A 72089-nucleotide genomic window follows, 5' to 3' on the forward strand; every position below is an offset into this window, starting at 1 on the left:
ACATTGAATGGCCTTTTGTGACTGCAAATTTTTGACTTTGTGTGTTCTAAATGTTCTTTGTAGCATGCACAGTACAGCTTGTAAAGCACTAGCTACTTAGCTATTGAAAGGAATGTAAGTAGGGTTTCTCTGCGTGTGTTACATGTCACATTCTGTTTTGAGAGAGGGAACAGATAGTAGAATAAGATTTGATTTTATCTGCTCGTTTTTTTTGGTTTGTTATCCCACTGAGATAAGGAAGGAGCAAAAAACTCTATTATGTGGATAATTAATGATATATATATAAAGCCAGATACTTTTAATCTCAATGTTGTCCACTAGTATATATATATACCTATTACTATTTGACACACATTGTCCAAAATTCTGTCAAATTTTTTTTAAAATGAAATGATATAATTCTGCTTGTGCACTATCGAATCAATACCAAATGGTATATGTATAAAGTTTCATGGTTTGTACTTCGTAATTTTACAATAATGTTTCATTACAGACTCCTCTTCCTATTACAATTTACATTATTCAAATAAGACAATAATTTTTAAATGCACATCGCTTTAGAGTACTTCTCTTGTGAACTATACAAGAAAAAAAATTACCCCAAAAATCCTGAAGCTGTAATAATGTAGTTTTAAAGTTTGTTTGGATAAAAAAAAGGGTTACTTTTTTTTTTTGAGTCACAATTTAGAGAGTTTGTGTTGCTAAATCTTTGAGTGCGATCTCAAAGTTATAAGCATGAGAGCTTGTGTTTCTGCAAATCTAAGAGAGAAAAGTCTATAGAGTTGGAGCTTGCACGTGATCATGTCAAGAAGTTCTACTTGTAGTAGCAATAGATTTAGGGTTAAACCTTTTGTAAACTTCAATTCTTTCTAGTGGATTTGTTTACCTTGAGGATAGTTAAGTTTTTACCTTGAAACGATTGGTTTTATTGGTTTTCTTGAGTAATTATATCGTTGTCTTATTTATTTTTTGGTACTGCATGATATGATATTTTTCTGTTTAACCTAATGTAATAATTTATTACTTTTAAGTTACTATTACAACGACTTTTAATTTTTAGATGTGATATTATGTCTAATGCCATTATACTAATTTTGTTGTATTAACACTTGATATAATAGACTTATTTTGGTGTAATGAATGTAGTTTTGATATCAATAGCTTAATTGGAAACAGTCACATTGTGGTCACATACATTACATTATTCAAATAAGACAATAATCTTTAAATATAATGCACGTCACATTAGAGTGATCTTGTCTGTATTACGCAAGAAAAAAGTTACCCTAAAAATCCTGATGCTGTAATATAGTGGTAAGTTGTTTGGATAAAATAAAGTCATATATTCACCCTCTAAAAAAAGATGAAGTAATTGTATACAAATCAATTTCACAGCTTTTACTTCACATGGTGAAGGATGGATTTCAAATCAAGAAAAGCTTGTGAGGGTCCATATATGAGGTGGCAAAGAGAGACATTTTACTTAGCCAAACTCATTATATAAACCCTTTGGCTTCTAAAACTTGTCCATGAGAAGAACATTGAAACTCAAAGTGCCTTCATCTGTTAACATGGATGGGAAGAAATTGGAGTACAAAGGTGAGGAGGCATTAAAGGAAATTGAGAGACTTACAGAAAGGGCTGATGAAGTACAAAAGAGCATCTTGACAGAGATCTTAACTCGAAATTGTGAAACCGAGTATCTTTTTAAGTATATGGAAGGTTCAAAAAATATATTAGAGTTCAAGCGAATTGTCCCTGTCATTACTTACAAGGGTATTCGCCCTTATATCCAAAGAATTGTCAATGGTGAAGACTCCTCTCTCATTACTGGTCACCCTATAACTGAAATGCTATCCAGGTATCTCTCTCTCTCTTTGATTCTATTTTCCTCTTCTTCTTTTTTTGTGGGTTATCTTCATATAGTAAATTTTTTTGTGAGGAAATTAATAATTGGTGTCATGGTACTTGCAGTTCAGGGACTTCAGCTGGAGAGCCAAAGTTGATGCCTTCCATTGCAGAAGATCTTGATAGGAGAACATTTTTATACAACCTCATCATGCCAATCATGAATCGGTTAGATAATTCTATCCTTATTCCAATTTACATTATGACTTAGATTTATCATCTAAAATCATGTATTCTCTAGCTGGTGCATAGTAACACGTTGCATATCATAAAACCTTAATCACAAAAACTTGCATTGAATTTGATTGTATTCAAAGTTTTTTTTTTTAGTTATAACACAAACACAACTAATGTCACTTTAGCGGTACAAGAATATTTCTTGGTTCAAATTAATTAAGCATGTGTTATTGACATTCTAATTCCAGGTATGTACCTGGTCTTGACGAGGGCAAGGCCATGTACCTCTACTTTATCAAGGCAGAAATGTCCACTCCTTGTGGTTTACCAGCTAGACCTGTGCTCACCAGCTACTACAAGAGCAAGCACTTCAAGTGCAGAGCAAAAGACCCTTTCAATGACTACACAAGCCCAGACCAGGCCATTTTGTGCAAAGATAGTAGCCAAAGCATGTATTGTCAAATGCTAGCAGGTCTAATCCACCGCCACCAAGTCCTAAGGCTAGGAGCTGTGTTTGCCTCAGCTTTCCTCAGAGCCATAACATTCCTTGAACGCAACTGGGTTCGTTTGTGCAATGATATCCGCACTGGCCAACTAGACCCCATGATCACAGACCTTGAATGCCTTTCATGTATGTCTACCTTGCTTTCATCACCAAACCCATGTCTTGCTAATGAGATTGAGGACATATGTAGCCGTGTACCATGGAAGGGAATTTTGTGCCAACTTTGGCCAAGAGCTAAGTACATTGAGGCTGTGGTCACTGGCTCTATGGCACAATATATACCTGCCTTAGAGTATTATAGTGACGGGAAATTGCCATTGGTGTCTCCCATGTATGCCTCATCAGAATGTTTCTTTGGGGTCAACTTGAAACCCTTATGTGACCCTTCTGATGCAGCATTTACCCTCATGCCCAATATGGGTTATTTTGAATTTATTCCCTTGGGAGAGAATGGGACAATCTTGATGAACGTAGGTGAAGAAGATGAAGTACCCAATGATAAGCTTGTTGACCTGGTACAGGTTAGGCTTGGCTGTTATTATGAATTGGTGGTCACTACCTTTGCTGGTGAGTCTTTACTTGCAAATGCATTTGATTTTTCAAATAAAAATTGTATATCTTATTCTATGTGTTATACTTTGTGTACTACTAACTATATTGTAATAGGTATCTTCTTCTTCTTCTTCTTCTTCTTCTTTTATTATTATTATTATTATTTTTTTATAATTATCTTATAAGGAAAAAAATGGACGTGTAATTGATTGATGGGGCATAAGGGTAGAAGAATGGGACAAATGCCTTTTATTCTTATTTTTCTTACTTTCATTTTAAGGTTGAAAAATATTTTTTAAGTTTGTTACCCTTGAAATGAAAGTCCTTTTCAATACAATAACAAAGAGAGAAAAAAAAAAAAAAACAGATTCTTAACCAAAACTTTCTCATACCAATTATGCTATGTATGCACTAATATATACATTAGTGGAGACCACTAGTGTCGTATTGTCATTAATGCTAAGCTTTTTGTACATGTCTTATTAGGACTCTATCGTTATCGTATTGGTGACGTGCTACAAGTGAGCGGCTTTCACAATCGAGCCCCACAATTTCGATTCATATGTAGGAGAAATGTCCTTCTCAGCATCGACAATGACAAAACCAACGAAGAGGATTTGCATAAGAGCATAACCGTGGCCAAGAAATTGCTAGAACCTTACAGTGCTCTACTCGTGGAGTACACTAGCTATGCAGATGCATCAACTATGCCTGGACATTATGTATTGTATTGGGAAATTCGATTTCATGGATCATCAAAGGCAGATCACTTGGCCAATATTGCACTCGATGACAAGGTGCTACAAGAATGTTGCATTGCTGTGGAAGAAGAGCTCGATTACATATACAGAAGATGTCGTACGTTTGATAAGTCTATAGGGCCCCTTGAGATTCGAGTGGTGGAGCTAGGTACGTTTGAGGAGTTGATGGACTTGTTCATCAATCAAGGGGCTTCGATCAACCAATATAAAACACCAAGGTGCATCAAGTCTATAGCGGCTCTTGAGTTGCTTAATTCTCACGTGAAAGCTTCTTTTTTTAGTCCTAGGGATCCAAAGTGGGGGGTTTAATTCGAGTGATTTGCCATAGAAGAATCACGACTTTGTTGGCTAATAATTTTCCCTTATTTCTTTTTAGTCCTCCTAATTGTATTTTGAAGTTTAAAGGGGGTGCATCATAAAATTGTTGGTGTCACTACCTTTGCATGTAGAACGATTTAATATGCGTTCTTTTTTAATGAATAATATGCGTTTTTGGAGAACTTGTATTAGTTTATCTTTTCATATTTAAGAGACGGGAAAAAAAAAAAAAACACAAGAATGTTTGGATATTGGTGTTTTATTGGTAAATATAAAAATGGTTAGAAAGTAACGACTAATATGAGTTTCTTATTTAGGCGTGATCATTGTAACTCTTAATTTGCTTCTAAACTAAGATTCCACGCCACAACGTTAAGTGAATAATTTGCAACAGAGTAAAGAAAACCTTAAGATATTTGTGTGATTGCATAGTATAATAGATGAACCATATTCACATGGACCGAAGGGGGAAATGATAGAGTTTGGTGTGGATAAATGCCGCAGCTAAAAGCTGACTGTTGCATGCATGTGTCGAGCAATGGAGTTGAAGTTGCCAGCTGTTCTGCAACATGGGAAACAGGATAACCTGCTGTGTCATTACTCAACATGTCTCATAGTCTGACAAGACAAAGCAAAAGAACCCCCAAAAATGGGTGCACATTTCCCTCGTTCTGTTTTTCTCACCACATGGTTTTGGATCTAAATGGAGTCCATTAATATGTATATATTCCTGAAAAACATTTACCCCATGTAGGTTTGGAGTTATCATCTTATAATTCAATAGGCCATAATTGAAGATATTATTTATTTGTAATTTTAATTATATGATAATTTAAAAAAGAAAAAGTAATGTGACTTATTTAAATAATAAAGGGAAATGATAATGGGCACGGTGTCTATTAAAGGTAATTTATTGTGGGGTCTATTTAATAAAAAAATTGATATAAATTGATAAAATAACTGAAAATAGTAATGAAATGATAGGTGAAACTTAAAAAGTTGGTTTTATTAACTTTACACACTATAAAATTGATAAAAAATTTGACAAAAAGTTAACTTTATTGACATTAAAGTTGTTTATTAACAGACACTTTGTAGTGCCTGTTGACACTACCCAATAATATACATTGATGGTCTTGTGTCTTAGTAAGTTAGAAGATATATAGTTCCAAACAAGAAAGTCAATCTCATACTGGAGGCTATACCGATTTGACCAGTGAAATGATATATTTCGGTACCGGTCAATACCGGTGTACTGTCTTGGATTTACCGTTATTTTATATATATATATGTGTGTGTGTGTGTATTATAATAAATATAAAAGCTTACCATAAAACATTACCTCAATTCAAAACAAATTATTCATGATTTTAGACTTTACCATCAATTAAAAAGAAAAAAAAAACACAATATAAAAAATAGAAAGCTTAATTGTTTATTTCATACTAAGAAAACAAATAATATTAATAAGTTAATGTAAGTAAGTTACCATTATGTTCTTACAAAAATTCAAAAATTAAAAACTAAAAAAAAAAAGAAATTTTTTTTCTGTACCGGCCGGTATTTAAACCGGTACGAAATGTTGGCATTTCGATACCGGTATATGTACCGGTACGATATATATTGGCCGGTACGGCTGGTACTGGTATGGTATTGACTACCTTAGTTCCAAACTAATTTAACGCGAAACATAATTAGTCATTACCCTTTAATCTTTTTTAATGGAAAGAAATTAGCTGTAATATTGAACTAAACATAAGATTTTTTACTACTAGTTATGTTATTGGAAAAAATGTAGTGTGAAATAGAAATTAGAATTAGGTGCACAATTTTGCATGCCTCAATACGAACTAGTTTAGAGAAAATTCTTCAAATTTTTATATCTTTTTATTGGATGTGAATTTTGAAAATTTAACTATTAGATTGCATGTTCTTTATGTTTTTAATATGCATGTTAAACTTCGTTCAAATCGGATGTTATTTACTATTTAATTAACAAACTTATTTTTATGCCTAATTTTAGAACACAAAAATTTGAAATTTAAATATTTGATTGATGACATAGCTATTAATTTTTGATCTTTTTGAAATTTTGCCAGCATGGAGGATATAATAAAAAAAAAATGCAATCCAATTGAAAATTTTTAAAATTCACATCTAATAAAAAGATATAAATGAAGTTTGAAAAGTTTTTATTTAAACTAATTTGGAGAGAATTTTTCCTCTTAGTACCATAAAAGCCATAACTTTTCAGCCCTTATAAATAAATAAAAAAGAAAAAGCTATGACTTTCAGGCCAAGAGACAAAAAAAAAATAAAATAAAAGGACATGCCTTCATCTCACATCATAAGACGCACCATATGACTTATAATTGTCACATTAGTAAAGGTAACATAGTGAGAAAGCATCTCATCACTAAAAATTACATCAGTCTTCTTTTTTGGCACAATAAGAGCATAGGCATGAGCTCAAAGTCTGAATAGGGTTGACAAACTCCTAATACTAACGAGATATTGGAAGATGATCACATATGGGAAAAGGTGGATGGGAAAAATAGTTACCTTTCAATGTCCTCGAAATTATTTTTTCTATTTAAAATAGATGTATTTTAAATTCCCCTTTTTCCTTTTTTAATAATTGAATTATGCATATATACATTTTAAAAAATTATGTTTTAAATTAATTATTATAATTTATCCTGGTGATTTTCAAATTCTTATAAGATATAAGATCCTATGTTCAAAACTTTCAAAAAATTGATCCTTATAATTACTTGGTATATGCGAGACAAAGAAACTTCATATGTAGGAGAAAGAAAAAAATGATTATGATCATCGAAAAACTTTTGAGTCTAGATATCCTCAAAAGTGGGGGAAAAAATATTATACTTTCAAAATTATATATATATATATAATAACACATCATTTAAAATTGAGAGCATCTTGCTTCACACGGCATGAGTCTTTTTCCATAGCCATGAGTGAAAGCACTAACTTGAGTTGATGTTATTAGCAAGAAATGCAAAGGTAGAGTTATATCGAATATGCCTCAAGTATATGAGTATGATTACCTTTTCGCATATCGAATAATAACAGCACTTTACCGAAAGACTTTGGTTGCATCTTATCGCCTTAACCATTTCATAGAGACAGCGTTATTATAATATTGAATACTGCAAACACGTGAACATTGACTGCGTAATTAGCTTGCATCATGACCAATATGGTTGGTACATAGTACATGCTGTAGCAATATTTTATGTACGTGCACCAGATTTTCAACAGGATGTCAACTTCTTGATCTTGTATTTGATGCTATATTATATGATATTTCTGAATTATATGCCACTTTCTTTGAGACAGTCCAATCAGCAATGGCCACAGTGTAAACATAGGTTTGAATTATTGTTAGTTTTCACAAGCTTTGAAATCTTGAAATATGCCCCACCACCTGTTTTGAAATTTGTGCAGTCATGCACCTAATCATAAGGTGTGGTTGTTATCGCCCCCGGCACCATGTTCAAGCGTGCCCCAGCATGCGCATGCAATTCCCTCCTTGTAAAAATGGCCGATATTTTGTGTGAGCTCGAAAAGACAGTTCCCTTGATGATATAGAAACAATGTCTTATTATAAAGGCTTTGTGTCGATGCTCTGTCCATTTACCCCGAATGAGGAAGAAGAACTTAAAAAAAGGATTCTCAAAGCTTCATATTTACAAGGTAGTTATTAGTAACATTTTGGTTGAGCAAATAGTTAATTATTTGTCAAGAATTTTGTACTTCAAGAGATTTTTTGTTTTTGTTTTTTTTTAATGTTTTCAATAGATACATTTAAGATTCAAATCTTCCAATTTTCAATTATCAAATTATTAAATTATCACTAATTTGAAATAGTCAAGAAATACATTTAGTTGATTTTAGGTATAGGAAAAAATGCAATAATATATTTTAAAAGTTAAGGAAAATCCTATGAACTTACTAAAATATTAGTTTTTGGTTGTAAAGAATTGACTTTTGTTAGAATCTGGACAATCAGGTTATCCATTAGTGGACCTTTGGCTAGCCACATTTAATGGGATTAACCCTTATGTAATATAAGTTACATACTTACATTTAAGTGAATTACAAAGGGTGCAATCTCCTTCATTTGTGAAACTCATGAAAAATAGTATATCTTCTCCTCTCAACTATTCTCTCTAGTTTTTGGGTTTTGTCCTATGGTTCTTAGACTATAGATATTTTGTGACTTGCTCTATAGTAGCAAGCACCACCACGAGCAACAACCGTTTAGGTTATTGCGGCATGACTTACAACGTGGAAAAACCAAGTATATGATTCTCAATTTTTTTACAAATCTCTTACCCAATGCATTCAAATTTATTAAAAGAATTGCATTTAGCACACAAATTTTTTTCTTTTATGGAATAAGATCAATTCTTGAATGTTTTCAAATTAAATATAATGATTACTTTCTTAAAGTTGCGATGAATTTGCATTTAAGTCTTGATTGTTAGAAACTCATGAGTAGAACTCAAAAACTGGCTTGCAAGGGGAGGGTGTCCAAGAACTTATAAACACATAGTTAAACTTACACTTAATCAATATTGGACATTAAGATCATAACATACTACTACACTCTACAGACGACGTTCACGACAGCTCACTCTAGCAACACTGACCTGTAGGTAGTCCTTTCTTTTTTTGATGGCTCTACTCAACTATTAGTAATTTTAATTTAGCCTCTAGGTCACCCATTTTGGGATTCGATCACAAAACCGCAACTTATTTGATCTCATATTTAATGAGCTATGCTCGATTAATCGGGGTGGTGGTTGACTCTAGTACCAAATGTTAGAAACTCATTGGTAGAACTCACTATTAAAAACCGGCTTGTAAGGGGAAGATGCACAAGCGCTTATAAACAAATGGTTAAGCTTACACTTAATCAGTGTGAGACATTAGGATCATAGCATTGATCAATTATCTTTGATTGTATCTAGATGATTAGATAATCACTAATTTGAAATAGTGAAGCGATACATTTAGTTGATTTTAGGTATAGGAAAAGACACAATAATACATTTTAAAAATTAAGGAAAGTCCAATGAACTTACTAAAATATTGATTTTGTGGTAGTAAAGAATTGAATTTTGTCGGAATTTTTCACAATTAGGTCACCCATTTAATGGGGTTAACTCGCATCTAATATAAGTTATATCTAAGTGGGTTACGAAAGGATGTAACCTCCTTCACTTGTGAAACTCATGAAAAATAGAGTATCTCTTACTCTCCACTATTCTCTCTAGTTTTTGGGTTTGTCCAATGATTATTAGGCTGTTAATATTTTGTAACTTGCTCTAGTAGCAAGCACTACCATGAGCTGATGAGCAATAACCGTTCAAGTTATGGCAGCTTGACTTACAATGTGGAAAAACCGAATATATGATCCTCTATTTTCTTACAAATCTCTAGCCCAGTGCTTTCAAATTTACGAAAAGAATTGTATCTAGTGCACACGTTGCTTTTATGGAATCTGAGAAATATAATTTATAGATAGTCTTACCTCAATTCTGTTGAAAAGATCGGTTCCCGAATGCTTTCAAACTAATTATAATAATGACTAATTTCTCAAAGTTGCAATGAACTTGTGTTTGAGTCCTGATTAATTGTCTTTCAATGTATCTAGATTGTGAGCAATATAGCATATCAAGTAGCATGCTTACAAAAATCAAATGTGGAGAAAGTAAAATCTGCAAAGACAGGCTGAATATCTTTCATTACTATAGCTCTATGAAGAGGATGGATTCGAATCTTGTTCTCTTCTGTGTGGTCCGGGTCCCCCCTCTTTAAGCCCTCTCTTCCCCCACCACACAGATTGCAATGTACTTTAGCATCCACTTCTCAAAAGTTCAATGGGCCATAGAGAAAGCAAAAGCAGAAAGCAGAAAGCTATTAAATAACAGCTCAAATAGCAAATGCATGCTCTACATGATGGGTACATTATCACTAATAAATCATCAAATGGACCTTGATGTCATATCATTTTTTTACATATATATTTTGTTCTCTAAAGTTGAAATTTCATCATAAGTACCATGTAATATTCTGAAAGCATTATAACAAAGGTGGATTAGTTGCAAGGAGAATTGCATAGTAGGTAACCTATCGTTGTATTAGTCATCATTATATTAAAGCTAAACAAAATTAGATCAAATAAGAGAACACTCTAGGTCCCATTCTTTGAATCTAGCTATGTTTGGTCACAAAAAGGCATTGGAGAGCCAATTTCTCGATGAGAATTAAGAGCTTCAAAGTCTGTTGGCAAATGATGACAGCCTAAGTTTATGGAGAAGACAGGAATGTGGAGGGCGAGAGGCATGTAAAGTAGTCCCATTATTTCATTAGGAAAAAAAAAAGCTAAAAAGTTTTTAGTGCTCTTTCTCTCAGTCACATACTTTGGAGCAAAGATTTTTTTTGGATAAGGTTGTTTAATTATTTTTTTGGGCTAACTATTTTGGATAAGGTTGCTGACCACGCGGTATCATCAGATTAATCGAAACGGCAACGCCTTGTCGAGGGCCTTTTGCAAAGTGTGGCAGTACTATTAGCAGCTGGGCTTTTGGCATCATGCAAATGGGTTTTAGTTTTCTTTATTACCCATCAGAATAATATAAATTTTGGGCTTGGGTTGGTTTTGCACCTTTGGATATATTCAGATCCCAAAGATAGTTGAGCAGGGTCACTCGCCCAAGTTCAGTTAGCTAACATTATAATCCAGCATTATATTGTTAACATTAACAAGCAAACATTATACATTTTCTTCGGTTATTAGCAAAAAAAAAAAAAAAAAAAAAACATTATACTATATTTTTTTAATTTTTGCACCTCAAAATTTGGGCCGATTATCTATTTTGTTCTTGAATATTTGTTTTTGATAATTATAATCTTAATTTTAGAATTTGGTTCAATAAAAAGCTTCCACTAGCCTTTTTCTCAACTTTGGTTGAAATTGTGAACATGTTATTATTAGGCACATAATTTTTTTTTTGAGGAGATATTAGGCACATAACTTTTTTTTTGAGGAAAAATTAGGCACATAACTTAATTGCGTTTTGAGAAGAAAAAGAACCTTTTGTTAGATTTTTTTTTGGGACATTTTCTTATAGTTTTATATAGAAAAGTTACTTAACATTAAAATGAACGCCTTTAAGTGTAAAACAATTCTCTCTCTCTCTCTCTCTCGCTCTCTCTAATTCCATGTGCAGCAGTAATTATCCTAGTAGTACATACAGATTTTTAGGATCAAAAGGAGCAGGTAGATAACAAGCAATGAGGCAACTTCGACATGGCATATTGGCATATATATTCCCATGTACGTACGTGTTTTGACGGATCATTTAAAGGATTTTGACAGAAATTTAATGCAGTTGAAATTCAAACACATATACACCTAATTTTGACATTCATCTTTGAATTATTTTACAAAATACAATCATTAACCACTCCATAAATAGACGTAACAAATTAGCAACCATGTTTGACTTCACTGTACCAAAATATAAATATTATTCACACACGCAAGCTTCCTAGCTAAGCTAGCTAGTTATTCATACAAATAAAAGTCTCCAAAAAATTAAGCTTTCTTGAGAAAGCTCATTGCAATGTTACCACCTCCACCATGAGGATAAAACCCCCCTGGTACGTGTTCATTTCCAGTTCCATACACTATCCTTAAGATCTCAGGTGGTGTCCTTGCATATGAAATAGACTCTGTATTAGCTGAGAGTATGTTGCTGTCCGTACGATTCTCTGCACCAAGGTATAGAGGTACTATAATGCCTTCATCTTTGATACCACACATGGCCAAATTGTTCCTAAGACGAGAGATATAGTCTGTGAACTGTGCCACAGTTATGTCATATGGCAACACCTTTTCTTCGGCTCTCTCATAGAGTAATGTTCGTATCACTGCATCTTGTCCAGCCTCCACGCCCAAAAGCGATGCAACCAACTACAAAAAATAATATAGAAGAAAATAAAATATATGAAGAAAGAAAGTGTGCAAGCAATAAAATTAACATGATTTAGTTTGACAACCTAGATCCATGATGGAAAATCCCAAATAGCTACATATTTTGTTATGAGTTGTGGGTTAAGAAGAATCTAATACGTGCCCAAATTTAACACCACAATAATCCATGGAAATACAAAACTAAGGTGTAGTTCATGGTATGTTACTTAGTGCCAGCTTTAGAGCTACACCTAAGGCTCACTATACCCTAAAAAATTATAAAAGGTTCCGATGGTCTGATATTGGAAGAAGAAGGTTTCACAATTGTACAAAAAGTAAGTCGTAGGATGATAATTATTTTTTTTTTTTTTTTAAGTGGGTTTTGCATTCTTTTTCTTACCTCTAGAAAGGCCCTCAAAATATTGGGCAAATAGAAATCCTACTCAACTGCAAATTCTAATTTGATTCACCAAAAGAAAATTGATACGAGTGTGTTGATTAAGTGAATTAACTATTATGAATTGTAAAATGGATGCTAATAAATCTTGAATAAAAAAACTTAATTAGTAATTTTACATTTAAAAAAGTAAGAAAATTTAAAAGAAAAATAAAATTAAAACATAGAAAGTTAAATAAATATTATTAATTGATATTTAATTATTGAAAAATTTTATTTTAAAAGTATCGCATTATGAATCAAATTGTATAAAGGTGACATTGATTCAACTAAATCATGATCTAGTTATTTATGAGAATATCCTAATATATGTAAATATTCTAACAATATTTAAGTACCTATAGTTGATATATATGTATATATATTTTTGAAGAAAATGGATCCATGGAGGGAGTGATGAGATTCTTACACTTAGAGAGCTTTTTTTGGAAAGGTTTGGAATGGTGCCAACATAACCCACTAGTCCTACATAAGGGATAACATAGGTTGCTAAGAGATAGTTCAGTGTGTTCAAGTAAGGGTCAAATGGAGGGTTCAATTTGAAACCAGCTGCTTCATCAAATATTTTAGCAAAATTCTGAGGGCTGAGATCCAACAGCGGCCTGGGAATTCCACCTACTCTTGTAATAATAGCCCTGAAAAATCATTGTTAAAGACCATTTATTAAACATTAATAATCTTCCCTGCATATACACTCGACTAATAATAGTCACAAATCAAATAACAACAGCAAGAATGACAATCATATTAGTGAACAAAAATACTCCATAATTACAGGTGGGGATACCTTTTAATGTAGGAAAATTTTAAATTTTCAGAAAATTAAGTTGGACTATAGCAAGGCACTGAAAAATGCAATGCTTATACATAGCAATATATACATATACAAAGCATAATAATTGTAAACTTGGAAGAATAAGTGTAATTGAATTATAATATATCTTTTAGGACCTGAGATGACCAACTTCTTGATAACCAAATTCCTCAAAGATCTGACGAACTTGAGGGTCAAGATTGGCCTTGGTAGCACCAATTGGAGGTGGACCGCCCTGAGCATAAGATGGTTCTATGCTGTCAAGTCCATGACCAAGTGCACCATTTAAGAAAAACTCTGCTTCGAGGAATTCAAGGTTAAGAGCAAACTGAATCCGATCAGCATCATCGGCTACAATTGGTCCACAATTGGGAGCACCATTGACAGGGCTGAGTTTCAATGTAATAAGAAAGATAAAGGCAATGAAAAAGAAAGCACTAGCCATTTTTACGTGATCTCTATACTTGCATGAGTGAAGCATTATATTACCACCAGCTGCTTATATAGACAGATACTGGGTCATATAAAGAGATCTGATGAGTGTATAATATTTCGCCAACGTTATTGCCAAATATGTAGAAGTTAATTACTATACGTGTCTATGAAATGTACCTCACGTTAAGGCTCAGCCTTCTCAATCAAAATTAATTGGCTTGTTATACAAGTAATTCGATCGATTTAACAATTTTAACCCAACAAATGGAATCTTTGGAGCTTTAGGGGGTGTTTGGTAATGTTATTTTAGTAACGTTGTTTGTATTTTTTGAAAATACGTTTGAGTAAAAAAGTATGTAGAAATACGTGTAATGTTGTTTAAATATTGAAAACTATTATTTTAGTTACACTACCAAATAGCCCCTTAATTTGCTATAATTATAAAATGTTTGAAATTGATAGCAATGAAGTTGTTAAAAGTAAAACTCAACGTGTGGGTTTCAGTTAGCTCAACTGGTAAAGTCTTTAAATCTTGAATAAGAGATTTGGAGTTCAATCCCCGTCTACACCAAAAATTAATTGGTATCTTAATCTGATGATAAAGAGCGATAATCAGGAGCGGACATCATATCTTAAAACTCTCTCTAAAAAATAAAAAAAGAGTAAAATTCAAACGTTTACAAGCAAATAAAACTTTGGTTATGACTTTTAGGTATGTAGTAGATATTTGATGATAATAATATTCATAACTATGTTATGACTTTTAGGTATGCAGGCATATTTTGATGATACACTTCAGAATCTGTTGTCTGTTTTTTGCTAATATTAATTATAAGCCTACTACCTAAGTAGACTATTTATTAAGAAATTACCTAATGATAATTTAGATCGAAAATTTTAGGTTAAGCTATCAATTAAATATAAGTAATTAACCAATTGAATATTGCATGGACACCAACGTGGGAGGTGGTTTAGTGACCAGGACTTAAGCAAATAAAACTTTGGTTTTGGATTTGAGTTCCCCTAAACTCCACTCTAATGAGCGCATTAATGCCCATATCCTTACAAGTGCATTAATTCAATATCTTAATCTATCAAAAGACAACATTAAACTTTTTTTCTTCTCCTCAGCTAAGTAGGAGTCCTCTCTCTCACCAGGGGTTCAGCCTTGTTGTCATGGTCCGGAACAACTCATAAAAATCTGATGCACTATTCGAGCACTTCTGAATTCGTCTACCTGACAATGACCAGACATAAAATATTTAGACCATCTTGCTTTTAAAGGTTGAATTTTTTTGGTAATTCTATTGTTGAATGAAACTGTAATTGAAACTTTGATAAATTAGGGACATATTGAACTGTAGGATTTGGAAAATTGATGGGATTAACATATTGACGTGTTGGATTTTGCCTAGCTAGGTCAATCGGTTTGCCCATTAATGGGCAGCATGACCCAATTCCAGCCAATATGTCTCTATTTAATAGTATTAACTCAGTTATTGGTTTCCCATTAGAATTAAGAAGAAAGTGAGATGGACATAATTTAGTTCGATAAAAAAAACCAATAAAATTATGACTTTACAAAATAGGGAGGAATTGAGCAAGCCACAAATCATAGCATGCTAGATCAACACAATGTGAGTGACATTAAGAAATAAGGAAAATGCCATTGTCGCAAGATTTAGGGTTTTGATATCATGAAAGCAAAACATAAAGGCTGTGAGGTGGGTTTTACAAGCTTGCCCATATAATATTATATACAAATCATGTACAACACATCGCTTTAGCTTAAGTGGTTAATTACAACATATATTCAAATTTAAATTATACAATTAAGTTCTTCTCAAAAAAAAAAAATATATATATATATTTATATATACAATTAAGTAAAGCTATGGATGTAGGACCAAAATATACAGTTGGTACATTACACAACTACATATTTTTCACAAAAAATAGAGGTAGTTTAGTTTACTAAAATTGATAGTATAATAATTTTCAAGTGTGTGGTCAGTACTTGTGTTGTCATGTATGCATCTAGTAAACAAAAATAAAAGAGAACAGCAACGGAAGCATCAAGCCAGCAACCACGAACTAGCAGTAGCCCAAGCACCCAAACAGTCATAATTTGGTCCTCTCCATGATTAAGTCAGCAAAATATCCACACAAAAAATTTCTGCAATCAACCAGCCAACAACTCCAACTCCAAGTCATCATATACAAAAAACTTCATCCCTACAATGTAAATCCCCAAAAAATAATGATAAGTAGAAAGTAGAAAGCAATACATCACAATTAACACCATTACAAACACCAGCCAACAAATATAAGAAAATTACATAAAATTTAAGTTACCTTAGGTAGCTAAGTCCAAAAAGTAGCCCTACCTTCCAAATTAATATAGAACAGAAACTGTACCCACAGTGGGTTTTGGTGCAAGCTCTAAAAGGAAAAAAAAAAATTGCATATAAATAATAACACAAAAATAAATAAATAAAAGATAAAATACAAGAGAATTTATAAATAAAAAAAGCAGAAAAAATTAGAAAAGAACATAAACACATTACCCGATTCAAGTTCATAATATTCCACTTCATGCATTGCCTCTCGTAGGTTAATTGGTTCAGTTGAATCCTTGGACCTCAACCAATTTTGTTACTAATCAAAGCTTCAACAATATTGGTAGACTATGAGCTACAGAAAGGATCCAAAACATGATCTCCTATGCTAAATGCAGATTCTGATGCAACGGTAGAGACGATAATCGCCAAAACATCACGAGAAACTTGAGAAAGGATCCTATATCTTGAATAATTTACCCTCCACCAATCAAGAATATCAAAGCCTTCCGTCTCTAGATCTACACTAGCTTCTAACAAGTATCTATCCAATTCAGATTTGCATTCTACACTATCCTCATCTGCTAAGTGCTATTTGTATATGTTATTATACTTCTTCGTCCCCTCTTCTACACTACCAAAACTACTTAGCATGGATAATATGGCTACAAGATCACTACCACCAATCTCACTAGTGCTACTAGAACTGGCACCACATTAGGTCCCCATAGCTCCACTATAGTGCTTGTATAACCTATTCAAAGCATCCCTAACTCTCAATCTTAATTCATCAGCCTTCTCCTTGTCATACCATTGCTTAAACCAAAACATCACATATTTCAATTTATATTTAGGATCAACCACAATAGCCATAAACAATATCAGATTTATCCTATCAACACTTCCCCAATACTTATTGTTAGGGACATATTTTATGTAATTGGCTAATCCTTTGACAAAATGCACTTTACCTATAATTGAGTAAATCTAGGATGGGTTTAGGACTTCAAGAAATATGAACAAGTGAAGAAGAGCTGTTCATTAAAGCTCGATAGAAGTCTCAACAGTATTCTTTCTATTGAGATTTAATGTTGAAGCTCGACACATATCTGACTTTCGGGCCAAGCTTATGTATTTGTGTAGGGTTTCTTTTCTCACAATCCTAGACATATATAAGGCTTATTTTAAAGGCCATCACACAAGTGAATACATGCCGAAAGTGACCTAGTTCATTATTCTTTCTGAAGAAGCTACTGCGTCTTTACGCTAAGGGTTTTGTGACCAAGGAGCTTCTTGATCTTCATTGTTGATGAATTAAAGAACTTTGCAGCTAAAAATCTTCTTCAAGTTGGTGAGTTAGCCATGTACTAGGATCCATGCATCACTGGTTAGTCACGTACTGGGATTCGTGCATAGAACAGAAAGATTGCCGCTACAATATAAGTCTAATTGGGTATTGGGGTAAGGGTTCAACTATAAGTTGGTATTTTGGGATAGGCCAAAGGGTTTGTTAAGATTCCTTATACTTGTAATCACTTGTGATTGATAATAGTGGATTCTTAAGAGTTGTGACCTTAAAATCACCCGGTGGGGTTTTGCCTTGGTGGTTTTCTCCATTCGTAAACAAATCACAGTGTCAAATTTATTTTTTGCTGCATTTAGTATAATTGGTGATTTGTTTGTGCTACCACTCTATTGCATGTAATTTAACCTCATTAATTAACTTGAGTAATTAATTAATTTGTAAGGGGTCAATTCATTTTAACCTAGCAAGTGGTATCAGAGTAGACACACTTTGATTAGGTTTTAATATTTTCTGTGTGATTCATTGACCTCTATTTGTCATGGATAAAGGACAGTATCTTATTATACCTCCTGTATTTGATGGCACTAACTATGCATACTGGAAAGTATGCATGAGAGCTTTCTTGAAGTCATTGACCTCTATTTCCCATGATGCTTTTAATTTATGCATGTCACATGTTCATGCATTCTTCAAGCATACGTTCTTTCTTTTCTTTCATATTCTAAGCATGTGTTCCATTGTGTTGTTTCTCTCTCTCTCTCTTGGATAGACTGCGTTATGGCACCTAAATAGCACAAATCTACTCTGGCTTGAAATCGTCGTCATGGTTTCAGGTCATCCTCTTCTTCTATTCATACTATTCCCTCTCACATTCAGTTCTGTGAGGAGAAGGCCTAGATGGACTTCTTTGAGAACTTTTAGAAACGTGGCGTTCATCCGGAACGCCAGGTTATTCTGTTGGATTTTGTTGACACTCCTCTCCCCAAAGTCATTCGAACTCGAGATTGGGCTTCTCTACTTGAGAAACCCTTGAGTTGTCCCGTCGTGTTTATACAAGAGTTTTACTCCAGCATACACAATATCGATACCTCTATGCCTCAGTTTGTTACCACATTCCGAGATACACGTATTGTAGTTACTCTGGATCTTATATCTGAGGTACTACGCGTCCCTAGGGTAACGCATCTTGACTACCCTAGTTGTGAGCGTCTTTGGATCGTGTCTAGAGAAAACCTTCTTTCTCACATCTGTGATAAATCGTCTCTTTGGGGTGGTGCTTTAAACACCCCTTGCTCGAGCTTTGCTAAAGGCTCTCTCTTTCTAAACATGGTGATGACATTTGATCTTACTCCTCCGTCACACTATAACTCCATCACTGAGCCGCGTGCTCGTTTTCTTCTTTCTTTGATGGTGATGACATTTGCTCGGGCTTTGCTAAAGGCTATGGACCTTCTCCCTCTCCATCTCCAGAGCACCCTGTTGTTTCTCCTTCTGAGGATGATACTAGCTCTTCCAGTGATGACGAGATGACAACCTTTCAATGACTTGCCCTTTGTCATTCGTGATAAAAAGGGGGAGTAGTTTTGGGTTTGAGAGTAGTCTTGGGTTTGAGAGTAGTCTTGTACTTAGGGGGAGAGTTAGTATAGGATTTTCAATAGGGAGAGTGTATATAGTATTGAGCGATGTAGTTAGGACTTTATGTATTTTCTTTTCTTCTTTATTTACATTAGCCTCCTGTATATCGGTCTTGTAACCGTTTTATTACATACATTGTACTTTATTTTTATATATATGATGATGATGTATGTTTTTATTCACCTACCTCTACATGTGTTGTTTTTTTTCTATCTTTATACACATGTTTCTTTATGTGCGCAATCTTAACTTCTGTTTCACATATGATGCCTTGATGAGTTTTTTTTTAAGTGTTTCAGAAAGATAGGCTGTGAAAGCCTATCTGACCATGAACTCTCTTCTTGCAAAGTTTCTTAATAGTTTATATTAGGGATAAATTTATTTTGTATTACAACAAGTGGTTATGAGTTTAGTGATTTAAGACTTTTTTCATGATTATTTTTTTTGTTGTGATTTTGTCACGGATTGCTAAAGGGGGAGATTGTTTGGGACATATTTTATGTAATTGGCTAATCCTTTAACAAAATGCATTTTACTTGTAATTGTGTAGATCTAGGATGTGTTTATGACTTCAAGAAACATGTTGTTCAAGTCAAGTGTTAAAGCCATGAAGATCTGACCAAGAAACAAGTGAAGAAGAGTTGTTCATCAAAACTCGACAGAAGTCTAGACAGAATCCTTTCTATCAAGATTTAATGTTGAAGCTCGACACAAGCTATTTCTGTTGAGGCTTATGAAATCAAAATTTCCAAATTTGATTTTCGGGCCAAGCTTATGTATTTGTGTATGGTTTCTTTTCTCACAACCCTAGACATATATAAGGTTTATTTTAAAGGCCATCACACAAGTGAATACATACAGAAAGTGACCTAGTTCATTATTCTCTCTGAAAAAGCTACTGCATCTTTATGCCAAGAGTTTTATGACCAAGGAGCTTCCTGATCTTCATTGTTGATAAACTGAAGAACTTTGCAGCCAACAATCTTCTTCAAGTTGGTGAATTAGTCATGTAATGGAATTCGTGTATTATTGGTTAGTTACATACTGTGATTCGTGTATGAACACAAAGATTGTCGCTACAATATAAGTCCAATTGGGTATTGGGGTAAAGGTTCAACTGTAGGTTGGTATTTTGGGATAGGCCAAAGAATTTAGTAAGATTCATTATACTTGCAACTGCTTGTGATTGATAATAGTGGATTATTGGGAGTGGTGACCTTAAAATCACCTGGTGCGGTTTTGTCTCGGTGGTTTTTCCTATTCGTAAACAAATCACTCGTGTCAATTTTATTTTCCGCTACATTTAGTATAATTGGTGATTTGTTTGTGCTACCACACTATTGTATGTAATTGAATCTAATTAATTAACTTGAGTAATTAATTAATTTGCAAGGGGTAAATTCATTTTAATCTAACATTTATCATACTTCAATTTCATTCTTTGTGCCATACCCTTTAATAAAGGATCACCCCTACCGTTACACAATTGATTTAATTGGTCTTGAAGACTAACAAGCTCATGGAAATACACATTAGTAGTCACAAACAAAGAACCAGAAAATCTTAAAGTTGCCTTATAGAACATACCAAGAAACTATGTAAAAGGTCTCACATTTTCCTAATCTAAAAACCGAGGGGGACCACTAGATGGATCCTCAAAATAACAAAGGAAATGCCCATCATCATCCTCCTTCATTAATGCAGCCACAAACTTTTGTGCACTTTCTAACATTAAGTAAGTTGAATTTCACCTAGTAGACACATCAAGGCACAACAAACTTTTGCTTTGAATTTTTTCTTTTTCAGCACATGCCTTAAACTTCTCAAATTTATTAGGAGAGGATTTCACATACCTCACTACATTACAAATCTTAACAATTGACTCATTCAAAATCTATTTAGCCCTGATAAACACAATCAACATCAATATAATGTGCAATAAAATAAAGATATGAAGGAATTGAAGTCCAAGTATCAGTTGTTAAACACACTCTTTGACCAGCCATTAAAATCTTTCTCAAACTCTTCTTTCCCCTATAATCAGCACATGCCTTAAACTTCTCAAATTTATTAGGAGAGGATTTCACATATCTCACCCTTATAATTGGGTACTAAGCAGAAATTCAAAATCTATTTATGATAAACCCAATCAACATCAATATAATGTGCAATAAAATAAAGATAATTAAGGTTTTGAATTGAAGTCCAAGTATCAGTTGTTAAACACACTCTTTGACCAGCCATTAAAATCTTTCTCAAACTCTTCTTTCCCCTATAATCAGCACATGCCTTAAACTTCTCAAATTTATTAGGAGAGGATTTCACATATCTCACCCTTATACTTGGGTACTAAACAGAAATTCAAAATCTTTTTATGATAAACCCAATCAACATCAAAATAATGTGCAATCGAACAAAGATAATTAAGGTTTTGAATTGAAGTCCAAGTATCAGTTGTTAAACATACTCTTTGACCAGCCATTAAAATCTTTCTCAAACTCTTCTTCCCCCTAATGTAAAGTCTAAGACAATCCATTGCAATAGTAACACGAGAGGGAATTTCAAACCTAGGCTCTACCTTTGCCATAAAATCAATGAACCTGCCATGCACAACAAACGTAAAAGGTAGTTCATCAACAATTATCATCCTAGCCAAGGCCATCCTTAGTCTTTTCACACTAAAATTCCTCAACACCAGCTCATTAACACCCTCTCCCTTCCTCCCCCCCCCCCTCCCTTTTTTATTTTTTATTTTACTTTGGTAACTCAAAGTGATTTGACCTTTATCATGCCTATAAGGGTATTTCTTACAACCAGATTTTATGTGGGACCACATGGCAGAGGTTCCATTTCTTTTTGGGTGACAATTATAACTCCTTTGATAATAGTTGCACTGTGACTTAGGGTAAAGGGGATCACAACTCTCTATTTTAGAGAAATGATCCCATATCTTAGAAGGCTTTTTACCACCATTAATAGTAGTTTGTTGAGTTTTTGTTTGTGTTTGAAGGGGTTGAGCACCTGATGGTTGAATGGGAGATTGTGTATTTGGTTGATCAGCCTCAGTACATGGACTAGGACTAGGCTCAATAGGGGGTAGAAGAAGAAGAAGCACAAGCAGTCATGATCTAATTACGTCAATATAAATAACAATCAAATATACATAATAATTAAGGAATCAACAACAAATAAATTAAGCAAGCAACCTTTAACATAAACAAGCAATTACACACTAATTTCAATAAAATATTAGTATACAAAAACTATACAAGCAGCTTTCTCAGTGCTAAAATCACAACAACAAGATAATCTACTAAAATCACAACATATTAGCATGATATAATAAACTAAAATCACAACAGTATAATCAATTAATAGGATGATCGACAAATAAATTTACAATCTTTGAACCCTAGAAACAAAATCAAATAGCAAACAACATGAGTGAACCCTAATATATATATATATATATAAAACTAAAATTACAATAGTATGATCAATCAACAGGATGATAAAAAAATAAATTTACAGTCTTTAAACCCTAGAAACAAAACCAAACAGCAAACAACATGAGTGAACCTTAAAAAAAAACACTAAAACTAAAAGCAAAATCAAACACAAACATTAAAGTTCGACACAACATGGTGAATTGAAAAAAAAAAACCCTTAAAACAAAATCAAACAGCAAAGAAAAAAAATCTAACATTAGTGAACTCAAAACAAATATAAATAGTATGAGAAAATACCCAAAAACTATTTAAGCCTTTGAGATTTATTCCTTTACTAGGCTGAAGCTAAATCTCTTAAATTACCCTTGAAATCACAAGAAAATTACCCAAGAAAAAAAAAATAGAATCAACAAGAAACATTCAGTGACCACAAAATAAAACTAAAACAAAATAGGGGTTAGGGTTTCCAAAGACAAAACTACATAGTGGCAGAGCCATGGTGGAGAACAGAGATGAGAAGGAGACTGATTGACTTAGGGATTAGGACTTCTATGAGACCTTGAGAGGAAAGTCTTTCTTTGTGAAGGAGTGAGACTGAGAATCAAAGATGAGTCTTGAGAGTGAGACTGAGAGCTTGTGTTCTTAAATAGTGGAAGATTAGGTGGGATCCTAAGATTGAGAATTTGAGAGGGAAAAACTACTGTTTGTTTGACGCGATTAGGATATGGAAAAAATAATTATGTGGCTGAGAGCAAAAGAGAAGAGAAAAATGGTTGGTGGGAGCCTAAGAATTTGAGATTGAAAGGGAAACACTACTATTTGTTCGGTGGGATTAGGGTTTGGAAGAAACATTATGTGGTTGAGAGCAAAAAAGAAGAGAAAAATGGTTAGGTGGGAGCCTGAGATTCTGAGATTGAGAGGGAAACACTAATGTTTGTTCAACGGGATTAGGGTTTGGAAGAAAAATGAAGGTGGTTGAGTTTGAGAGGTGAGAGCAGAAGTCTAAACTCTAAAGAGGAGAAAAGGAGAGTAATAGACAACTTAGAGTCTCAGACAAGACGTGTGGCTGAGATCAAAAAAGAAAAAAAAAATCTTACACAGTGACTCAAACAGTAACCAAATACAAAATCGTTATTTATTTAATATATTTTTTTTCTTCAGAAAATGCAAGTGGCAAGACAGGATTGGATTGAGACTATTCCACTTTCCATAGTCTTCCTGACACACGTTAACGTTATTATATATATAACATACTCAGATTGGTTTGGTTTTCATTGGTGTGCACATCTTGGTGCTGATGGCTACACCTGTCCGACGTTGGTACTAAAGAGATGTCATCGACCACTGTACCAGAAACCTTCGGTGGAGCCTTAAGCGGGGCAGGGCGGTGTGGTCAGACTTGTTTATATCGGTGCCAATAGATCCATGAACAGGCATAATTACAATTCTTATCTAATGATACTTGATAGTTGACAAGGATTTTCATGATTCTTTTTCATGTGTTAAAGTTTCATGATCTATGGCTCATGGCGTCCAATATAAAGTGATAGGCCAAGAATGTATTGACCCCTTGTGATAAATTAATTGATTAATTAGCCAAATTAATTAATTAATCCAATTAACATGCAAAATGCGTGGTAGCACAAACAAATCACCAACTAAATTAATATGCAACGGAAAATAAAGTTGACACGGCGATTTGTTAACGAATGAAGAAAACCTCCAAGGCAAAAACCTCATCGGGTGATCTTAAGGTCACCACTCCCGAGAATCTACTATTATCACAACAAGTGGTTACAAGTAAAGAAATCACAGTACCTTGTACCAACCTACAGTTGAATCTTTACCCCAATACACAATTAAACTTGTTCTGTAGTGACAATCTTTCATTTTTAATGCACAACTCCCAGTACATGACTAACCAATAGATGCGCGAATCCCAGTACTCGACTTAATCACCAACTTGAGAAAGATATTGGCTGTAAAGTTCTTTAGTTCATTAACACGATGGAAATCATGAAGCTCTTTGGTCACAAAACCCAAAGGCGTACAAATGCAGTAGCTTCTTCAAGAGAAAGATGAACTAGGTCAAATTCTATTTCCAGTCACAATTTGCATGAACAAAACTTTGCTTCACACTCGCGCAATTGTGCAACCTTTGATGACCCTTAAAATAATCCTTATATATGTTTAGGGTGGTGAGAAAAGAAAGCCTAAACATGTACACATGGATTGGAATGAAATCATATCTGAAAAACTGATTTTCATAAATCTCGATAAATAGGGTATCTATTGAGCAGTTGTCGAGCATCGGGTTAAAGCAGCCTTTTAAATCTTGATAGATGTTATCTATCGAACTTTAAAATTTAGCACTTCTTTACTTGTTTCTTGGACAGATTTGCATAGTTTCAATACTTGAACTTAAACTCTTATTCCTTGAAGTATTAAACATATTCTCGATCTACCAAATTACAAGTAAAATGCGTTTTGTCAAAGGATTAACCAATTCTAAATGACATATGTTCCTAACATAATTCACATATGTCCTAACATATAGATTTATAAGAGCAATGTTCATAGTTGTTACAGTTTTTTTTTTTTTTTTCGGTTGCTTTTTTTGTTTTGTATTTTGTTTTAATTAATATAAGTTTTTGGCTTCAAGAGAAGAGAAGAAAATGGAGATTCCAACTAGTGCCTTCCACTGCATGAGTTTTTACAATCTAGAAATCATCATAAATCTAACATTAGTCAAACCTTAAAAGCCTCCTTCTTTACAAGAGAAGTATCATTAGTCTACTACCTAACTATTAGTATTACATATATCTTAGTATATGTTTGGATTTATTTCCATTGATTTATTGGATTAAAAAATAAAGATGGATAAAAGTCTATACACAAAAGAATTAAAGTGAGACTTTAGAAAGTTATATTTAAACAAAATAAGATGAATAAGTTGGAAACAAAACTCTAACAAACGAATGAACAAACCAAATTCAAAATAGTCTAATTAAACTCCTCATTCTTATTCGATATAATAATTTGTTTTTCTTAAAACACATGGTAGCTAGAGGGGATTCAAATTCGGGTTTATTCAGGCTATTTCAATATTCTGCTACATATTTCAAAAGCTTCATTCATTGGAAGCTTCTTAGTCTTATTCTTATTGTTAATATATCTAATTAATGGAATCTCTTATGCTGGGCTAAGATATCGCCTTGCAATGTTCCCACCTGCACCATTAGGATAAAACCCACCAGGCTTGTACTCACTGCCAGTTCCATACACTATTCTTAAGATCTCAGGTGGTGTCCGAGCATATGAAAGGGAATCTGTATTAGCTGAAAGAATGTTATTGTTTGTACGATTCTCTGCACCAAGGGATAGAGGTACAATTATGCCTTCATCTTTGATACCACACATTGCTAATCTATTTTTAAGCTCAGCAGTACGGTTAGTGAACTCGGCCACAGTCATGTCATAGGGCATCACTTTTTCGTTGGCTCTCTCATAGAGTAATGCTCTTAGAACTGCATCTTGTCCAGCCTCCACTCCTAGAAGCCCAGCAACTAACTACCAAAACAGATATGGGATACGATAATATTAATTAATATATATTTAAAGTATATTTTATTTACTTGAAGAGGTATTTTATGTTCATTTTAAGTTTTCAAAATAAATAACTACTATCAAAATGGTTAAATATATATATTTAAAATAAAAGGAAGTTTTGAAAAAAAAAAAAAAATTATATCACAGGACGTGCATGCAAGAGTGATCTCAAAATATCTAACACGGAGATTAAGAGATTTTAGAATATTCGTGATTCTTAATTAGTACGTATATACATTTATAAAAGAGTAATTAGATTTTGTGGGAGGAAAATGCGGGTTCTTACTTCTTACCCTACGAAAATGACTGCTTTTAAGATCTGGAATGGTGCCAACGTAACCCACAAGCCCTACGTAAGGGATCAAATTGCTTGCTAACAAGTAATTGATTGTGTTAAGATAAGGGTCAAATGGAGGGGTCAATTTGAAACCAAAAGCTTGGTTAAAAATGTTTGCGAAAGTCTCAGCTCTGAGATCCAACTGAGGCCTTGGAATTCCACCTGTTGCGGTAATAATAGCCCTGAAAAGTTATGTTTAGAGAGCATCATTATCAATGAGATTAGGCAGTATATATATGGAGTAAAAAATGAAATGCTTAAACATAGCATAACGTACGTATATACAAAACCTAATAATTGTAAACTTGGAAGTATAAGTTTAATTTAATTATAATATTTCTTTTAAGACCTGAGATGACCAACTTCTTGATAACCAAATTCTTCAATGATCTGACGAACTAGAGGGTCAAGATTGGCCTTCTTGGCACCAATTGGAGGTGGACCGGCCTGTGCATAAGATGGATCTATGCTGTCAAGTCCATGACCAAGTGCACTATTTAAGAAAAACTCTGCTTCAAGGAATTCAAGGTTAAGAGCAAATTGAATCCGATCAGTATCATTGGCTACAATTGGTCCACAATTGGGAGCACGATTCACATGGTTGAGTTTCAATTTAATAAGAAAGATAAAGGCAATGAGAAAGAAAACACTAGCCATTCTTACGTAATCCCTATATTTGCATGGGTGAATCATTATATTACTACCAGCTGCTTATATAGACACAGATACTGCAGGGTCATGTAAGAGATCTGATGAGTGTATAATATTTTCGCCAACTTTATTGCTAAATATGTAGAAGTTACCTCACGTTAAGGCCCAGCCTTCTCAATCAATATTATAGCGTCTTATACAAGTAATTCTATCGATTTAACCCAACAAACAGATTTGGAGCTTTGCAATAATTTATATATGTTTGAAATGATAGCAATGAACTTGTTAAAAGTAAAACTCAACGTTTACAACCAATGGTCATATCGATCTTATAGTTGTAGATATTTGATGATAATAATATTCATAACTATGTTATGATCTTTAGGTGTGTAGGCATATTGTAATGATTAGATAAGCCAAACGTAGTAAAAAATGTCCAAGTAAAAACATTAATTTGATGATACACTTCAGAAATATGTTGTCTTATTTTTATTTTTATTTTTTATTATTAGATATAAGCCTACTACCTAAATAGATTATTTATTGAGAAATTACCTAACAACAACGTAAGTAATAATTTAGATCTCAAATTTTAAGTTAAGCTATCAATTAAATATAAGTAATTAACCAATTGAATATTGCATGGACACCAACATAGGTGGTGGTTTAGTGACCAGGCCTTAGGCCAACAAAACTTTGGTTTTGGGTTCGAGTTCCCCTAAACCCCACTCTAATGAGTGCATTGATGCCATGCTTCCTAATGATTTGATTTTAGAAGCAATTGTCTTTTCAAAAGAATATAATGCGTATAAGCAAAAGCAAATACAATGAATGATTGTAGCAGGAAAGAAAAATATTCATTGAATAAAATGCATTTCAAAAAAGCACGCATCTTATTATAAAAGTGAATAAAGACATGGGTTTAATGCTCAATTTGCACCATCCAAAGTATTCCTCAGTACCATATATAGCAACAGTCATTGATCCCACACCACCCAAAACAGGAGCTATATATCCATCCAGCTACTTGGCTCATTGATACTATTTGTGCCAACATCAATCATCAATCATCAATAATTGCACCACCAGGTTTTGATCCAACTGCCTCTGACCTAAAAATTAGGTTAATAATTTTATAAATAACTAAAATTAAAACATTTCTCGCAGCAGGGCCAACAAGCAAGCAGAATCTATACAAGGAACTGTTACAAATCAAAAACTGTGTTTTATCCACAGGCAAATTGATTTGAGCCATTATGATGAATTTTTTGTCTACACACTTAGCCAATGATGCAATTCTGTCTTTAGTTCTTGTCTTTAAGCTTTGGAGCTAGCCCCACAGAAATATGGGTTTGGGCTGCTTGGGTTGTCTGATTGGACATTTACCCTACAAAGCTCAATTTAGGTCCTATAAATTAAAATGAGCATGGCCACTGGTTCTTAAGGCATATATATAAGTTTTATGACAAATTAAGATAGTTTTCAATTTTGTTCTGTTTTATAAACTTGACTTGGGGTTGAGAGGCTTTCATGATGAGTCATAACACATCCAATAGATTTATACTGATGCAATAATTCGGTATTCAATGCATAATCCATTGCATAATGGGTGAATCGGATGCTATATATTGCTTCTCACTAGCTGACAGCCAAGCTAATAGGTTCATGTATGAACCAAATTAAGTTATTCAAAGCTTCTCAGTTTTATAGAAGGAGCTATCTAGCTAATTAAGCTTTGTTAAGAAAGCACTTTGCAATATTTCCACCTCCACCTCTAGGGGAAAAGCCACCAGGAATGTGCTGACTACCAGTCCCATAAAGTATCCTCAAAATCTCAGGTAAAGTCCAAGTATGGTTTACTGGTGTGATGTCTGTATTTGCTTGGTTGTACGCCCCAGGAGATACAGGTACAATTACGCCTTCATCTTTGGTACCACTCTTGGATAACATGTTCCTAAGCTTAGATATATGGTCAGTGAATTCGGCCACTGTCATGTTATATGGTAGCACCTTTTGATTGGCTTTCTCATATAGTAGTGTTCGTATAACTGCACACTCTCCATGGGCGTCACTTATAATTGCATCAATTGCTCCTTCAATGACCTATACCAACCAAAATAAATAAATTTACGGTTATATTTAATATTATGTTAGAGATACTACAAATACTATTACATAACCTTTCAAATTGTCAAGAACCTTGTAATTTAGTGAAATTATTAGAGCTAATACAAATTTTATTACAAAATGACGTGAAATTTTATAGTATTTTAAGTATCACCCTAGTAAATAAAACGTTTATTTATTATGTATTAAAATGACAACAATCATATTCATTATCACGTCAATTTATAAGTATTTTTTTAAAAAATAAAATTTGTTTGTTCGTTTAGACCCCTTAAACCAGATTGTTTGACCTATTAAATTAACCAAGTGATTACTTAGATTAATTATTTAGATCTAGGTTAAACACAAATAAATCATATCATGCAAAGATGCGAAAAAGTAAATAACACACAATGTGATGACTTAGGAAAATCGATAAAACATACCGTTTCAAGGTAAAAACCTAGAGAGGATTTGACCTAACTATCCTCAAGGTAAAGTAAATCCACTATAAGAGAATTGAAATTTTTACAATCAAATTTAATCCTAATTCTATTGCTACCTTATGTAGTAACTTACTGATATGACCATGAGCAAGTTTCGATTTTACAGACTTCTTTTTTTGGACTTACACCAACACAAGCTGCCTTGCTTGTGACTTGAGATCCTATTCAAAGGTTTTAGATCATCCTCAGTAATGATCTTGATGCAGCAACTATGTTCTACCAACACTTGATTGTAGTTTTGACTTCGGTAGATTCTTGTGTAGTTAGAATGTACAAAATCTCTCAGATCTCACAAAGAGTAACACACAAATTTTCCAAAAGTCTTCAAAACATGGCTAGAGTTTCCCTTTTATATGTGGAGAAGTTTAGATGAAACCCTAAACGTTTTCGTGGGCTTGGGTCTATTTAAAAATTTTGCAGAAAAACTAGACCTGGGATTTTCGATCAGTCGAGCCTAATTCTCGATTGGTCAAGTAAGGCAAAACCATACTTCATTTTTCTGCAATCAGCTAGACTTGAATCTTGAAACAACCGCTTTTAAGCATTGCCTAAAGACCTAGACTAAATATGTTTTATTCTCGGTTTGCTAACACAATACAAATATGATTCTAAATATTTAAATCTAAATCTTTAGAACCTAACAAAATTTTTAGTTGATTTAATATTATATATATATTCTTCTCATCTTCATTTAAAATGGATGCTTGAGAGGGAGTGTGCTAATAAAGGTTTTGACGGTATATCAACTGTAATTTCCGCATCTAGGAGTGACACGCCCACCAACACAAACAAATATAAATGGGAAGAGAGAGAGTGAGAGATCGAAAAGATATTTGTGAATAGTAAGCAATTATATGTGATTATTATCCACCTTTTGGAATGGATGCTGAGGTAATTCTAGGGTGGCAAAATTAGACACGACTTGTGAACTCGACATGATACGACAGAAAATTAGCAGGTTATGGGTTGAAATTTTAATGACTTAATGTCATATTCGGGTTGACATTACTGACCCATTTAATAAACGGGTTGGATTAGTGTTCAATACATAGAACCCGTTTGACATGTCTGACCCGTTTAATTAAATAAAAATTTACCAATATATCCTTCAAATCCTAGGTATATAAATTTATTAGTTATTGTGGTTTATTTGCTTTAACATATTATGATTGATTACTTGTGATATTTAGATATGTTTTAGTTTTGAATGATTATTTGTGATGCAATTACTCGTTAGTTTTGAATTTTATACAAAAAAATATTTATTTTTTTGGTTTTTCATAACTCAATTTGGTTAATACTATATATATATATATATATATATATATATATATATTTTCATTTTGATAATTTGATAAACAGGTTGACACGATTAGCCCGTTTAATAAATGAATCGTGTTAGGGTTGAGGAATCTTGACCTGTTTAATAAACATGTCAAGTTAGTGTTGACCCATATAGTCGAATACTTATGAGTCGACACGACACAAATATGACATGCGAACACGTATCGCCACCCTAGGTAATTCTTAGTTTCTTACATGCATAGAGCTTGCGACGTTTGAACTGTTTCCAACAAAATTCAATAGTCCTACATGAGGGATCAAATAAAAAGCTAGGAGATAGTTGATTGAGTTTAAGTAGGGTTCAAACGGAGGATCAGAGGGAATCCAGCTGCTTTTTTGAAATATTTTTGCAAAATTATGTGAGCTGAGATCCATTGGAGGTCCTGGAAATCCACCTACTATTGGGTTGATGGCCCTGCAAGGAAAGTTATGTAGTAAGAGAGCGCACGAATTATCATTAAGACTTCCAAGTTATGATTTCAATTGTTTTTAAGGGTGTGTGTAAAACTGTTTAAAATAATTTGTGTATAATAAACACCACTGTTGTTAATGATTTAAACTTGTGAGTGCTATACTGCAGTGGCAGTCAACCATACATGTTACAAGCTGCAGTCAACCATACATGTTACAAAAGAAGTACTATATGTATCATGTATAGTACAAAATTGATGAGCCACTCATGTGCCTTGTATATGCTAAACTCCTTCATCTACTTACAAAACAGAGCCAACAACAAAAGGCACATGGGGCTAGCTATAAACAATCACTTAAATGATTTGTGCTTCTAAAAAGGGTTTTGATTGTTGCTCATTCAATAATGTTCATACTATTTTATATCATGTGTAAAATGTGGATATCTAATATAAAATTGTGACATTATATGAAATATTTCATATTTGAGAATGTAAAACCATAGTTAACAATTATAAATTTCAATTATATAAAACCATAGTGGAATTTATCATGAATGTGAGAAAATAGAGAGCATCATGAAACTATATTTCAAGAGTACTTAATAATTACTCATCCATCACTAATCAATATTAGACTCCATCAAACTTCCATATATATGCATCCTTGTATGTGATTCATGATGTGACACAAGTCATGATGTATTGATGTGAGTTGCCCACCAATAACTAATAAGATAAAAAGAGTAATAGCTATGTGTAATTTTTCCCCCACCCATGAGCATAATAGAAAACAAATTACTATTTAGATTTAGATTGGCAAATTCTATATGTCAAAACTAGTGTTAATGAGGGTTTTTATCAATCTATTTAAGTTAGGTAAAATTTTATGTAAGAAGCTACTTATTGAAGTTTTAAAAACGATGCTCTAGGAGCATGAAACCCTAGAAGATTGGATGGCTGATTGGGTCACGATTCTCAATCAATCGACTTAAGCAATTATGTGTTGAGATAATATGTGTTGAGCACTTGAACGATCGACTATGTGTTGAGAATCTCAGTCCTTCAATTCTTCTTGAGTAGTTATGGGCACAAGTCTCGGACATCAACTAGACACCAAAACACTTACATGACACATGCTTTGTCCTAAGACTATGGACTCAACAAAAAATTAAACTAAATTCCAATAGACCAATAGTAAAAATACATTTGCTTTGAAGATCAAATAAAACTAAATTAAAATAAATTTGTCTTCTTAGTCGTACTCTCTGCTTCATTGACACTTAGAGCATCCACACTGGTCATTGCAAATGCCAAATATAAGGTGGGTTTGGCATTTTAAGCCCAAAAGACCTCAGTATCGGAGATTGTAAAAAGGAACTATTGTAAAAAAATTTGGAATTGTGCCACAGTACAATTTTACCTTTAGAATTGTACTGTAGCACAATTCTAAACTTAAATAATAATATTTAATATTCTCTCTCCTCCTTTTTTTAACCCCGAACTTTCTCTCTCCTCTCTCATTATTTCTCTTCTTTTCTCTCTCTTCCTTCTCTTCTTTCTCATCTGCTCTCTTCAAACCCAAGACCCCGTGCTTCTCTCTCTCTCTCTCTCTCTCTCTCTCTCTCTCTCTCTCTCTCTCTCTCATCTGGTGGTTGAGAGTTTCTCTATCTCTCTCTCTAGTTGGGATTGTGACTAACGTGGGCGTGGGTCAACATGGGTTTTGACAACGGTGGGTCGTGGGTTTTGACAATGGTGGAGATCGGCGTGGTGGAGAGATTGGCATGGCAAAGATTGGTGGGTGACGAGATCGGTGGAGTTGTGGTGGCTGTGGCGTTGTGATCAACGTGGGTGTTAATGGTTTTTTTTTTCCCTGGGTTTTCTGGTATATGTGATCGGCGTTATGGTGGTTGTGGCATTGTGATTGGTGTGATGGTTTTTTTTTTTTTTTTTTTTTTTTACCGATCTGAGTTGATATGGATGATGGAGGAGTTGGGTTGATATAGATAATGGAGGAGAAGTTTGGAGGAAGGTGAAAAGTAAAGTAATGGAGAATTCTGGAAGGTACATGCATGTCATGCGTGTGGTAGATAAAATTGGGAAAAAACAAAAAAGGAAAAAAATGTAAATTTTATTGTGAACGTATATTATTTTAATGAGTAGAATAGAAAAATAGAAGTTAGGATGTTGGGTGTATTAGAAAATGATATTGTTTAATTGATAAAGTGGCTTTTTAGGATGGTAAAATAAGATAGAATAGCATTCTTTGATGCTGATGCTCTTACAAAACATTGTCATCTTATACAACTCATACAAGCAAAGAAGCAAAATTCGATGATGGATTGTGACATAAACATCTTATTATGAAAGTGAACAAAGACATGGATTTAATGCTCAATTGCACGCTTTGCACCTTCCAAAGTATTCTTCAATAGCATTGCAACAGTCATTGGACCCACACCACCTGGAACAGGAGTTATCCATCAGGCTACCTTAAATGCTTCCTGGAAATCAACATCTCCAACTAGCCTATAGCCTGACTTCTTACTTGGGTCATCGATTGCATTTGTGCCAACATCAATAACTGCAGCACCTGGTTTTATCCAACTTCCTTTGACCTGAAAATTAAGTAAATAAATTCATAAATAAATAAAATCAAAGAACATCTCCCAGCAGGTTTGATTAAACAATCAGTCAGAGTCAATACAAGGAACTGCTACAAATCAAAAACTGTGTTCCACAGGCAAATTGATTTAAGCCATTACGATATACTCATATGGCATCTTTGTTAATTCTTTAAGATATAGATGAGACAAAGCCATGGTGTTACAACTTACAACTAATATACAAAGCAATGTCCCCACAAGAAAAGGGGAGGGGGTTGGAAAAATTGTATCTAGTGCAGAAAGCTTCCACTTTTGCGGGGCTTGGGAGAGCAGAGAGGTGTTTGGTAGTCTTAACTCCATTTTTTCTTGGAGAGACTGATTCGACAAGAAGGATTTGTAATTTACATTTTTCTAAAAGCCGATTCTGATTTATTCATTTTGACAATCTCTTATCCATACAACCTCCAGTTCAAATTCCCTTCATGTTTCTTTAAAATAGTAGATTAAATGATGGTTAGAGTACATGATCAAGCTTAAATTTGAAAAATTGGATATTCAATTTTATGATATTGATCTCATTTCAACGGAAGCCAGAAAAGAGTCATATATGATGCAAGCACATAAATGGGATGAATTTATTATATATCAAGATATACAGATCTATAAACTTTCTCTAGTTACCATCATTGCCTGCCCTGCTGCTGCAATAATTATGTCTGTTTCACAAATTATTCTTTCGGGATCTTGAGAATGTGAATGGACTATGGTAACTGTAGCATCTACTTTCAGAAGCAGCAGTGAAACTGGCAATCCAACAATGTTACTTCGACCCACCACGACTACCTTTTTCCCCTTTATAGTTAACCACTTTGTGACAGAAGTTCAAGACACCCCTGCATAAAAATTAAAGCCAATACTTACTACATTGAGGATTTGCTCAGTTAATATTCATATGAATAATTCCTGAAAAACAAGAGTTGCTTATTTCATAGAAGATAGTGAAAAAAGTTAAGTTTGAAATATACATATGTATTATTTTCAAGATTCAGTACATTGCCTTGGGGGTGCAAGGATGGAACAAGGGTTCTCTACCTTTCATTGCAAGCTTGCCAATGTTTAGTGGATGAAAGCCATCCACATCCTTTTCAATGCTGATTTCAGTCAGAACTCTCTCTTCATTTATATGCTTCGGCAATGGAAGTTGAACCAATATGCCTGTCAATGTAACAAACCAGGGTTCTAGGATAAACATGCAGATTTAACAAATCAAGAGGCACCCATACATAATATTCAATCCATAATTGGTTTTATAGTTGTTTGGTTGAAACACCTATTGCAGTCTTGGGTTGTAGGAAACTAAGAACTAACCAACTAATAACTTAAAACTCAATCATTTATAGTATACTTCAATACCTTATTGAAACACAGATAAATTTCATTTTTACAATATTTTTAGTTTCAAATACAGAAACTTATTTTTATGATTTACTGCAAATTTTTTTTGGAAGCAATTAAAAAAAAAAACTAAGGCAGAGAAGTTCACATGGGTTTTCTCTCCTTGGTTTGTGTATTAGTATGTTATCATCTCAAAAGGTGTCCAAATAAAAAAAAATTCAGTCAAATACAATAGACTCTAATTCAATGGTTCATAATTTTAACTTGAACAAAACAAATCATAAATCAATGAAACTATTTCATAAAGCACAACATCATCATACATTAAATCATGTATATATGCATTAAAAAACTGGCCAACAATGTACATCAGGATTTGCATTTAACTCATGAACCTTAGCGACCAAATCAGCTTCAGAAACTTGCTCTGGAAGGTCTATGTCAAATGACTTAATCCCAACCTTGGCACATGCCTTTCTCTTCATCCTCACATAGCTTTGAGAATCCTTCCTGTTGCCCACGATCACTACAGCCAGCCCCGGAACCTAACCGGCCCAAGTAAGAAGGGCACAAAAATCCCAGTTTACAATTTCTCGCTAAACACTACACCACAACAACAGAACCTCATCCCAGTACAACATTAAGGAGTATCTAACAAACCGTAGAACTGGGCCAACCATGAATAGTACAAAGGTTTAATCTCTTTTTTTTTTTTGGGGGGGGGGGGGGTCAAATTTGTAAAATAAAAAATATAACTCAGTTCTTAATTTGTCATCGTTGTTTCCAAGTACACCTGTTTCCATAAGCAGATTAACATGCAAATTAAAGCTAGTTTAAGATTGGATTAGAACCAGATTGAACTGGTTCCTCAAACACCATCAACTCTCTCAATACATGATTTATAAAAGAAATGCCAATATGGGTTTTGCAAATCAGAGCCTTTAGGACCTGTTTGCTTGTCCCACGAATCCAACTAACCCCCATTAGGAAATAAGGCATTTCACACATCCTAATTTGATAAACAAAAATGAGAAATTTCATAGCCGAGTTGAACACATATATGAATTGGATATGGGTTTGTATTCAAAATTAGATACATACCTTGCCGTGTTTATTTGAGAGATAGTGAACTTCAGAGGCGATTTCATTGCGGATGGTTTGAGCGATGGCTTTGCCGTCGATAATATTGGCCTTGTGATCCGACATCTTTGTCCAACTGATTAGATAGCTTGGAATTTAAATTGGAGTTGGGAACTGAGCTACCAACTCAGCTTTCTTGTGCTAAATTTTCTCACGAACCAAACAGAGACTTTAGTCAACAAATTCTGTTCACCATTAAAGAAAAGTACTTGCACTTAAAGCAAAACAGAGTAATGAGCTATCTTGCTTTTCAAACCCATAAAAACAAGAGCTTTAAAAAAATTGTTGAAAAATATAATTTGAAGTCAGAGAGAGAGAGAGCTCACGAAGACGCAGAAGCCGCGAAAGACTGAAGAGAAAAGAAAGGGGAGAAAGTGAAGCGCAATAGAAACAGGGACAAAATTTTGTGCCACTAATTTTTTTATTTATGGGGGACTTTTTAGTTTTAATAAATAATATAATTGATTCGTTATCAATATATATATAATTGTTTAAAAAATATTTAGTAAATTAATATATTTTATAATTAATTAGAAAAAAAAATTTTCAATTTTTCATATAATCGGAGTTCACCATTCATCCTTGACACTTCTATTTTTGCGGTAAGTCTCTTGCCAAGTGACTTGGATTTGGTGGGGGTATTGCACTATGCAATTACCACCATGTGAGATGAAAATTTGATTGGATAAATATTTTTTTATTTTCTTTTTAACTTTTTTATCTCATCAATTTTTATATCAAATCTCAAAATTCCTTGCTAAGAGTTTTTTAGTTCAAATAGTTAGTATTTCTAGATGTTTCTAACGAAAACATGTTGGGTTTAAATCTCTCCAGCCCAATTAGGGTTGTCTAAAGACCTGCCTAACTGACCAAATCCAAGCTGACTGACAATTGATCTTATGCCTACAGTGGTTGCCAACGGGGTCCCCTTCTAAAACCTAGCAACAATGGGTTGCGTGCCTAACTAGTCGCTCCCTCCAACCTAAGATCGATTATGTTGCATGAAAGATTAAGTAATTATTCTTATTATCAATTAAAAATGAGATGCTAACAAAACTTGAATACAAAAATTTCATAATGAATTATACATCTCAAAAATGAAGAAAAATATGTTCTAGATTAAAAAATATATATTATAAGAAGTTAAATATATATTTTTTTAATTGATATTGATATCAGAGAAAAATAACTTACTACAAATTTTCGTCTTTGACCTCATATTGTATTGAGTCAATTGCCCATCAAAGTGTTCCCACGTGTTGACGTTCTTATAACACAAAAATTATAAAAAGTAAAGATAAAGGCACAATTATTGTTATGGGAAAAATGGTTTTACAAATAAAAGATAAGCAAAATTGACGACCTAATGTTTAAGATATGTAAACCTAAATCGTTTCAAACTTTTGATCAATATCATTGTCTTTCTCATGGTATTCATTCGTAATAAATAGATTAGCTAGGTACAATTTGATGTGTGAAGAGGCCCCATTATCCTTGTACCATGTTTCATCATTGAAAAATTCTCCAGATGTTGTAACTAAACTGAGAGGTTTGCAAGTTTCTGTTTTGGTACTCTCCCTTCATGTGCATGGTTCATTTGATGATAAGATTCGATGGTAGAGTGACCAAGTCTATGAAAACTTATCCTCTTGTTAAGTTGCAGACGTGGAGTCCCGTTTAGGACTTCAATCTGGACATGCTTTGAATAGTTGAGAGCCACCACAATCATTATAGATTTATGAGAGCAATATTCATAGTTGTTACCAGTTACAATTAAAAAAATAAAAAAAAATAAAAAACCGATTAGTTTTTGGCTTGAAGAGAAGAGAAGAAAATGGAGATTCCAACTAGTGCCTTCCACTGCAAAACCCAGCAAAGCGTCGCCAGAAACCACCTCCCACGCGCCCACACGCGCCGGCTGAAGTTTCTGCCTCACGAGCATGCGTTCCATGCGCCGCCACGCGCAGTCAGCCCCTCTCACGCTCCTCACGCACCAGGACAGTGCCGTCATGCGCCTTCACGCACCTCCACGCGCCCCATGCACCTGCTCCGTTTCACGAACTGCCACGTTAGCCCTAGGGGGACGTCACACTGCCACATCATGACACGAGCCGTTGATCGTTGACCATTGAGTTTGACCAAAGTCAAAAATTTTCAACAAGACTTGTCTTGCTCAGTTTTTCGCATAGATTTTGATTTTGGGCTCCGTTTTTGCTTTTGAGGTCTCTAAATCCCATTTTTTGGTCATTTTTCTCATTATGGATCAACAAAATGATTGAGATATCATACGTCCTATCACCATTATGTTGGATGGTCCCACTAGCTATCATGCATGGTCTCAAAATATTACTGTCTTCCTTAAGGGTCGTAAACTGTGGAGATATGTGACTGGTTCAATTCCTAAGCCAGTACCAAACCCTAAGTCCAAAGCCATAGCTGCTGAAGATGCCTCCAAGACTGCTGTTACAATGGATGATTATGAAGAACACCTAGAGGAATGGGAGAGTATTCAGAGTAAGATCTTGTCTTGGTTTATCAATACCTTTATTCCCTCCATTCATAATCTTCTTCCTCGTCTTAAGACTGCTGAGGCTGCTTGAAAATTTCTGGCCGATTGCTATAATTGTACTAATGATTCAAGCTTGGAGTTCCACATTGAATCAAAACTTTATCAAATACGCCAAGAGACAGGTCAATCTATTTCTGATTATTATTCTTAAACTTCTACTATGTGGGAACAACTTTTTGCTGCAGATCCTCCACTAGTGTGTTCTAAGGACATTGAGCTCTTTGTCAAATATCGGGATCACTGTAAATTTATGCACTTCATGATGGGTTTACGTGAGGATTTTGAGCCTACTAGGGCTTCTCTGCTTAGCCGGTCTCCTACTCCTTCTCTTGATGCTACAGTCAAGGAGTTCATTTCTGAGGAGAATCGTCGGCCTATTCATCACATGTCATCATCTGATCATGTATTGGCTACACCATCTCCACAGCCTCCCATTGCTGCATTCACTGCTCCTCCACGAATAAACTCTGGGCGTCCCACCTCTTAGTCTTCCAAAGGTACTCGCTGCGAGTTTTGTCGTGCCAAAGGCCATGACATCTCAGTTTGTTGCAAACTGCAGAAATTTGTGCAAGAGCAGAATAAAGCTTCTCTTCCTCGGGCAGCTTCTGTATTTCCTTCAGATCCATCAGTTCCTACAGGTCCATCTTTAGCTTCCTCACTTACTACGGCTGATATTGAGGCAGTTGTTTAACAGGTTTTATCCCGCACTTCCACTGCTCTTTCTGTCACCTCAGGTAAACAACCTTGGTTTTTTGATACTGCATGTTGTAACCATATGACTCTTGGTGAATCCCAATTTTCTGATAAGGCACCCTTAGCACATCCAATCACCATTTACACTGCTGATGGAACTCCTATACCTATTAGTCATAAAGGAACAATCTCTTCTCCTTGTTTATCCCTTAGTGACACTTTTCATATCCCAAAGTTATCCCTCATTTTACTTTTTGTTGGTAAACTTTGTAAATTAGGCGTAGATCTTTTATTTACTAATCATGGTGTGGATGTGCAGGATCCCCGGACGGGTCAAGTGCTTGGGACAGGCCGTAAATTTGGTCGCATGTTTGAGGTTCATGACTTGAAGATTCCTTCACAAGTTGTTTCTGCAGCTGCTACCACTGCCACCCCCTCACCTGATCTATGGCATGCTTGTCTTGGTCATCCATCCTTGTCTCGTCTTCAATTGTTAGCTTCTCAAGGTCATTTAGGTTCAGTTCAGTTTCAAAATTTTGATTGTACTTATTGTCATTTTGGCAAACAAACAAAATTGCCCTTTAATAATAGTGACTCCTTTTCTTCTGCACCTTTTGATCTTATACATTCTGATATTTGGGGTCCTGCACCTATTCCCACTAAGGGGAAATCAAAATATTTTGTCATATTTGTGGATGATTTTTCTCGATATACTTGGATTTATCTACTTCACCATAGGTCTGAACTTGTGTCTATTTACCAAACATTTCATAAAATGATTGAAACATAGTTCAATCTCACCATCAAAGTCTTTTGATCAAATAATGCTCAAGAGTATAATGATAAATCTTTCCTATCCTTTTTATAGAGTCATGGTACCCTTTCTCAGCGATCTTGTCCTTACATATCTCAACAAAATGGTCGTGCAGAACGAAAACATCGTCACATTCTTGATGTTGTTCGCACCCTTCTCATTTCTGCCTCTCTTCCTGAGCGCTTTTAGGGTGAGGCCGCACTCACTGCTGTGTATACCATTAATCGTATTCTTTCACCAATTACACACAACAAATCACCATTCGAGCTTCTCTATGGTCAAACTCCTGACTACTCCTCTCTTCGGGTTTTTGGTTGTGCTTGCTTTGTCTCTCTTCCTCTTCATGAACGAACAAAACTCCAGCCTCGTGCTCGTCTCTGTTGTTTCCTTGGTTATGGTATATCTCAAAAGGGGTTTCGCTGCTATGATCCTATTTCTCATTGCCTTCGTGTCTCTCGTCATGTTGAGTTTTGGGAACAGTGTCCTTTCACGAGTCTTCAGCAGTTTCCTACGTCCTCCTCCTCAGAGTCTCCCATTTTTACTAATCTTTTCCTTCCTCTCTATCCTGAAACTGTAGAGGATTCTTCAACATCGACTGCCTCTCCAGATGACTCATCTCCGGTTCTGTCCCCGGCATATGACCCACCTGTCTTGGATCCTGTGGCACCACCCTCTCCTGAGTCTCCTATTGGTCCTGAACTTCGTTGTTCCACTCGAGTAAGCATTCCTCCCCCTTATCTCACTGATTATCATTGCTCTTTTGCTCTTGCCACCCTCTATGAACCTTACACCTATTGTGAGGTCCATATTGACCCTCTTTGGTAGCAAGCTATGAACGAAGAACTAGATGCCCTTCATAAGAATCACACTTAGGATATGGTTTATTTGCCTCCTGGTCAGTCTGTAGTGGGTTGTAGGTGGGTTTACAAGATCAAGACCAAGGCTAATGGATCTGTTGAAAGGTACAAGGCTCGCCTCGTTGCCAAGGGCTTTACTCAGGAGTATGGCATTGACTATGAAGAAACATTTGCTCCTGTTGCTCGCCTTACATCTGTTCGATGTCTCATTACTGTGGCTGCTGTTTGTCGCTAGCCTCTTTATCAAATGGATGTGAAGAATGTTTTCCTCAATGGAGACCTCTAAGAAGAAGTGTACATGCAACCACCCCCTAGCTATCCACACTCAGGCCGTCAAGTTTGCCGCCTTGGCCTCAAGCAAGCTCCTCGCGCTTGGTTTGAAAAGTTTAGCTCCGTTATTACTCAGCAGGGTTTCACTTCGAGTCCTCATGACACTACTCTCTTAGTCCGGAGATCCTCTGCTGGTATCACTCTTATTCTTCTTTATGTTGATGATATGATTATTACTGGAGATGATTCTGTAGGTATCTGCTCTCTTCAGCACTTCCTTAGTCAGCATTTTGAGATGAAAGATTTGGGCACTCTCAGCTATTTTCTTGGGCTTGAGGTTACCTCCTTTTTTGATGGATACTATCTTTCCCAAGCTAAATATGCTTCTGATCTTCTCTCTAAAGCCGGTATCACCGACAACAAGACTGTTTCCACTCCCTTGGAATACAATGCAAAGCTCACACCCTTGGATGGTGAACCTATATCAGATGCTACTCGCTATCGTCAGTTGGTTGGTAGTCTAACCTATCTCACTGTTACTCGACCGGATATTTCACACGTTGTGGGTATGGTTAGTAAGTTCATGGATGCCCCTCATTCTGTCCATTATGCTGCCATTCTTCGGATTCTCCGATATGTCAAGGGCACACTCTATCATGGTCTCCATTACTCCTCTTGATCTTCTCTTGAGCTTCATGCTTATTCAGATGCAGACTGGGCAAGTGATCCGACTGATCGATACTCTATCACAGGTTTCTGTTTCTTGTTGGGTACTTCTCTTGTCGGGTACTTCTCTTGTCTCGTGGCGTAGCAAGAAGCAGGATGTGATTTCCCATTCCAATACTGAGGCTGAGTATCGTGCCCTTGCTAACACCACCTGCGAGCTTGTCTGGCTTTGCTAGCTCTTAGCTGACATGGATGCTCCACAGCCCACTGCTACTCTTCTTTATTGTGACAATCGTAGTGCTATCTACATTGCTCATAACGATGTCTTCCATGAACGCACCAAGCACATTGAGATCGACTGCCACATTACTCGCCAGCATCTAAAGAAAGGAAATCTCAAGTTGTTCTCCATCTCCTCTGCTGACCAGCCTACTAATATCTTCACCAAGACTCACCCGTCGGGTCGTCTTCGAGATCTTATATCCAAACTCCAGTTGGCTTCCTCCTTGTCATCTCGAGTTTGAGGGGGGATGTTAGTGTATAGCTTAGACTAGTTTAGTCCATTGGGTTTAGCCTAGTATACTGTACTTGTAGTTCACTCATATTACTTGTACTGCACACATACCTAGTCTATATAAGGTTCTCTATTGTACATTATTATACACATATCAATATACAGACTATTCAGTCTCTCTCTCACTTTATATTCTTAACAAGTTTTAACAATCTATAAATCATCATAAATCTAATATTAGTCAAACCTTAAGCCTCCTCCTTTACAAGAGAAGTATCATTAGTCTACTACCTAAGTATTTGTTTTACATTTATCTTAGCATTTGTTTAGATTTATCTCCATTGATTTATGGGGTTTAAAAATAAAGATGAATTAAAGTGAAACCTTAAAAAGTCATAAACGAAATAAGATGAATAAGTTGGAAACAAAACTCTAACAAACGAATGAACAAACCAAATTCAAAATAGTCCAAGCTTCTCATTCTTATTTGATATATATATAATAATTTGATTCATCATTTATTGCTTTTGTTTTTCTTACAACACACGGTAGCCAGAGGGGATTCAAATTCAGGTTTTTCAGGCTATTCAACATTCTGCTACATATGTTGTTTAGCATATCTGAAATTTATTCCAAAAGCTTCATTCAATGGAAGCTTCTTAGTCTTGTTCTTATTGTTATTATATAGCTAATGCATGGAATTTCTTATGCTGGGCTAAGATATCGCCTTGCAATGTTCCCACCTGCACCATTAGGAAAAAACCCACCAGGCTTGTTCTCACTACCAGTTCCATACACTATCCTTAAGATCTCAGGTGGTGTCCGAGCATACGAAAGGGAATCTGTATTAGCTGAAAGGATGTTACTGTTTGTACGATTCTCTGCACCAAGGGATTGAGGTACTATTATGCCTTCATCTTTGATACCACAATTGGCTAATCTATTGTTAAGCTCAGCAGTACGGTTAACGAACTCGGCCACGGTTTTTCCATATGGCAGCACTATTTCGTTGGCTCTCTCATAAAGTAATGCTCGTATAACTGCATCTTGTCCAGCCTCCACTCCTAGAAGCCCAGCAACCAACTACCAAAACAGATAAAGATATACTACAATTGATTAATTAATTGATACTATATATTTTTAATCATATTTTATTTACCTGTAGGTGTATTTTATGTTTATTTTAAGTTTTCAAAATAAATAACTACTATCGAAATGCATGTTAAAGGAATTTTTTAAAATAAAAATTATATAACATGGATGCAAAGTATTCCCAGAATGTTTGTCACAGACATTTTAAAGGATTTTGGATTGTTTGTGCTTTTACGGTTTTACCATAATATGCGTATATATGAAGGAGTAAACAGATTTTGTGGGATAAAGATGTGAGTTATTACACTTCGTAAATTAATGTTTGAAAGAACTGGAAGGGTGCCAACATAACCCGTAAGCCCTATGTAAGGGATCAAATTGCTCGCTATCAAGTAATTGATTGTGTTAAGATAAGGGTCAAATGGCACAAATGGAGTGATCAAACTGAAACCAAGAGCTTGGTGGATAAAATTTGCGAAATTCTGAGCGCTGAGGTCCAACTGAGGCCTTGGAATTCCACCTGTTGCGTTAATAATAGCCCTGAAAAGTTATGTTAAGAGAGCATCAATGAGACTAGGCAAATATATGGAGTAATTTCTTTACTATGGAACAATTACAACAAGAAGGAAAGGAGAAATTCCAATTATATAAAAACATGATTGTATTATTTGTTTTAGTACCTAAGATGGCCAATTTCCTCATAACCAAATTCCTCGATGATCTTAGCAACAAGGGGGTCAAGATTGGCCTTCTTGGCACCAATGGGAGGCGGACCACCCTTAGCAAAAGATGGAGTGAAACTGTCAAGTCCTCGACCAAGTGCACCATACAAGAAAAAATCAGCTTCTAGGAATTCAAGGTTCTGAGCAAATTGAATCATATCAGTATCAGTGGCTTGAATAGGTCCGCAGTTGGTGGGAGCACCCATGACCAGGCTAACTTCTAGTGTAAGAATAAAGAGAAAGGCGCAGAAGAGAAATGGTCTAGCCATTGTGAGATCAGTGTGTGTATCTAATTAGCAAAATATAGCTTAAGTGATTTATGGTAAGTGCATGTGCATAAGGCAGCGATTACTACCTTTTATAGAGCGGGAGAGAGAGAGCATGTAAATGTAAATTGATCACATATTTAAGGTTCAGGCGTCACTTGAACACAAAAGTCAGTCTCAAATTACCTTTTTGTAAGGCAAAATTATTCTATATTTCAAGCTAGAGTATGTGAGTCCACGTCTCCACCCTAACACGTGGAAAAACATTTCCAATATTATTGTGTTTGGATTACACGTTCAGCCCAAATTATTCAGAGTTTGCACTTTTAGCTGGGTCTCACGGCACTGTTTACGACCCAATCAAAAACACAAAAATGCGCACATTAATGCATTTCTAGGTCTCATGGCACTATTTACACTTTTAAAAATTATTTTTCTACAGTAGTTTCAGCAATAAGTTTTCAGTTTTTAGCAAATAAACGGTATCCAAACAAATTCTTAATCACTGCTGACTTCAACTTAAAGTACTCTTAATTCTCAGGTTTTTCTTGCCCAGGTGTTATACGCATGGTTGTCAAAATTTCGATTTGGATCCTACGATTTTACAATCCTACCTGCCCAAAACAATCCAGATCTTTCAAGAATCTTCGCAATCATTCAAAATTGGTAGAATCATACGATTCTAATGATCCCAAACGGCCTTAATTTCTTGTAATCTTCTTTAACTTGACAGAAGGCTCAGTTGGACCTAAATAAAAAATAAAATCTCAATAAACCAAGTTTTTCCACTCTAATATAAAGAGTGTCAATTGGACCCAAATAAAAAATATCTCAATAGAGTGTCACGTTTTGAGGTTTTTGGACTCTTTAAATGATGCTTACAAATGGATGTAATGATGTATGATAATTATATCAATGAACGTATAATTTATGTGATTATTTAACATACGAATGTGTATTTTTTGTTTTTTCCTCAAATTATGTAGGATCTTACGATTCACGATCTAATCCTACGATATACGATTTCACCTACCTCTCAGGATCCTACATAAGATCCCAATTTTAACAACCTTGGTTGTATGTGTATTTCTACTTGAGATAGAGGAAAGCCCTAGAATGCTTGAGTCTATATTGGCTCGGGATGTATTGATTTCACTTCTTCTTAATAAAAGCTACTACCTTTTATAGAGAGGGAGAGAGGGAGCATGTAAATGTAAATTGATCACACATTTAAGGTTCTGGCGTCACTTGAACACAAAAGTCAGTCTCAAATTACCTTTTTGTAAGGCAAAATTATTCTATATCTCAAGCTAGAGTATGTGAGTCCACGTCTCCACCCTAACACGTGGAAAAACATTTCCAATATTAGTGTGTGTTTGGATTGCACGTTTAGCCCAAATTATTCAGCGTTTGCGTTTTTAATTGGGTCCCATGGCACTGTTCACGACCCAGCCAAAAATGCAAAAACGCACATATTAATGCATTTCTGGGTTCCACGGCATTATTTACACCTTTAAAAATTATTTTGTTACAATGGTTTTAGCAATAAGTTTCAATTTTCAGCAAATAAACGGTATCTAAACAAACTCTTAATCACCGCTGACTTCAACTTAAAGTACTCTTAATTCTCTTGTTTTTCTTGCCCAGGTGTTGTACACATGGTTGTTAAAATTCCAATCTGGATCTTACGATTTTACGATCCTACCTGCCCAAAATGATCCAAATATTTCAAGGATCTTTGCAATCATTCAAGATCGGTAGGATCGTACAATATTGACAATCCCAAACGACCTTAGCTTCTTGTAATCTTCTTTAACTTGACAGAAGGCTCAGTTGGACCTAAATAAAAAATAAAATCTCAATAAATCAAGTTTTTTCACTCTAATGTAGAGAGAGTGTCAATTGGACCCAAATAAAAAATATCTCAATAGAGTGTCATATTTTGAGGTTTTTGAACTCTTTAAATGATACTTACAAATGGATGTAGTGATGTGTGGTAATTATATCAATGAATGTATAATTTATGTGATTATTTAACATACCAATGTGTATTTTTTGTTTTTTCCTCAAAATATGTAGGATCTTACAATTTATAATCCGATCCTATAATCTACGATCTCACCTACCTCTCACAATCCTACGTAGGATCCGATTTTGACAACCTTGGTTGTACGTGTATTTCTACTTGAGATAGAGGAAAGCCCTAGAATGCTTGAGTCTATATTGGCTCGGGATGTATTGATTTCACTTCTTCTTAATAAAAGTTGTGGTATTCTTATAAAAAAAAAGTTTTGTTTCTCGTTTTTTTAGTTTATATATATATATATATATATATATATATATATATATATATATATATATATATATATATATATATATATATATATATATATATCTCTCTCTCTCTCTCTCTCTCTCTCTCTCTCTAATGTGGTGCTATGACCGTATCAAAATTATTATATTAACATAATTTATATTAAGTGAAATTCTATTGTCAAAGTTTTAAGAATTTTAAAATTACTATTCTAATTAAATTTTATTATAAAATGTTCAAAATTTTATAAAATAATTTAATATTTACTTTAAATCTCACACACATACACATACACATACATTTCATTTATAAATATTATGGTTGCGCTATTTGAAGGTCCTCTTCTTATTTTCTTTAGGGTAAATTGTAATTTACATCCCTGAAATTTCAAAATTTGAATTTTACCCGCTAACATTTGAGGGTGTTTAAATTTGACACCCTGACATTTTAGAATTTGGATTTTAGAGAATAAAATCCAAGCACCCCTAAAATTTAGAGGGTAAAATCCAAATTCTGAAATATCAAATTGTAAAATCCAAATATCCCCAAACTTCAAGGGGTAAAATCCAAATTCTGAAACTTCAGGGTGTAAAATCCAAACACCCTCAAACTTTGAGGTGTAATTTGTTATTTACCCTATTCTTTATATATATATTCCAAGTTTTGCTCCTTATGTCATGTGGCGCTATGATTATATTAAAATTATTATCATATTTCATTTTAAATGAAATTTTATTTCCCAATTTCTTAGAAATTTAATAATATTACTTCAAATTCCAAAAAAAAAAATTAAAAGAGTTTTATTATTTATTTTAATTATTTTATTAAATTATTATATTTTTTAATATTTGGATATTTCATTTATTATAATAATTGGTTTTGATAAAATAATGTTAACTTTGAATAATAAAATAAAATTAAAATATTAGAGTAAACTGTTAGCTTCCCAATAAAATTAAAAATATTATTCCAATTATAATTTTTCTAGCTCATAGCCATCTTTGCTCCACCCCTGGTGTATAGTATATAATAAAAAAAAATTAAGAGAGATTTTTTTTTTCCCTTACTTACAACAAATAATGGAGAATTGAGCGAATTTGAACCTAAGTTCTCCTCATGAGGATAGTAAAATTATACTAGGTCATAAAATTTTACTACTAAGTCAAAAGCTCTTGACATTTTTTAAAAGAAAAAAAAAAACAATAATGAAAAACTTTTGAGAACAATATATGAGTAATTCTTAGGTACCACTGGGGTACGAAGAACATTGTACTCTCTTTTCACATATATGATGGGGTTCACTCATTAAATTAAAGGTGAGGTCTACTATGAATGTGAGAAAATGAAACACATTTTCACTATGTTCTTGAAGTACCTAAGAATTTTCAAAGCGGCCATCAATTTAAGATATAAAAAGTAATGTTAAGTATCGTGTTGATCCAGTTAAAATAATAGCTAGAGTTTCTCTAGCAGAATGGCATGATAAATGTGTTGAAAATTGGAAAGGTTTGGTCCAAGCTATGTCCATTAAAAATTAAAAAGTGCTACTATGTTCATAACATTTTCACAATACTTTGAAAACACATTCTAGATAATAAGTTGTTATTAATTCTAATTTAAATTCACTACTAAAATTACTTTTTTTTTTCCACACTTGTAATAGTTAGTAATAAACTGTCACTTAAAATGTGTTATGAAAATGTTATGAATATATTATAAAAATGCTATGAATATAATATTTCTCTTAAAAATTTGAAACAAAAATGATGGCAGCAATTATTCTTGGCCATCATTACATAATAAATAACCCATGTACTTTTGCATGCTAGAGTCACTCTAGGGCTCTTGCTATGCTTCAATTGGATAACCCCCAAATGAGGAAAGCTTTAATTGTATAACCCCAAAATTAGGAAAAGAACTGATTCCCGATTTATCCTCCTACCAAAGTATGACGAATGACGTAAAACATAATAGGATTTTATTAACGAATTTTTTAAGGGTATTGATTTAGAAAATATTTTTTGAAATTTTTTATAGAAAAAAACTAATTTTATTAATGAATTTTCTAAAAGCAGTGGTTAAAATATATTTAATACTTTATTAAATAATGTTTTTATACACTTTTCAAAAAATAAAGTCAAACTAATCACTATATACATATATCCAAAAAAGCACACATAAGCACAATGATTTTGTGTGTATAAGCCAATGAATCATTAACATGTGTATTTTATTTTAGAAAAAAGTTAGTAGATGTCCTAAGAGTATTGATTAAAAAATATTTTTAAAAACTTTTTATGAAAAAGGAAAAAAATTAATTGATTTTTAATAGTTTTTTTTTATATTTTTCATAAAAATAGTATCGAAACTTTCTAAAATTGTTTATTAACAAATACCTTATGAGCGCCCATTAACTTAATCATTTTTTAAAAGTATACATTACAGCTCATAATTGAACATTAATTTTTAACCTATATCCTTGGGGAACTTGTTAATAACACCCTAATATAATACAGTTAAGAATTAGTTTTGATAATTAAACTAATTATAATTATATAAAAACTAATAATATTTACTAGAAATGTAAACCATCATTTAAAAAAAAAAGGTCATTCTAGGGTACCCCCACTTTTTTTAGTGGATATGGTACCCACCCAAATCATAACCATTAAAATTTTAGTGTTTTAATCTTGACCGTTTATTTAATTTTGTGTGTACCAATTACCGGTTTAGCAGGTCAGGTATAAAAACAAATAAACAAAACAAAAATCAAATGTGTTCCTCTCTCGTGTTCAACTTTTCTCAGATTCGTTCTTGTGTTCATCGATCTCCTTTCAATATACCATCGATTTGCCCATCACTGAAGGTTTTTCAAAAAGATCAAAATCTATTTGACTATTATTAAAGGTAATGATTAAAATAACAAAACCCTAATTTTGCTGGTATTGTTCTCTATTTCTTTGTTGGATTATTGGAGCAATATATGCGATTGCAGGTTTTTTTTTTAATTTCAAATTTTTAGTGCTGTTTGCCCGTGACTGCTTTATTCGATATGGTAGAATACTTCATTTTTTTTGCAGCTATTGGGTACGGGGTGGGTGAAAGGAGACTCCTCCTTTCATATCAAATTTCCATTCTTAAGATGTTGGATTGGAGATGTATTTGATTATATTATTTAATATACCATCTATGTAAATAGTTTGACTTGTTGGAATTAGAAGTTGATTACTGGGCCTTTGTGGTTTGGGCAATTGGATCAATATAGCTATCTATTTTGGCCATTTATTCAATCTGAAAAGTTTGAGGAAATAAAAGGAATTAGTGGAATACCAGGAAATAAAAGGAATTAGTGGAATACCAGGATGTTACTTTGTATTAATACAAGAACTAGAATTCCAGCTATTGGACTTGACTCATGGAAGAGCAATGGAGAACTCTGTGGAGAAGCTGTAAAAAGACAGTCAATTGGGTATTGTCACATAGATTGTGCACATCTTTATGAGAATGTGATTGAAGTTGAGGAAACTCTCATAGAAGACCATAATGTTTTTGTGTAGAGCCTAATCAAAGGGAAGTTGGATCTGATGTACATACACTTTAAGGTTGGATTTTGTTATTTGGGTTTATGGTAAATACTTTTGTGTTGACACTCTCACAAAACTAGATTTTTAATCTTGAGATCATGATTTTGTGTTGGCACGACTTGTAGTATGGAGGGATTTTAGACTTGGACAGATTTCTAATATGATACTGACCTTGGAAAATTAGTGACTCTTGGTTCAAATATCATAGCATAACATATGTCCAAAATACTAGATGCAGATCCATGTTAAAGGCCATTTAACGTAGTTAATGTCCATGTACCTTATATTGATCATACAGTTTTAGTGATTTTCTGTAATGACACCTTGACTACCTACCCATTACATAATACTTTGCGTTATTTTGGTATCCATTTCAGACATAGACATATATGACTATCCTATTTAATTGGTCTTCCATTCACCATTTGTATCCTATTTAATTGGTCTTCCATTCACCATTTGTTTCGGTGCCCATAACTCATTATCAGATATAATGATTGTGACAAATGATATCCTTGTATATGGCATCTATCACTTTGCTAATGGTCACTGTTAGGTATTTATTGACATTAATATCCTATTGATTCTATTTTCATGTTCCTTATTGTCAAGTGTTGTTCCTAATCACACTGTCACATTTTTTTATGTGATAAAATTGCAGGCTGCGAGAAAAACTGTAGAGATTGCTGCAAATAAAGCTGCCACTACTGCTAGAGTTGCTTTTGTCAAAATTGTTTAGATACAGATGGATGAGAAATTTTGCAATACAAATAGCTAAGAGATTGGCTTTGTTTGATATTGTTAATTTTACTAATTTTAGTATTTTAATGATGTCAACCCAGTGAACAAAAGCTCATTGGAGGTTGAGAGAGGGAGAAAGAGACTATGTTTAAGGTTTTTTCAAAGACACTGTAACTGGTATATACATTATTTACATCAACGGAAGATGAATTTTGAAAGATTTAAATCTTTCTACATTTTTTTTTTTCCAAAATTTTCAATCTTCCCTGAATTTGGTGATTTCTTATGGGGTACATGATGCATGTAGCTCCATTATTATGTATTCACACTAAAAAATTGAATCGTAGGAATGATGCCAACTTGCCTAGCATACGATCAAGGACAACAACACTAGAGCCTTATCTAAAATTTTGGGGCCTTAAGTTGCCTCTTTGGATTGATTCAAAAACATTAATGTTGTATCTTGGGATGGAGGAAAACTGTCATTACTATCGATGTCTCTCTATTTCTCAGTATCCATTCCAGTAAGAGCTTGTGTATGTGTGTGTGTAAAGGAGAGGATAAAGACTAAAGCAACTAAAAGAAAATGATGCCATAAATTAGATAACTAGTTTCAACTCCTTGTGTAAGGTTGAATTTATTCAACCATGTGATGATTTTATTCCGTGCCAAATTTGCTTATAATTTATCAATTAGATACCCTGTATTTAGGTGAGAATCATGTAAGGGTTGTGTGTGAGAGAGTGTGAAGAATTCAAGTGTGTGTGCAATCAAGAGCATTCTTGTGACTAGAACTCGCGAGTGACTCACGACTAATGACTCTCCAAAAATGTCACACGTGTGAAGCATGTAGGAAGTTGAAGGGTCATGACAGCTGGAGCACTATAGGACAAAAAGTACAGTCTGGCCAATCAGTTATTTGGCGACTAGAACTCACGACTTGTCCCAGTCGCGAGTGAATTGCCAAAACCCTCTGTTTTGTAGAAAATTGACTTTTCACATTCCCTCATATATCCTACTATAAATACCCTTATACCTACGAAATGTAGAAAACTTCTAGAGAGAATTTTGAGAGATAAACCCTAGAGAACAACAAGATTGATTCATCCACAATCTTATACTTTTGATTTTCCAAATTCCTCTACTCTCACCCTCACATTGACATACCCTTGAGAGGATCTTTAGTCAAATTCTTATCTCACCATACCCATATCAGTGAGAAGGTTATTTGGTACTTAGGAAGCAGTTCAAAGATGACCAATTCATTTGGTTGATGCAATAGGCTTATTGCGGGATCCGGAAAGTTAGAGAAGACACGATTAGGTTTAACCTTGTTGAAGCAAAAAGCTTGGAGGGCTTAGCTGCATCGGGTAGATTAGGCTTGGAGGGTCTATTGCTATTCATGTATCCTAATTGATTTTCTAGTGGATCATTTTACTGATTGGAGGGCAGCAGAAAGGTTTTTTGCCAAGTTCTTCGGTTTTCTTTTCGATAATACATGCCAATGTTATTTTGTGTTTGCTTCTCTCTAACCCTTACTCTTTGCCTTTAATTACTGCTGTGTTGTGTTTTAATTATGGTTTAGAGTAGTTTATTTTTTTGGGTATAGCTTGTACTTATCATTTCGCACATATATTGTTTGAATAAAAGCTTGTGTTGGTTATTTTGAAATTGGGGGTCTAAACATTCACTAGTGTTTTACACACCAAGTGAACTTTCACGTAGTAAATAGGTCTTGCTTACACTAAGGAATTAAGGTTGTTAAGTTTTAGACCCTTTACCGAAATATGTTTAACCTAATATTATACTAAGTTGATTAACAAGATTGTTATTCAAGATTAGGTTAAACACAAATAAACACAAACAGTGAAGCATGAAAAATAAAGAATATAAAGATTTGATGACCTAGGAAAACCTAACAAGTAAAAAACCTAGGGAGTGCATAATTTTAATTAAGCTTGAACAGCAGTTTAAGCCTAAAAAAAATTAGGATTTCAGATCTACTTCTTCTAGTATATAAAGGAAACTCTAAACACGTTTTTAATAAGGCTTTTTAAAGAGAGAAGAGTGTGCCTCCCTTGTATCTAGGGTTTTGTACCCAAAAAGCTCTCTCATGTCTTCTATCGGTGTTATTCCTTGAAGAATCTCAAGATATGGTGTTGTAGAAGTTGCAGTCTTCTTTAGTCATCAAAGGTGCTGATGATCTAAACCTTCAAGGATGGTCTTGGAGTTACAAACAGGAGAGTTTGTGTTGATAAACCTTTGAGTGGGATTTCAAAGTCACGAGAGTGGGTGCTTGCATTGCAAAGGTCAAAGAAAGAAGTAGTCCGTGAATTTGGAGCTTGCACGTAGTCATGTTAGTAAGTTCTACATGTGGTAGCAATAGGATGTTAGTGATCTAAGTCTTATTGTAAACTTCAATTCTTTCTAGTGGATTTACTTTTTACCTTGAGGATAGTTAGGTTAAATCCTTCCCAGGTTTTTAACCGGTTTGGTTTTCCTAGGTCATCATATCGTTGTGTTATTTACTTTTCCACTGCTTTGCATGATATGATAGTTTTGGTTTAACTTAGATCTGAATAATAAACCTAAGCATTCACTTAGTTAATTAATTAGATTAAACAATCTAGTTTACAGGGATCTAAAAACCGAACAAGTGGTATCAAAGCGGGTTAGCTCTTGATTTAGGTTATTATACCTAGAGTTGATCCTTGATCCTTGTTATCATTGTGTTATTGTGATGATTTGAATAAAAATGATACTATTGTTTCAGTTGATCTTTTTGAGGCTTGTGAAAGGAATTTGCAGTATTTCAGCCTTTCTCAGAAAATTGATGTAATCCCTCAAATACACTCTGCTTCTCATGGATTTTCACCTATAAAGCCAAAGATTCATGCTATATGGGTAAGAAAAGACTTGCTAAGGTGAGTGTTGTTTACTTGTCCCTGATTTAATTCTTTCAATTATTTGTGGACATGTTTACTTTTTGTTTTTGGTTGTTTTATTTTCTTAGGTTGTTTTGATTATTCAAAAATCCAAAAACATTGAAAAATTTTAAAAAAGACAAAAATATTTAATTTTGTGTCTTGTTTTATTTTTCTTGAGGATTACATGAATTATGATATCTCTCTCTTGATTTAGAACATGCTTGACATTGTGGAGAAACTTGAATAGTATGTATTGCTCAACTAAGTGCATGATTATTTTGAGATAAATATGATTTTGTATGAGTATGTACTAGTTTATAATGTGCTCATGGGTTAATTAAGAAATTGATATTTCTTATTTGTGTACCCTCTATAGCTTAGTTTAACACTGTCATGCATTGTTTTTGCATTTTATTCATTAAGCATAATGTGTGCCTTTCATTTTTTGTCATAAAATATTTTTTGAAAATCCAAAAAGATTTTGTTTTTGTTTTGTATTACACATCATAAATGTGTAGTTGAGGTTGACCTATGAAATTTGCATTTCATGACTATGTATCTTATTTAGCTTGGATGAGCTTAATTTTATACACTTTGCTAGTTTGTGCTATGTAGTGCCTATTTGTGTATGTTGTTTATAGTTTTTAATCACATGCTCTTGATTTTGAAGACACATTTTTTTGATTGTAAGGACTAAAAAATCCTTAGAGAAATACATAAATAACTTGTAAGGACACAATTCAAATTCTCAAACCACGACTGGGAGGAAAATGGGCTTGAAAGGCCTTTCTTCACAATGAATTTGTAGAGGGTGGGTTGGTAATTTAGATTTCAAGAATGGTTTAGACAATTACAAAAAGAACGGGCTTTGGGCCCAATGGAACAAAACAAAGAATCGTTTGCAAAGAGTAAGACTGAGAAATCGTCCTCGGATTGTTTCCGAGGATGGTTTATAATAATGTTTCTCAAGTTTGAATACAAGTGTTGATCATCATTTACTACTGACTCTATCTCTTCTACTCCAAAAGTCCTCTCCTTTTCTTCGTATGCCTTCCCTCCTATTTATATTCTTTTCTTTCCCTTCATCACCTTCCACTTTCTGGTTGCAATCCTCATTTTTGGATACTTGTCCCATCCATTCTTCCCTAAAGCCCGCTGGGATTAGGGACCAAGTTCCAAGCTCTATGCTCAGGTCCCATCCTTCCATCTATCCAGTCAGCGTATCAATTACAGAGCTTTTAATGTATGGGTGGTGGTAGCAGCTTTATTTTTAGACATTCCACCGTTTTTTCTATTGTCCTCCACGTATACTGTGTATCCCCATAGTTGTAGGACTCTTTATAATATAACCCAGGGATACTAAACTTCTCTTCCTATGTCCTCGGCCTAGTAATCCGAGGACAAATCTGCTCTTCGGATGTATTCGGCTATTTAAATAGTCCACGATCATTTTGATGTCTTCGGATTTGGGTTTCCAAAACCAAATACTTCGCTGGGCCATCCTTCATATATTACTGGGCCCAACACCCCTACAATAGCCCCTCGAGTTTCTTTATTTTTTCACCTCGGGAGAAAAATAGAATCTCGACTTAAAAAGACCCTTTTACCCCGCAGAACCTTGGCAATATTGTTGACAGAAATAACTTCTGAATCACCCATCGCGTGTTCCCGATGCTTCGGTATGCGAAACGCCCCCGAATTAATTGTTGGCGCTTCTATGTCCCCCACGTTTTATTGACATGACACATATCCAACGGTCGAGAGCGATTCCTGTGTTTGAGGCGGGAATTCGCCCGCTTCAAAACACCTTCTGACATATAAATACTAATTTTCTTCAAAATTCTTCACACTACAGAAACCTCATAACGTACCTGCCACACTTTCCATCTCCCCGTACTCTCTCTCTGTCTATCAAGTATCTTGTCCGAGGTGACCGTGCTTTCTTCTTTTTTTTTTAAAAGTAAGTTCTTCAATACTCTTTCCCCTCCTTATCAGCTTTTTGTTTCTTTTGTTTCTTTTCTTTCCCATCTTCTCTTTTTCACTGTATCTTTCATCCTCGGCATATTTAGTTTTCTCCACACCCCCTTTTTTCAAAAAGAATGGGTAGATTTGCGTCCCTGGTGGATTCAAACAAAAAAATAGAGCAAGCTTTAAGGTTAGGTACAAAATTCCTGATGTATCTATTAGGTAATTTAACGAGGAAGAGTATTATACAAAAAGAAAAATGGGGGAAGTCGTAATCCCGATGATTGCCTTCATCGAAGGGGGAATGAAAATTCCCATGGGAACCGTGACTAGGGATTATCTTAGGGCTTTTAGATTAGCTCCCACCCAGCGCGCCCCAAACGTCTTTAGGATCCTAGGTTCCATAGATGCCTTAAATGAGAAGATGAACTTAGTGGCTCGCCACCACGACGTGAACTGGGTTTACAACCTCCATTACCTAAGCAAAAAAGACGAGTATTACCTAAAATCTAGATACCCGGAAGTTAGGCTAATTCAATGTCCGCTCGAATCAAATAAGGGCCTAAAAAACGACTTCCCGATCATATCAGAAATTGGCACGACGGCCTCCCCCGTCCGACAAGGGAAGGGACCTGTGTGAAATTTCTTTTACATACTATTATCCTCTCGTCTTTTACTTATTCTTACCCTCTTTTACTTGGATAACTCTACGTGCATCCACACGCCGCGGATCGTCATCCCAATCTCGTTGACTTCGGACGGTTGGATAGGATCCTACAAGCTGAGGTTTTTGTGCACACTGACGGCCAACTCCGAGCAGCTCATCTGATCCTCGGCTATAATCCAATATCCAAAGCTTTTCAGGCGCCGAAGTGCGTGATCAAAGCCCACGATCCTCGTCTTCCTCGGATCAGTGTTGCTGTTGAAGGTTTCTTGCTACCGGAGGGGACTACCATTCCTCAAGGCACCTTGGTCACCCAACCAATCCAACCACCACAATTCATTCCGGTTGGGGTTCCCACAGTTCCTTTCTCCACAAAATTAACCTTTGGTGAGGCCGCGTCTTCCCACTTTACTGTAAAGGAAGAAGAAGAAGAAATAGTTGAGGTATCAGATTCCGAAGACGAGTTTGAGGTTTTTAATCAACCCTACTCTCCCGAAGATTCAACTTCCATCCTCGGCACTTCTACCCATATCTCAAAGGCTACTACTAAGGATTTTGACAATATGGGCATTCAACGAAAGATTAAGCCCAGCCTAAAGGATGTCCTTGAGGGCACTGATAAGGCCCCTCGAGTCCAAGAACCACCAAAAGAGGTGCGCCCTCGGACTCAAGAAAAGGGTGCTGACAAAGGCCCTGAAGCTAGGCTTCCTCCTCCTCCCCCACCCTCCCAAACTTAACGCACCAACCGCTGATCTCAAAAGAAAAGGGATCACCGAAAGGAAAGGAAGTGGTGGAGGTAGGAAAAGGGCTCGTTTCCAAGGAGCCCGAGGTGGAGAAGGGTGGAAAGGGTGCCCGCACCATACGTACTCAGGCCTCGGAAGAAGAACTGACCAACAGGTGGCCGTGCGCGCCCCCTTATGGCTCCCTGACATGTCTATGGACGACGAGGTCATCACCGTGGATGCGTCCATTAGAAATTCCGATGAAGGGACAGCTGCATGCGTCGCGGATGCGTTGGAGCAGGCGCTGTTACTCCCCGAGGATATGGTTGAGCTGAGAAAGAAAAGGGACCATACCGTCTTCATGACTTTGAAGAAGGAGCTTGCAATGGTAAGTTTTCTTTCTCTAAAACCTTGGATTTTGTTTTTATTTCCTATCTACATATGTCTAATTTTTATATGTTTTGTTTGTAGGCCGTTCAATCTGCCCATAGGGCAGAGGAGATTGCCATCAACTCCTACAAATCTCTGAGGGCCGAGGAATCCAGGCGTGAAACCGCCCAAAAGATCTCGGACCTTCACAAGAAGAAACTCGGCAGGAGGTCACGCAAAGTTGGCCAAGGCAGAGTGATAAGGCGGTGCTTGGAGGCCGATCCAAGACAACGACTAATCAAGCCGAGGATCGCCGCCTAAAGCTCCGTGAAGCCGACAACAACCTCTTTTAGCAAAGACGAAGGCTCGCAGGATCTCAAGAAAGATCCGAACGAGTCCGAGAAGGCCAAAGCAGGAAGCCATCAAGGGCAAAGAGGAAGCCATCGAGGAGAAGAAAAAGGCCGAGAAAGCAAAAGAAGAGGCCGAGATCTCAAGGGACCAAGCCGAACAAGACGGTTATGATATAGGCGTGAAGGAGGTCACCGAAACTTTCAAGGCTCGTTCCCGAGGTATGTAGGCATTATCGCCTCCAAGTGTGGAATGAGGCACTTTCCCAAGCCGTCGATGCCTCTTCCACTCTTTGGAAAGCAGAGAGTGTCTACTATCCTCCCGCAATTCGCGCTTCTTCCATTCCTGAAGTTGCCCAAGAAGCTGCCCAGGGATCATCTAAGGATAAGGGGGGTGATTTGGTTGAGGATTCAACTCTCCCTGAAGATGCTCCTAAGCAAGCCGATCCAGTACAAGAAAAGGCGCTTGAAGACGTACAGCCCTCAAGTGACCTCCAGGAATCTTCGAAGGATGAGTTGGGTGATCAAGCTAATCCAATACCCTTGATAGATGATCCCAAAGGCAAAGGAACTGCCGTTGAGTCCTCGGTCCAGCTTCCATCTCCTAAAGACCCCAAAGGCCCTCTGAAGATCAAGCTGAAACAATGAATGCCTGCTGCCTTCCTCCTTTCCCTTTTTTTATTTTTATTATTTTATTTTATCTCTTGGTGTACTTTATTTTGAATTTAATATAAGCACGAATGTTGTTTTACTTGTTTAGATGATTCTTACTTTCTACTTTGTTTTGATCATATCATTCCATAAATATCATCTCTTGGTATTTTACCAAAGTTATTAGCAACAACTTGAATTGAAATTGATCCTCCAGGAAGGTTTAATTATGCCGGGAATTGCATTAAGTGATGCATTTTAAGTATCTGATGTTTTTGACAAAAAAGAAAAGAAGTGTTAATTTTTCCCAAGTAAATGATCCGAGGATCTAGGCATACCAAGCTTCAGCTTGGTACTTAGATAAATAAATTCGAAATGTTAATTTTCCCAAAGTAGGTGATCCGAGGACCAGACGTAACTCAGGTTCTGTTTAACACTTAGTAAAGAGTATCAATTTAGACGAGTAAATTTTAAAATGTTAATTTTCCCAAAGTAGATGATCCGAGGACCAAACGTAACTTAGGTTCTGTTTAACACTTAGTAAAGAGTATCAATTTAGACGAGGAAATTTTAAAAATGTTAATTTTCCCAAAGTAGATGATCCGAGGACCAGATGTAACTTAGGTTCTGTTTAACACTTAGTAAAGAGTATCAATTTAGACGAGGCATGTGGTCCGAGGATCCAGGCATACCAAGTTTCAGCTTGATACTTAGACGAATAAATTTAAAAATGTTAATTTTCCCAAAGTAGATGATCCGAGGACCAGACGTAACTTAGGTTCTGTTTAACACTTAGTAAAGAGTATCAATTTAGACGAGGCATGTGGTCCGAGGATCCAGCATACCAAGTTTTAGCTTGATACTTACACGAATAAATTTAAAAATGTTAATTTTCCCAAAGTAGATGATCCGAGGACCGTACGTAACTTAGGTTCCGTTTAACACTTAGTAAAGAGTATCAATTTAGACGAGGTACGTGGTCCGAGGATCCAGTGCATACCAAGTTTCACTTGATACTTAGACGAATAAATTTAAAAATGTTAATTTTCCCAAAGTAGATGATCCGAGGACCAGACGTAACTTAGGTTCGTTTAACACTTAGTAAAGAGTATCAATTTAGACGAGGCATGTGGTCCGAGGATCCGTGCATACCAAGTTTCGCTTGATACTTAGACGAATAAATTTAAAAATGTTAATTTTCCCAAAGTAGATGATCCGAGGACCAGACGTAACTTAGGTTCTGTTTAACACTTAGTAAAGAGTATCAATTTAGACGAGGCAGGTGGTCCGTGGATAAATGCATACCAAGTTTCAAATTGAACATACTTAGACGAATAAATTTTAAAATGTTAATTTTCCCAAAGTAGATGATCCGAGGACCAGACGTAACTTAGGTTCTGTTTAACACTTAGTAAAGAGTATCAATTTAGACGAGGCATGTGGTCCGAGGATCTAGGCATACCAAGTTTCAGCTTGATACTTAGACGAATAAATTTTAAAATGTTAATTTTCCCAAAGTAGATGATCCGAGGATCAGACGTAACTTAGGTTCTGTTTAACACTTAGTAAAGACTATCAATTTCGACGAGGTATGTGGTCCGAGGATCCAGGCATACCAAGCTTCAGCTTGATATTTAGACGAACGAAGATAATGAATGCAATGTAGTTTATAACAAAAAACGGCCGAAGTGCCTTTTATTTAGTAATAGTACCTTCGTAGATTATTTACATTCCAGGGACGTTGTACAACATTTTCGTCCAAATCTTCCAGATTGTAGGCCCCTATTCCTGCGACCGAAGTAATACGATAAGGTCCTTCCTAGTTGGGACCCAATTTTCCCCACGCAGGATTCTTCATCGTGCCCAAAACTTTCCTTAATACTAAGTCACCTGGTCCAAGAGGTCGAAGTTTCACATGAGAATCATACCCCTGCTTGAGCTTATGTTGATAATAAGCTAGTTGAACCATGGCGCTTTCTCGCCGTTCCTCAACTAAGTCTAAGTTTCTCATTAATAGATCATCATTGCTATCTGGAATAAAGCAGCTTTTCTTCAGTGGTCGGGAACCCAGCTTCTAAAGGTATTACAAATTTCGGCTCCATAAGTCATGGCGAAGGGTGTTTCACCCGTGGATCTTCGCGTGTAGTTCGATACGTCCACAAGACATGTGGCAGCTTCTTCCACCCACCTCCCCTTGGCGTCACCCAACCTCTTTTCGAGTCCGCTCACTATTACTTTGTTGATGCCTCGGCTTGCCCATTTCCTTGGGGATAAGCCGAGTGGAATATCTATTTGTAATGCCCAGATCACGCCAAGCATTTCCGAAAGGCTTTGCTATCAAATTGTAAACCGTTATCTGAAATGAGAGTATGAGGGATGCCAAACCCGGTAACGATATTCTTCCATACAAACTTTTTTGCTTCCGTGTCTCCGATGTTTGATAATGGCTCGCTTCAACCCATTTGGTGAAGTAATCCGTTCCCACGAGAAGCCACCGTCTCGTTTCCCGTTGCTTTGGGAAGGGTCCAACAATGTCCAAGCCCCATTGGGCAAAAGGCCATGGGCTAGATAGAGGATTCAGACTCCCCCGTTGGTTGATGTATGTTCGGAGCGAACCTTTGACATTGGTCGCACTTCTTTGCATAATCTTGCGCTTCTCTCTCGCATATTTGGCCACCAATAGCCCCGAGTGAGGGCTCGTGAGCCAAAGACCTTCCCCGTGTGACTTTCACAAATCCCTTTGTGTAACTCTTCCAAAAGTAGCTCCGTTGCCTCGGGTGTATACATAACAAATATGGTCCGAAAAAGAACGTTTGTACAATTTCTCGGTCCTTGGACAACCAAAAACAAGTGGCTTTCCCCGCGAACTTTATCTCGCTTTCAGTTTTTCTCCAGTGTGATGTCATTTCGAGAAATGTTACTATTTGATCCATCCAACTAGGCCCAGTCTCTAATTTGGAGAATTTGAGTGGAGTTACCATCCGTCCGTCCTGGGTTTCAACAGATCTTCAACAAGGATAATTCGTGGTAGACTTTGTGCCGAGGACGTTGCGAGCGTGGCTAATGAGTCGGCATGGGTATTGCCACATCCGGATATATGCAATAGTGAAAAAGACTCAAATTTAGATTGCATATACCGACCCGGGTTAGGTACTCTCGCATTCGGAATCCCTTGCTTCTAGCTTCCCTTCTACTTGGCCTACCACCAATAGTGAATCCGAGAACATTTGCACCGTCTTTCCTCCCATTTTATGAACCATGTTCATCCTCGCGAGGACGGCCTCATACTCGCTTCGTTGTTGGTGGCCGAGAACCCTATTCTCAAAGATTTCTCAAAAGTAATTCCCTCTCGGGGATATCAAAATTAGTCCTATACCCGACCCCTCTCGATTTGTCGCTGCTCCATCAACATGGACTTTCCATAATGGAGGCCCTTCACACGAAATCATGCCTACCGATTTTTTACCCATGCCTTCTTGATAGTCTTCTAACGAAGGCTCGCAAATTCCGCCACAAGGTCCGCGATGACCCGTCCCTTTATAGAGGTGCGAGGCATATACTTGATATCGAAAGCTCCTAGGACAGCTTCCCCATTTGGCAATTCTTCCCATATAACTGCACTGCACTTCGGCAGACTGATTTAAGAGGGAGTTGTGTAAGAACAACAACCGTATGAGACCGGAAGTAATGGGGAAGTCTTCGTGTAGCATGTACCACCACCAAGATAGCTTTCTCCAAAGGGTAAATAACTTAGCTCGGCCTCGTGCGAGATTTACTTACATAATAAACCGGTCTCTCGGATGTTATTGTCATTTCGGATAAGAACCAAACTAACCGCATGGTTGGCCACCGCAATATATGCAAACAATTTCATCCACTTCGGTCGAGACATAACCGGTGGTCGCGAGAGATACTCCTTTAGCCGTTGGAAAGCCACCGCGCACTCCTCGGTCCATTCAAAACCTTTCCATTTATTTAATAATTGAAAGAAAGGTCTCGCATCCGTCCGCGGACCGGGATATAAATCGGTTGAGAGCAACAATGGCAGTCTATACCCGTTAGTCTTTGCACTTCTTTAGGATTCCGAGGTGGGTGTAAGCCGTTTATTGCCTTAACCCGAGCAAGATTCACTTCAATTCCCCCGAGTCACCATATATCCTAGAAACTTGCCCGATCCTACACCGAAAGAGCATTTAGAGGCATTGAGCCGCAATTTATATTCTCTCACTTCCGAAAAGTGTTGCTCGATCCTCCGTATGTGCGTGGTAAACTTCTTACTCTTTACAACCATGTCATCCACGTATACCTCAATATTTTTTCCCTAGCCGGGCCTCAAACATTCTCGTCATCATCCTTTGCAGGTAGCCCCCGCGTTTTTCAAACCAAAGGGCATTACCTTATAGTGATAATTTCCCGTAGGAGTGACGAATGCGCCTTCTCCGGTCCCCAGTGGCTAAGGGTATCCGGTGGTAACCTTGGAAAGCATCGAGAAACTCATCCGAGGATGCCCAACGGTAGCGTCAACTAACTCGGTCAATCCGAGGCATCGGGAATGAGTCCTTCGGGCAAGCTTTGTTTAAATCTCGTGAAGTCTACACAAACTCTCCACTTCCCATTCTTCTTTTTCACCACCACCGTATGGGCTAACCATTCAGATAAAACACTTCTTTGATAGCCCCCGCTCCTTGAGTTTGAGCACTTCCTCTTTACGGCTTCGAATGTTCTCTAGAGCACCTCCGAGGTGGTTGCCTCCTCGGTACTAGCTGGGTTGACCTTTAAATGATGACATATGAAGTTCGGATCAACCCTGTGGCCTCATACGCGTTCCAAGAAAATACATCCATATTTTTCTTTAAAAATAAAATCAGTTCTCGCCTTCTTCCCGCGGCAATTGAACTCCAACCCGGAAGAACTTCTCGTGATCATTGTCTATGAGAATTTTCTCCAATTCTTCACATACCACTTCATCTACCCCGGCTGTGGGAAGAGAATTTGATTGTTATGCATCTCCGTTAGCCGAGGCCGAGGAGTCTGGTTCTGGTCGACGCAGAATTGCAGCCGTAACACACTGTCGAGCCACAGACTGACTCCCAAGTAACTCCACCACCTGGTCTCCAGAATGAAATTTGACTTTGACATGCAAGGTTGAGGAAACAGCCCCTAATGCATGCAGCCAAGGTCTTGCCACAATAGCCGTATAGGGGGAATAAGCATCGACCACGATGAAATCTACGTCTACCACCTCCGACCCGATTGCACAGTAGCCTAATTTGTCCCTTCGAACGACGCTCTCCCTTCGAAGCTTATCAAGGGTGAGTCATATGGCATAAGATCTTCAACTCCTTAACTTCAAGCCTCTAAATAGGTCGTGGTACATGATATCCGCGCTAATCGCCTTGATCAACCATTACCCTCTTTACATCATAGTTTCCTATTCCGAGTGGTTACCACTAAGGCATCATCATGAGGCCGGATGGTCCCCATCTTGTCCTCTTCGCAGAAACTTAGGACTCGGCAGATATTCGCCTTAATCCTCTTCGGCCGATCCCGTGAATCCTCGGCCAATGTTCGAGCTATCGACATTACCCCGAAAGGAGCCGAGCTACCCCTACCAGGGTGGCCGCAAAAATGACATTGATAGTACCTAGTAGGAGGTCTCGGATGAAGGACCGTCGTGGTTTGCCACTCCTCGCTTGGTTTCCTCGCCCGTCGGGTTGGTACAAACCGCTTTGCCTTTCCCTCCTTAACCAATTGTTCCAAATGATTCCACAAAGTGCGACAACTTCTGGTGGTATGACTCCGCTCTCGGTGATAATGGCAATGGAGATTTTGATTGCGTCTCAAAGTGGTCCCCCGCCATTTTATTTGGCCATTTGAAAAAGGCTCATGCCTTATTTTCTCCAACAAACTCGCCGCACCGGCTCCCCGAAGACGGTGTTGACCACTCGTGGGGGTATGTGACCACTTACCCGGAAAAATCCCGTGCGGTGTCTATTGTTGTTGTATCCGTCCGACCCGAAATCCCTCCTTTCTTGTGGGATAACCTTCGCCTTGCCTTTTCCCCGCTCGCCGATCTTCCTCAACCCTTTTGTACTCGTCGATGCGATCCATCGCCGACGTACGCTTCTTACGGCTTCTTCGTCAAGGATTTCCTCAAGTCATGCTCCGTTGGTAGGCCGACCTTGAAGGTCCTTATTGCTACATCGTCAAAGTCTCCGTCAATTTCATTGAACATTTCCCAATATCCGTTCCGAATACGTTTTCGTGGTTTCCTTCCCTCATGGCCATGGATAGTAAAGAATCCAATGGACGAGGAACTCTACCGCACGTGATAAAGCGAGAACCGAATGCTCTAGTAAGCTCTTTGAAAGAATCAATAGTAGCTCGCCCTTAGGCCGTCAAACCATCTCATGGCTACGGGCCCTAGGCTAGAAGGAAAAATCTTGCATAACAAAGTTTCATTCCGGAATGCAATCGCCATTCTCCGACCGAAATGGCTTACGTGCTCCACAGATCCGTCCGACCATTGTAAAGAGTGAAGGCCGGTTGTGTGAAGCGCCGAGGCAACCTCCCTTACTCCAATCTGCGCGCGAAGGGTGACTCGGAGATTTGGTGTAGCGCTCTCGCCCATTGCGTCATTTCCCAAGCCCCTAGGGGGGTAGTCTCTGCCACGCCTCCCATGCAGATTGTCCTCCTCGGCGGAGACATATTCACCTGGGGGAGTTCTGGATCTCTGCCCGTAATTGTCATCCTCGGATCCTTCCGAAGAGGGGTCAGTGACCGGAGGAGTTCTCCTTCTCCTTTCGTGACGCAGTCTCCTCTTTAGGCCGTCAATCTCTTTCTGCATGACCCTGGCATTTCTCTCATAAGGAACTTTACTTCCTCCTTGCGAATGACTAGCACTTCTGATGGTGTGTGTAGTATGTACACTTCCTTCTCGGTTCTCTCCGTGATCAGGATGTAAGGAGTGATCCTCACGCTGGGAGCCCACGGACTCTGCACTGCGTGGTGGTTCTGATCCTACCATGATGTCCTAAACTTCCTTAAAAACTAAATTCCCACAGACGGCGCCAATTGTAAGGACATAATTCAAATTCCCAAACCACGACTGGGAGGAAAATGGGCTTGAAAGGCCTTTCTTCACAATGAATTTGTAGAGGGTGGGTTGGTAATTTAGATTTCAAGAATGGTTTAGACAATTACAAAAAGAACGGGCTTTGGGCCCAATGGAACAAAACAAAGAATCGTTTGCAAAGAGTAAGACTGAGAAATCGTTCTCGGATTGTTTCCGAGGATGGTTTATAATAATGTTTCTCAAGTTTGAATACAAGTGTTGATCATCATTTACTACTGACTCTATCTCTTCTACTCCAAAAGTCCTCTCTTTTTCTTCGTATGCCTTCCCTCCTATTTATATTCTTTTCTTTCCCTTCATCACCTTCCACTTTCTGGTTGCAATCCTCATTTTTGGATACTTGTCCCATCCATTCTTCCCTAAAGCCCGCTGGGATTAGGGACCAAGTTCCAAGCTCTATGCTCAGGTCCCATCCTTCCATCTATCCAGTCAGCATATCAATTACAGAGCTTTTAATGTATGGGCGGTGGTAGCAGCTTTATTTTTAGACATTCCACCGTTCTTTCTATTGTCCTCCACGTATACTGTGTATCCCCATAGTTGTAGGACTCTTTATAATATAACCCAGGGATACTAAACTTCTCTTCCTATGTCCTCGGCCTAGTAATCCGAGGACAAATCTGCTCTTCGGATGTATTCGGCTATTTAAATAGTCCACGATCATTTTGATGTCTTCGGATTTGGGTTTCCAGCCCAAAATACTTCGCTGGGCCATCCTTCATATATTACTGGGCCCAACACTCCTACATAACTATCTTACCACTGTTTACTAGCCAATCATGAACATCTTAGTGCATATCATAAAATTTAGTGCTCAAGAAAGTGTAGTATATGCACAATAAGAAAAGTAAGGTGTTGCCTTAAAAAAAAAAAAAAAAATCTGCATAAAATAAATAAGGCAAAATATTTTTTTTTTTACATGATTGCAAGCTTATTTTCTAGGAGATGTAGTAGTTATAGGATGTATATACATATCACCTTTTATGTATCTCATACACTTACTAGTTGCACACACATCACAAGTAAATCTTTGCTAAACTTTGTACATGAAATTGTGTGTGAACTAGTGTGGCCATCCAAGATTATACACTTTGTGATGTTTGATGCAAAATTTGTTGAGGGTTTGTTTAAATTTTGAGAAGAAAAATCTAAAACTTTGTTTTTGAAAACTTAAGTTGAAGATTATGTGTTTTGAAAAACTTTTGGAATCATTTACATGCATATCATGTCATGAAAAATCTTTTGAAAAATGATTCTGTAGAAAAATTTCTGGTTTTTCAAAAAAATCTGTTTTTTAGAGTCTCGATCAATCGAATGTGTTTTTCAATCAGTCGAATCTGATTTTTAAAATTTTCGATCTATCGAATCTGTTTTTCAATCAATCGAAGTTTTCATGTTTTTGAAGTTTGCTCTCGAGCTGCTTTGATTGATGTTCAATTGGATCGAAACTGGAGAATTTTCAGTTTTTAGATTTTTGACCAAATTTTTTTTCATTCATCATTTGTGTTTAGGATTCACATGTATCGCATTGTTTTTTTTTTTTATTTTAATCCATCTTGCATTTTTGCAGTCATATTTCTCATTTTTTTCACACATAACATGCATACACTTTACTAAATTGGGTACTCAACTTGATTTAAAAATTGATTGATTAATTTTGAGTTTTGTACAGTTTAGTATATGCTACTTTTATGTGTGAACTGCAGAAAATATTTTTCTAAAGAGATATGATGGATAATAATGTGCAAATAGTTTCTCTACTTCATTTGAGTTCGAACACCATCTGTTTATGTGTCACATAGTGTCAAGTTTGCATTTATTGAAAGAGAGAATATTTGTGTTCATGTGTAACCTAAAGATTTTTTTTAGTTTAGTTTGTGTCTCTTTATTTATCCCCACCACCTAAATTTTCCCCAAACCTGTTTTTTCCCAAAACATGTTTTATTTTTCCTATTTTTATAGGGGGGGAACTTGCTTTTAACCTTTGTTGTTTATAGGAGGAGTCGTCTCTATTTTCTATAGAGGTAAATTGTTTTGTGTTCCCTTGATTCTCTATTTTCTCTTATCCTTTGTTGTGTATGTTTACTATTTGCTCTTTATTTGAGTTGTCTTTGTCAATACGTGAAAAAAAGGGGGAGAAATAGATGAAATGTGGGAATCCTGTTTAAAAAGGTTTTTAAAATATTTTGTTTAGGGGGAGATAAAATTGTTTTTGAAAGGGGGAGAATATAAAACTTTTTGATGTATCTAACTTAGGGGGAGAGTTAGAATTTACTTTTGTTTTTATATTGTGTTTAATATTATTGTTTATATGTCTTTCTTTCCACACATACAGTGATGTGTTTTTTGGAGTGTTTTCAGGAAAGACAGGTACATGTTGATCAAGACCTTCTACCTCTTATTGCAACATCTAGGTTAGGAGTCTTAGATTAGAATTTTTGTTGTAATTGGGCAATTTATTGTATTGGGTTGTTCTTTTATTTGAGCATTTCATTTATATGTAAGTTTTGTCACGAATTGCCAAAAGGAGAGATTGTTAGGTTCTAAAAATTTAGAGCAATTGGCAAATTGTGAACACAAACTTGTCTAGATATAGCTCATAGAGTCTATAGATATTTTTAGACAATACTCAAGGTGATTCAAGTCAAGATTCAAGAACATTAAAACTGTAAAAAGAAGAATTCAGAATCTGCCTGGTTCGACCGATTGAAAGATAGGCTCGATCGATTAAGAGTCGTATGTACAGAATTTTAATTAAGCTCGAACAGCAGTTCAAGCACAAAAAGGATTGGGGTTTTAGATCTACTTATATAAAGGGTTTTCAAATCTACTTCTCCAATACCACCCCTCCTATTGGCGATCCTCCAGTTGAGGAGTTTGTTGATCCCACTGCTATCATGGATCCTCCATCATCTACATCATCATCTTCTTCTATGCGTACTATGCTGGAGATGTGTCTCACCGTTCAGGCGACACATGGACAGCTTTTGTTGGATTTGCTTAATAAGGTTGTGGCCTTATGAGCAGATTTAGCTGATGCTAGAGGTGATTCTCCACCGGCTCCACCCTCGGATTAGTCTTGATTGCCTTTTGGCAATACGTCATAAAAAGGGGGAGCACATAGATACATAGATAGGGGGAGATGTGATGTTTTTGATGAGATGAGATATTTTTGATGTAGGGGCATATGATGTGATTGTATATGTTAGGGGGAGACATTGTTTTTTATGTTCTTGTGTTATTTATGTTTATGTTCTTGTTTTACAAACTATGATACATTGGTTATGATTTATATTATGAGTTTATTCATGGTATATGTCTTCTATTTTATATTTTGTGAAAATAAGAAATTTATTTTTGGTTTACTTGTCTTTTCCACACATGCGTTTATGGTTTGTTTAGTGCTTCAGGAACTTACAAGTTAATTCATTCGAAGCTACTGTCTATTCTTGCAACTGATAGTTAATAGTTAGGTTGAATTGTAATTTGGGTAATAATGTGTAATTGCGCTATTTTACTTTGACCATTTTATTTTGTGTAATGTGTTTTGTCATGGATTGCCAAAAGGGAAGATTGTTAGGTTCCAAGACTTTAGGAACTAATGTATTAGAGCTTCAAATTGTATATGATGGCAAACCATGATCAAAACATTTAATGTAAATTTGGAATTGAATAATTGAAGGAAATTACTGTACTATTTCTGCAAGGTTCGATCGATTGAGAATCGTGGATCAGCAATTTTTTGTAGAATTTTCAAACTAGCCCAAGCTCATATGACGTGTAGGGTTAAGTGTTTCACTTCAAGTATAAAAAGAAAAACCCTAGCTATGTTTTATAGTCTTTTGTTGAGTTGTGTGTTGAATCTTTTGTGGGATTTGAAAGGTGTTTATTTTCATACACACACATAGAGCTGTCAAGATACAGATTTGCTTCAAGAACTTGATGGTGAATTTGGTTGCTGCATAAAGAACTTTCAAGAAGATCCAAAACCTTTGAGATGTGTCTATAAGTCATAAGTAGGAGAACTTGTGGTTGCTGCAGATCAAGGAAAGAAGTAATCTGTGAACTCGGAGCTATCACGTGGATCAGCAATTTTCTGCAGAATTTTCAAACCAGCCCAAGCCCATATGACGTGAGGGTTAAGTGTTTCACTTCAAGTATAAAAAGAAAAACCCTAGCTATGTTTTAGAGTCTTTTGTTGAGTTTTTTATTGAATCTTTGTGAGATTTGAGAGGTGTTTATCTTCATACACACACATAGAGCTATCAAGATTAAGATTTGCATCAAGAACTTGATGGTGAATTCAGTTGCTGCATAAAGAATTTTCAAGAAGATCCAAAACTTTTGAGAAGTGTCTCAAAGTCACAAGTAGGAGAACTTGTGGTTGCTACAGATCAAGGAAAGAAGTAATCTGTGAACTCGAAGCTATCACGTGGTCGTGGTAGTAAGTTTTCTACACGAGGTAGCAATAGGATGTTAGTGGTCTAAATCTTATTGTACAAACTTCAATTCTTTCATAGTGGATCTATTTTTACCTTGAGGATAGTTAGGTTAAATCTCTCCCAAGTTTTTTACCAGTTTGGTTTTCTTAGGTCATCATATCGTTGTGCTATTCACTTTTCTGCTGTTTTGCATGATATGATTGTTTTGTTTTAACCTAAATCTAAATAATAAACCTAAGCATTCACTTGGTTAATTAATTAGGTTAAACAATCTAGTTTATAGGGATCTAAAAACCTAACAAAGGTGGGTATCTAAATTCTCAATCTTAAAGGAAATTATATTTTTTATAAGTTGACAATTTCAACCCTTTTTCTTTATCATTTAACCAATGAAGATAAAAAATAAAACAAATCATCAATATCTTATAGATCTAAACACAGTCAATTCTAAGGGTATTTATCATTTAGGTTGTTGAGGTCTAAAAAAAATCATGCTAAAAGGCCCAAACAAATGGCACATCGGGCCAACCCATGGGAAGCAAAAGAATTGAGGAAAGAAAATCGGGCTTACAAATGAAAGAAGGATGATGGGCCTAGGGCCTTGGATCCATGAAGAGGCAAGACTTATAGCCCATAAAACAAAGGGAAAAAGAAGTCAGCCCGATTAGAAAAAAGAAGAAACCAAAGAAAGACCAAAAAAAAAAAAAGGAGCTAGGCTAGGACGCCAGAAGCTGCCTAGGATCTTTGGGTATGCAGCACGGCTAAAGGGAGATTAAGATAGCTCAAAGATGGATCAAAAGGCACCAGGAACGAGAAACAGATGAGCCCTTCTTGAAGCACCCAGGAATGCAACACAAAGCCTGAGGACTTGGAGAGCAACCACTCAGGAGCAAGAAGCCGGTGCCTCGGGGAACCCAGAAAAAGAGATCCACGAAAGGAAATGGCAGGGGAAACCTTCGGATTGGCAAAAGAAGACTCTACTTACTGGGAAAAA

The 72089-nt window shown here is 35.8% G+C and overlaps 5 protein-coding genes and 1 pseudogene across 5 annotated transcripts; 1 reads left to right on the plus strand and 5 right to left on the minus strand.

The window, feature by feature from the left end:
* The first annotated feature begins 1533 nt into the window (after positions 1 to 1533).
* Positions 1534 to 4403, plus strand: LOC142612860 (putative indole-3-acetic acid-amido synthetase GH3.9). Its single transcript, XM_075785032.1, has 4 exons — positions 1534 to 1861; positions 1975 to 2076; positions 2334 to 3157; positions 3629 to 4403. Exons 1-4 carry the CDS (start codon positions 1572 to 1574, stop codon positions 4210 to 4212), a joined length of 1800 nt encoding a protein of 599 aa, XP_075641147.1. The 5' UTR covers positions 1534 to 1571; the 3' UTR covers positions 4213 to 4403.
* Positions 4404 to 11648: 7245 nt separating this feature from the next.
* LOC142613981 (ferritin-like catalase Nec2) lies at positions 11649 to 13984 on the minus strand. The gene is made up of 3 exons (XM_075786508.1): positions 13641 to 13984; positions 13099 to 13324; positions 11649 to 12232 (listed from the first exon to the last, which is right to left on the minus strand). Exons 1-3 carry the CDS (start codon positions 13982 to 13984, stop codon positions 11855 to 11857), a joined length of 948 nt encoding a protein of 315 aa, XP_075642623.1. The 3' UTR covers positions 11649 to 11854.
* An 11875-nt stretch (positions 13985 to 25859) lies between these two features.
* LOC142611739 (ferritin-like catalase Nec2) lies at positions 25860 to 27306 on the minus strand. The gene is made up of 3 exons (XM_075783858.1): positions 26963 to 27306; positions 26570 to 26795; positions 25860 to 26237 (listed from the first exon to the last, which is right to left on the minus strand). Exons 1-3 carry the CDS (start codon positions 27304 to 27306, stop codon positions 25860 to 25862), a joined length of 948 nt encoding a protein of 315 aa, XP_075639973.1.
* Positions 27307 to 28992: 1686 nt separating this feature from the next.
* Positions 28993 to 29961, minus strand: LOC142612321 (ferritin-like catalase Nec2). Its single transcript, XM_075784429.1, has 2 exons — positions 29950 to 29961; positions 28993 to 29367 (listed from the first exon to the last, which is right to left on the minus strand). Exons 1-2 carry the CDS (start codon positions 29959 to 29961, stop codon positions 28993 to 28995), a joined length of 387 nt encoding a protein of 128 aa, XP_075640544.1.
* Positions 29962 to 33861: 3900 nt separating this feature from the next.
* Positions 33862 to 37084, minus strand: LOC142612772 (bifunctional protein FolD 2-like; annotated as a pseudogene).
* Positions 37085 to 43618: 6534 nt separating this feature from the next.
* LOC142613968 (ferritin-like catalase Nec2) lies at positions 43619 to 45300 on the minus strand. The gene is made up of 3 exons (XM_075786491.1): positions 44927 to 45300; positions 44552 to 44786; positions 43619 to 44237 (listed from the first exon to the last, which is right to left on the minus strand). Exons 1-3 carry the CDS (start codon positions 45235 to 45237, stop codon positions 43860 to 43862), a joined length of 924 nt encoding a protein of 307 aa, XP_075642606.1. The 5' UTR covers positions 45238 to 45300; the 3' UTR covers positions 43619 to 43859.
* Between the last annotated feature and the right edge of the window lie 26789 nt (positions 45301 to 72089).

Source organism: Castanea sativa, chromosome 10, assembly GCF_040712315.1.
Source record: "Castanea sativa cultivar Marrone di Chiusa Pesio chromosome 10, ASM4071231v1".
In the NCBI taxonomy this organism is placed as follows: domain Eukaryota; kingdom Viridiplantae; phylum Streptophyta; class Magnoliopsida; order Fagales; family Fagaceae; genus Castanea; species Castanea sativa.

Bases quoted from the DNA above. Each gene is read 5' to 3' on its own strand.
- LOC142612860 (XM_075785032.1), top strand. From the start codon at position 1,572: ATGGATGGGAAGAAATTGGAGTACAAAGGTGAGGAGGCATTAAAGGAA. The intron at 2,077-2,333 runs GTTAGATAATTC...TTCTAATTCCAG, and splicing joins ATCATGCCAATCATGAATCG to GTATGTACCTGGTCTTGACG. The intron at 3,158-3,628 runs GTGAGTCTTTAC...ATGTCTTATTAG, and splicing joins GGTGGTCACTACCTTTGCTG to GACTCTATCGTTATCGTATT.
- LOC142613981 (XM_075786508.1), bottom strand. From the start codon at position 13,984: ATGCTTCACTCATGCAAGTATAGAGATCACGTAAAAATGGCTAGTGCT. The intron at 13,325-13,640 runs GTCCTAAAAGAT...ATGATTTTTCAG, and splicing joins CAAGAAGTTGGTCATCTCAG to GGCTATTATTACAAGAGTAG. The intron at 12,233-13,098 runs GTAAGAATCTCA...TATTTTTTGTAG, and splicing joins CCAAAAAAAGCTCTCTAAGT to TTGGTTGCATCGCTTTTGGG.
- LOC142611739 (XM_075783858.1), bottom strand. From the start codon at position 27,306: ATGATTCACCCATGCAAATATAGGGATTACGTAAGAATGGCTAGTGTT. The intron at 26,796-26,962 runs GTCTTAAAAGAA...ATAACTTTTCAG, and splicing joins CAAGAAGTTGGTCATCTCAG to GGCTATTATTACCGCAACAG. The intron at 26,238-26,569 runs GTAAGAAGTAAG...CTGTTTTGGTAG, and splicing joins AAAGCAGTCATTTTCGTAGG to TTAGTTGCTGGGCTTCTAGG.
- LOC142613968 (XM_075786491.1), bottom strand. From the start codon at position 45,237: ATGGCTAGACCATTTCTCTTCTGCGCCTTTCTCTTTATTCTTACACTA. The intron at 44,787-44,926 runs GTACTAAAACAA...ATAACTTTTCAG, and splicing joins GAGGAAATTGGCCATCTTAG to GGCTATTATTAACGCAACAG. The intron at 44,238-44,551 runs GTAATAACTCAC...CTGTTTTGGTAG, and splicing joins CAAACATTAATTTACGAAGT to TTGGTTGCTGGGCTTCTAGG.